We start from the raw sequence: 66,295 nt of genomic DNA on the forward strand, positions 1-66,295 counted from the left end.
ATAAATAATATTAAAGAAATATTCAGATTAAAACAAATATCGGAAGAATATTACAATAAATATTATCACATATTACTATGAATTTAGCACTACCAAAAATAATATTAAAGAGATATCAAGATTAAGACACTTAGTAAAAATATATTATAATAAAATCTTAAAAATAAGTTACTCACCTACCACACTACCATCTACCATACTATCACTTTCATGAATTCACTAACTACTAGTTCCGCTACGAAAAAATGGTGAATTAATAGCTTTATCTCTATGGAAAGGTACTATCCGATTTGAAACTTGTGCTATTAACCTTGGATGGAACCCATATCTATTATGAGATGCTTAATGGAAAGAGAGGGAGCCATAGTTTGGAATTTTCGGAGGCGACAATGTATTTGATAAAAGACTTTGATACTAGTGAAGGTTTGAGAGTAAGGTAAATGGCTGGTGTGGCTATGATGTTTTGTTAGTATTAAGAGGGTTGACTTTAGTGGAGTAATATGAGAAGTATGTGAGGTATGATATATCGAGTATAAGTAGGATTGTAATGGGGACCAAACCGGCTGATTGTGGGTGGCTAAAAATTGAGAGATGGAGTCAGATGAATAAAATATTATTTATATGGGCACTATAGAAGGAGTACCTTGTGTTATTCGACCTTGCTTCCATATATTCTTATGTGACCACCTTCTTCGTACTGGACATTATTTAGAGTATGATTCACTGCTTATGTTACACATGTTTCCACATCTATGGGTGAATCCCTAGTGGTGGATCGGGTGTACCGATCCTGCGATTGTCCTCCTGGTAGGATGGCATCCTTTGGCAGAGTTGGTCATTTCAATTATGGAAGATTTGGTGTTGTTTAGGAGAGTTACGATATACTAGTGATTCTACACACATAACTTTGCTTATGAGAACTTATAGAAGAACTACCATGAAAGTTATAATTGTGCAACAGTCTTAATATTTATGTCATCGTCGAGGTCATGTTCTAGCTATGTGTGATTGAATGTGAGGGCCTTTGGGTCTAGTTATGTCATTCTTAAGAGTTTCTATAATCACAACTATTGATCTAGTGGTTCAACAGTGTTGTTAAAGGTTTTGTATGCTTGGGTGCATCGCTTGTTGGGTGGTTACTTGATCATTTTCTTCTTTTGGTCAGTTGAGTTCGATTCTTCCTTGATGAGTATCCGATGTCTAGAGCTCATATTTTTAAACTTAAGCTCGTGAAAATATTATATTGTGAGAATAAAATCTTGATAAGATCTATGATGATTTGTGCATTATGAGTGTGTGGTGGTTGGTTCATATTCTGTTTTGATTGTAGCCGGTATTAATTCAGAATTTTATCATGGTTACGTGAGAAAAGATTCGTCCTAATGAATGTGTTATGATCTAGAGGGTTTTGGTTCAAATTGGGTGAATGAATTAGTTTATAACTTGGTGATCACTCCTAATTTGTAGATCTGTCAAATTTGATTTGAAAGTTCAATTCTTAGTAGTTGATCCTGATAGAATGGTCTTAAGGAGGAGCTCACTTGGAGAGATTAAACACCGACTCTAGAAGATAATCACTTAGACTTTTGGTAGATCATCACTTAGACTTTTGGTAATGTTGGTTCCTCCTCCTCCTCCCCCTCCCCCTCCCCCTCCCCTTCCCCCCTCACTTATGTTCGAGGACCACTACAAGAAAAGTCCTGATTATCTGGAGATTTTCATAGGGATAATACAATAAAATCCTCAAGTAATTTGGTTATCTGCGGATTTTCTTGCCAATCGAAATTCGATGGAAAAACCTTCCTAGGTAACTATTACTTGCGGATTTACAATATCCCTAGGTAAGTTAGTTGCGGAAATAAATCTATATGTACCTTATTTGCGAATTTATCCACGATTAGCTATCAAAAATTCACAAGATTTTTTTGGTAAAATTTCATATGCAATGGAATTTACCTGCGGATTATCATATAAATTTTGCAAGTTATTCCCCATGAAGATCCCCAAGTAAATTTGTAGGAGGTTTGGATATTATAATTCCTGATTAATAAAATTTCTTGCGAATATTTATGAAACGATTTGGCAAGAAAATTTTTATGAAATAACCAAGTAAATCCGCAAGAAGAAATTCTCACAAAAAAAAATTCATGAATATTTATGATGTAAATCCCCAAATAATAATTCACATTTAAAACCGCTAGATAAATTTCACAATTAAACAAAAAACTATATGAAACCTCCAATAATTCTCAAAATTATCATTCAAAATAAAATCATTCCAACTAACAAAAAACATAATTCATAACATCCATGTCAATAATGTATGATTCTTAAATAGTCCAAAATAAAATATTTCAAATTTGAATCCTCAATAGAACTACCAACCATCTCAATCATAATTATGATCACTTCCATTCACGTTATCAAGGTCAAAATCTTTTTCATTCATGCTATTAGAGTCATCATCACTTTCATTCTCATAAGCTTGGTTGTCTTCTTGAGATGATCGCTCATTTGAAAGTGATTTCTTGTATACATGCTTGATCAACAAGTCTAATTCCTTTCTCATCTTCTTATTTTTGTGTCACTCATTCTGCAACTAAGCATACAAATCAACATTTGAAGCATTTATCTGTGACTTAATCATCTCATCAATATCTTCAGGCAAAGTTAATGTTGATTGCTTCGATGTCTTTACAGTTCGACCTAGGGATCCAAGACCTTTGACTCTTTCTTTTTTCTTTCCACCAACAGATTGCACCCATATATCCATTTCACTTAGTTGAGAAGGTTGACTAGCTTCTCCCTCCCCATCTAATGCATTTTGAGAAGCTAATATTTCTTGTTTCTTTCTTTCAAATTCTAGCTGCATAAGGATATCATGTTTTAGACCATGTATAGTCTCATCAGAAAATATATATCATTAGCAAAATATATTGGATTCTAGCATCAAACGTAAGCACAACAAGAAAAAATGAGAAATGGTAACTCAAATGAACAATTTAGTTTATGTAAATGATATCATCATCTTCACAACTAGTAACTCAACCTCTGCTAAAATGATGAAAAGCATATTTCAAGCCAGCTTTATAATTAAATGATAGAATGAGACAGAGAATAGAAATAAATTTCATATATACAGAAAGATTTATAGCAGACAAATCAAACAAAGAAAAACAAACTTTTGATCTCACTCGATTGAAGCTAAATGTCTTAACTAAGCTTTCAAAATACAAAAAAAATGAATGTTGAATTCAATTGTTCTAAAACACATCAAGTTGCAGAGATAAAACAACCTGATTGTAAACAAACTCGAGCTGAAGCTAAATGTTTTAACTAAATTTAAAACGTAGAAAATTGAATGTCTTAACTTATCAAGGTACACACATTCTTGTTTCTGGAAATTTTATCTAAGTTTAGTCTTATCAAGTTTTTGAATCCTTTTTTTCTAAGATATTAGCAAGCATGTATAAAGTTGTCATTTTCTGTTTTACACTACTTATCTGTTCATTGCAAAAATAAGAAGTTCGGAAAAAACTTAGCAATATTTTTCTAATCAAATTTTTTAAGCTTATAAAAAAATTTATATGGTAGGCTTAACTTTATTCTTTAAGTATAACCCTGAGAACCTTTTGTTCTTTAAATATGTAAAACTTGTGCTTTTTAGTAGTTAATTGAGAACTCCACCCCTATTTATCATCGATTTTCGATCTGGAAGAAGTCTATTTACCATCCATTTTTGATGCTCGGGAATTTTCATTTTCTGAAGCAAAAGGTAAATATATTTACACATATAAACAGAGAAACAAAAGGTTAACATTTTGATACTTTGTATCTAATTTGGGTATCCTACAGAATGAAAGAAAGTTAATTTTTTCATTTTCTGGATCAAAACATTACATCACAAGAATATAAACCATTCATGAGAGTGGCTAGTGTAAAGGCATATAAAAAAAATATAAAAAAATATAAGAATAATAAAGAGCATACGGGGCAGAGCTTGAAATAGAAGAGGAAAAACATTCATAAAGTGTGCACATAGAGGAAACGAAAAGCTAGTGAAGATGCGTAACCGGAGGAACAATAACATGCAAATTAGGGAGGTGTAGTCACTAAATATATCCGAAATATTCCCCTCCTTACCCTAAGCCGGCATTACATCCAAATAGAATTCCTCTTGATTCCTTGAGAAATATGTGGTGAAAGTGAAAATACACTATGGGCAAGCTTATGGCATGTTAGGAGAAGTAAGAACTTCATTTGTGAGAGTGAGTACATGTTCGAAAAATAGGCCTTGTCTATAATATGATTGCTTGAGTGAAAGGCTATACTATACACAAATGTGTGAGGGCATTCATGGCACATGTTTCGGATTAATCTATTTGGTATATTTATATAAGTTTGCATTAACCTGGAAATTTAAGAAAAGAGTCATTCTTTGAGCATATTTGTTGTAACTTGGTGTATCATGATGATATAGTAAAATTGTTGCTACAAAAGCATGATTAAATGTGGTTGGTTAATTTTAAGGTGGGTTGATAAGTCCAGAGGTTAGGAAAATGAGTTAATGTTTTAAAGATTTTTCGAGGACAAACAAAGGTTTAAGTGTGGGGTGTTGATCTTAGGCATATTTATATGCCAAAGTTGTCAATAATTGCCCACGTTGAGAGTGAATTCAAGAATAATCTTGAGACTATTGAAGTTGTTTTGTTTAACTTGTGATGATTGTGCACTAAAACACATAATTAGGTTTTGCAGGAATTTTCAAGGAAAATGGAGTCGATTTGAGAAAAGAAGAAGCAAGAAAGCGCGAAAAGAAACTAAGGCAAAATGTGGCATGGCGTACTGCCTGGCGTGGGGAACCAAGGCAAGAACTACAGACGACCTCCCTGGGCACACTGCCAAGCGCGAGGTGCCAAAGGCCAAACTACTGAAGCGTTGACAGGCGCACTACCTAGCGCGGCGCGCCACAGGGGAAAGGACAACAGGGTTTGCCTGGCGCACTGTCTGGTGCGGCGCCCCAACCCAGTTTCGAAGTGTCCAACGAAAATTGATTAAAAAAAAAGATTTCTTGTTGAATTAGATTTAGACTCTAGTTTTCCTAGCTTCTATAAATACACCCCTAGGGCTATTTTGTAGGAGTTCGACTTTATTTTGGTGTGCAAGAGCAAGATTCAACTTTTGTAATAGGTTTTGATTCTCTAACTCTTCTTTATTTTGGAAATCGCATGAACAATTATATTTTACTGTTTTTGAATATTATGAATGGCTAAACGCCCTAGTTCTGCGGCTGTAGCTATGGATTGATTGTTAAATATTGAAGGCTTTGAATTAATTCTTGGTTATCGTTTAAGTTATTTTTATATTCTTGATTTAGTATTTCATGTTTGATCACCATAGAAATAAATCTCTTGTCTATTCTTAAAATCGAGAGAGGATAAGGTGGATAGACCAAAGAATATAAAAATCTTGACCTTCTATTGAGTTGATTTGTGTTTAGGAGTGACGCCCGGACGAACACCTAGCATGGTTAAGAAAAGGATGAAATATAAATGCTCGCTAATTAGGGTTGCCTATCCCTGCTCAACGATATAGTTAGACAGCTAATTGGAGTAGGCAACTAGATGTTGAGAGATCCTACTCATATAATTAACTCTGTAAATCAGTAAATTGATAACCGAAATTAGTTCATTTCCTGAGATATGATACATAAAGCCCAATGCATACTGCAGCCCTGGAATTGTCTTTTACTTGCTTGAAACATTACTTTGATGTCGTTCACACTAGTTACATTTATTTATTGCATAGATCGAAGTAGTAATTAACAACCATCAAACTCTTTTATAAGGTTACTTTTGTTGAATCATGGAATTAAGTTACTAAGTATAAGTTGATAATAAGTTCCTTGGGAACGAAAACTCATTTCTAAAGAAACTATAGTACTTGAGCGACCGCGTACACTTGCGTGTATATTTAGGAGCAACAGGTTGCTTCTCGATGCTGAAGAAACATGTGATTATAATAGTAACATGAATTTGGTTACTTGAAACAAGGATTACTCTTACTATTACTGTGGCTGGATAGTTGAAGCTGAAGATGTTCCTAGCTGGAACATTATATCTTAGTGTTGTATTTGGCCCATATAAAGAAATCCTAGAAACAAATCTAAACATGCATTTCCAAGTGTATATAGTACTAGTACATGTTATGTAAGTTGTTTCTTTATCCCAAGTATGATCTTTGTGTCCAATATAATGTCATTGTCAAAAAATGGAAGTTGGATTCTAATGTTCAACTTAGTCCATAAACCCCTGTAGTAAACATGTAATCAGGGCCATATTTATGGTATGATCAATTTAAATGTGATATGGATTATAGAATATAGACTATGATGACAATTGACAGGTGATTAGAATTTGGAAATTTGGAAAAAAAATATTTTTTTCCTCTATTTTGTGTTTCCAGCTTTCTGGCTGCAAATTGCACTCTGCAGTAAATAATTACAAAGAGTTAATGAGTTTAATTACATTGTCTTCAATTTTTCATGTGTTTTTTTATTTTAAAAAATTGTGTCATATGTTAACGGTTAACTCGATAACTGAACTGATAAGGGTCGATATTCGATTAACCGATAATCGATAATCGATTAACTGATAACTTAATGATTCTTTAACGGTTTATCTAGTCTACAAACCGATAAACAATAAGCAAAACCGATAATGTTCAAAACCGAACCGACCGATATGCAGCCCTAAAGAAAAGCTTTGACATCTCGCCCACTTTCGACCACTAAAGTGAGTGACGATGAACATGAAGAGGAATCCAATGACACCACGCCCGGAGTAGAGTTGATTGCGAGGGTTGACATAGAGAGGCAGGCTGTGGAAATCTTGGGCAAACGCTTGAACGAGGTCGATAGCAAATTTAAGACTCTCGAGAACTTCACCCCTGAGAACAATGAAAACATATGCAATGAGTTGGAGGGGAGCCATCATGCAGAATATGAGATGACAGAAGTCATCACTTCCTTAAAGTGTTGGCTCATGAATGCATTAAGCACAATTAAAACCATGAAGTGAGAGATGTAAGTTCTCAAGAAAGGAATTGAAACTGGAGGATCTGCGACGTCCAATGGAGATAGGGAGGCAAAGATTGAGGCTCTCAAACCACTGATGTTCAAAAGTGCTCGTGACGCGCAAGAGGTGGAGAATTTTCTTTGGCACTTGAAGAATTATTTCAAGTGTAACAAAGTGAAGAGCGACAAGAACAAAATCAACACTATCGTGTTGTACATTTCAGAGATTTCCATGCTCTGGTGGAAGCGAAAGGTGTTTAAGAGAGGGAAGGGGTTTTGCACCATCAACACATGGGAGCGATTCTGAGTAGTGTTCAAGAAGACTTTCTTCCCCAACAACGTCATCTATGAGGCAAATAACAATTTTAGGGAGTCGAAGTAGACATGCAATATACGAGCATATGTGAAGGAGCTCACCACCCTAATGCTTCAGATTCCCAACCTCATGGAAGAAGATATATTGTTCCACTTCATAAATGGGGTGACATATTGGGTCATAACAGAGTTGGAGCGCCGACAAGTTAAGATTATTGATGAAAGCAAGGAAAATTAACCACATCCCAAGAATTATGACACCAATAAGTCTGATGGCAAGAAGTTTGGACGTCCAAGCGATGCTGAGAAGAAGGCACAAACTGCAAATAGGAACGGTTTCTACATATGTTGTGGGCTGCATGGCTATGTAAAATTCCCTAAACTAAAGAACCTTGGTGTCATATTATGAGAATAGAAGGAGAAAGATGCACACGAACTAAGGCATGGTTTGGGCACGATGTAGTTGGGCCTAATTGAACTATGCGGAGCTATCGCAAGGTAATCAGAGAAGCTGAAAGAATGCAGTGCACAATATGTAGACATCACGATCAATGAACGACCGACTCGTGCTATGGTTGACAGAAGTGTAAAGATCAATGTCATGACCAAGACCGCAATAACAAAGTTTGGGTTGAGTTACAACCCCAGTAACACTCACATGAAGACGGTTAACGCACCACTGACTCACATGTGCAGAGTCGCTCATAAAGTAAGCATCACGATGGGAAAGTGGTAAGGTAAAACCACTTTACTATCGCTCCTTTAGACATATTTGACATAATTCTTAGGCAAGAGTTCTTCTAGAAATGTCACACAATGATCGATTCTTACCGTCAGCGACTCTTACTCATGGTGCAAGAAGAATCATACATGGTTCCCCTTGTTAAAGTATCAAAGACGAAAGGACAAACTCAACTATCAGTCATGCAACTCGTGTCGGACATTAAGAAGAAGGATTTGACGGTCATAACCACCATTGTAAGTGTGACTAAAGACAATAATTCTAAAGGGACTTTGCCACCATGTATTGAGAAAGTTTTAGAAGAGAACAAAGACATGATGTTTGAGGAGTTGCACAAAGGCAATGATCGATCCAATGGACTAATGGTTGCGCATGCGAGAAGATCAAATTTGGTTATTCAATAGCAATGTGTTGCGGTCGTCGCAGCATCGGGTGGGGGAGAGTGTCATGACCCACCACGGCATCATGCCACTTAAACGTCATGTGGAAGACTTATATTGGAAGAACAATAGTTCTTGGTGGAATATTCTAGAAATATAGGGAGAATTCCTTAGAAGACCTTAGAATTCCATGGATTTGCATGGAAAGTCCTTGAAATCTTCTAGCTATGTAGAAAATTCTAGAGTGAGGGCTTATTTGTAAATATTTAGGGACTTGTGTAGCAATTTTTATTTATACTTAGCCCCTAGGTGTGTAGTATAAATAGAGGAACATTCATTTGTAAATCAATCAAGCACGAAAAGCAAATATTCCAAGTCTTGAGTAATACGAAAACCTTTTTAAGCAATTCTCGTGTATCCTTCTTCATTTCCTTAGCGATCTAGTATTTAAAAACTTACTTGAGCTTGCAAGATCGTGAAAGATTCGTGAACAAATTGTCAAGTGTCGCACGATGTGCTTAGTAGAAGTCTAAGGTCGTGACATCATTCTCTATTTTACTCTCCAAATATAGAAAATAGAGAGTAAAATAGAGGTGGATTAGAGATGGTCTTATAGGTTTTTTGTTTACAAGTTACTGATAATTGATAAATATGATCTTTAAAATCAAATCATGGTTAAATATAAATAACTAAAAAAAATAAAAAAAATAAAAATAATATCACACAAAATAAAATTAAAAAGGTGATAGATTACAGAGAATTTATTGTGATTGAAAAACATCTTCCTCTGCTAAATATAGTATATATATTTAGACAATTGAGATTTAAAATTTTAATTAGAACATCTATAATACAAAGAATTTATAAAAATATATTAAGCATAACTTTATCTTAATATTTTGTATTTAAATTTTCATAATGCTGAGTCTGACACAAGCCATTTTCCTCTAGTGTAATAAATAAATATTGAATGCAAGTAGGGACAGTAACAACTTCTTTTTTTCTTTCTAGTTTTTGGCCATCCAAAACAGTTTTTTCAAAGTCTATTACTCATCATATGACTAATGCCCAACCGGTGCAAAATTGATACGAAATGTGTGAATCTACGTATTTTAAAAAAAAATCAAACCCACAAACCACTCAGCCCCGCATGAATTTTAAAAATATATATTTAAATCCTCCCCGCATTCATAAAAGTTTTCAGCTGCTTCGCCCCATAAACATCATAACATGACCTGCTCCATTATCATTCCTAGATAGATTTCGATTTTCTCAACACCAATACATTCACAACATTTTGTACGAGGCAGGTATCCTTACTTGCAAGACAAACTCAATTGCTTGTTCCTCTCACAAGAGTAGGATTATTGTTTATTGGTTTTAATATTTTTTGTTTCAATTTATATGACATTTTTTTGTATTTTGAAATTCAAATAAAGTTTTTTTATCGTAATTTTTCATATATTTTTTTAATATTCAATATCGTGAGTTATATTACGTTTTACACAGTAAACAAAATTTATTTTCATAAATCTAAATATTTTATGCACAAATTTATGGTTAAAATTAAACTAGGGAAAATGGTTTGATATACCCCCAACTTTGTCGTCATTTAGAGTTGATATATCTCTACTGTTACATAAATGACTCACATATACCACTTTTCTCTAACGGAAGTGAAACATTAATTTTAATTAAATTTTTTAATTATTTTTAAAAAAATATATAATTCATATGAGTATATTTTATCCTCTTCACACATATGTTTTTGAATATTTTTTATTTCAATGACTAATTTAAATTTATTATTTGATGGTTAAATATATTTGTGTTTCACTAATTTTCTTGTCAAATTTATTATAGATAACCAGCTTTTTCTTTCAAATACAAAAACTAATTACAATATAGTCGAAAAATAGTTTTATATTATAATTAGCCACAAAAAAAAATTAATTTTTTTTCTTTACACTAAAAAATGAAAGAATAAATAAAAATAGAATAAGTAACTCAAATAATGATAATCAAAGAAGTTAAAAAATAATTTATATATGAAAAAAGATTAAAATATACCTTGAACTTTGCTAGAAGGATCATATATACCTACATAAAATTTTTTTAAATTAAAGTCAAAAAATAAATTTAAAACTAATATGTTCACTTTCCTTAAATGAAGGGCATATGTGAGCTCGTTTTGTAATGATAGAAATATATGTGAGTCGTTTGTATAACAATAAGAGTATATATAAAAAAGACAAATTAACTTTAAATGACAAAATTGATGAGTATATCAAAATCTTTTTTCATTAAACGATTTATATGTCGATATCAAAAATTTTTCACATAGACAATTTTTCTTTGGTACGATGGATTGACAGTTGATGATTATGACATTTACCGTGATAAATGTGTTGCTTGTGGACTGTGGTGTGTTCCCATGTGATGGATCAGTGTGTAGAACGTTCTTTATGATGATTTAAATGACCTATCGTACTTTTGTGGAAAGTCTGTGTAATTGTGACTTGTGAGTTTGTGTCTTTTGGACTCTTTTATTTGATTTTTCACACCCCTCCTCTATACGAAAAAAATGAAAGAACTTCCGTATAATCAGTTTAGAATTAGACATTGAACTTTTACACTAATAATCTTGGCTTTCTCTTTGGATTTGAGGAACCAAAAATAATGTCACTTTTAGTTAGGATTTGACCATAAATTTTTACATATTCTTGGTAAATATTATTTCGGTGAAAATTTGGATGAAATTTCACCATGTGTTTGGTCATAGTATTTGGGGGGGAAAATTCACATTTTTAGAAAAATATGATTTATACCCATAAGTTTTAAAAACTATTAAAACTAACTATAAGTTTATATTACAAGTCAATTGAATCTTCATTGCAACAAATAACAAGTAGTGTCATGAGTGTCCATGACACTGGAGTAATGTGGTAGTTTGGAGTGAGTGCAACAAGCATCATTTCATACATCGTGAAAAAGACAAAACACATGACTTAGTTATCATGAGCCGATTGTTCATCATTTTCATCAATAACCATATCATCAATTTCATAATCACTGGATGTTTCATCACTACTTTGGTGTTCACGTAAAAAATTATGTAATACAACGCAAACAATTACTATAGAGGATGTTTTTGTAAAAGATAAAATTTTGGTGCAAAATTTCAGTTTTTAAAGATCTCAAATAATGAGATTTGGCCCAAATACTAGAAAAAACTAGTATTTGGGAATTTGAGATATTTGCCAAAAATATTTACCAAATAATGACAAATTTTATGGACAAACATTATTTGCCAATTTTCCCCCCAAATATTACTTGGGAAATCTATGGCCAAACGGGTACTTAGTACTTCAATCATTCATCGTATTTCTCTTCTACATGTTCTTTCAAAAAAATATTATACTTAATTAAGTGGGGTTTTACTATTTATCCTTATCTATATTTTAATATATATTTTTTCTTTATTAAATATTTATTATGTTTGTAAATCTTTAAGAACAATTATTACTAATGTAAAATGAAGAAAGATAATTAATTTTATCTTGAATTTTAAAAGGATGTATACTCCCTCAGTCCATGTTTTACCTATCTAATATTGATTTGGCACATTCCTTAAGTAGCAATAAATCAAATGACAATTTTATTATGGGCAAACCACATAAATCCCACTAGTTTAGGTCTTAATTATTAAGATTCTCAATAGTTTCAAATATTACTTCATGTACCATATTTTATGCTTAGGATACATGAGTCTGAATCCATGAGATACATGTAGTATCTGTCGAGAGATACATGCAGTATCTGTCGAATTTTAAAATTGAGATACAAAATTTATTTATTTAAATTAATTGGTTGGAACTGATTTCCTTAATTAGAGGAGTAATTGAGGATTTTCAAAATACATAGATAATTAATTTCATTTTATTATTCTTTGAACTAGTAAATTCATTAATATTGTTAATATAAGATAAAAACATGTATATCTTGGTAATGCAATTTGATTAAATTCAAATTATTACTCTTAAAATAATAAATTCATTAATTTGATGTATCTATATCAATATATGATGTATCCAACAAACTAAACACTTAGATACATGAGTGTCCTGCAAGTACATTCATATGTATCATAGAAGTATCTAGCATTAATTTCATGTATTTGTTATAGGTATCTAGTATTAATTTTATGTATCTATTTATATACATATACATATATATATATATATATATATATAATATTAATTTCATGTATCTTTTATATGTATCTAGTACTAATTTGATGTATCAAGTATCAATTGCATATGTTATATCCAAAATCATGTATCTCGAATATATAGTAAGCATATACATCTAATTATGTGTATCTAAGTATGGAATATACAAAAAGAAGAAGCATATACATCTAATTATGTGTATTTAAATTTCATACGTTACATCCAAAAACATGTATCTCGAATACATAATAAGCATATACATTTAATTATGTGTATCTAAATATGAAATGTAGTTGAATCACACGAATTTAGGAACAAATCACGACTGTAGAGTATCTGTCGTATCATTAATATCATCGTGTTGTTAAAAATCATGTATCCGAAATTTAATGGTGGATACATATACATGGTCAGACTCCACATTACTAAAAATACAACTCAGATCTTAATTAAGATTACTACTTATTGGATACACATATTTCAAAGGCTATATCAAAGTAATATTGGTACTACCAAATCCATGTCACGGTAACCAAAGAAAGCCTTAGAAGAACATCAGCAAACAAAAACTCTCTACAATACTCCCTTTGATCCTTTTGCATTGTGGCATAACATAATCAAAACTAAAATCAATTTCTTCCGGAGACAAACAATCAAGACCCACTATGAATTAAAGTTTTCTCTGTAGCAGTTATTTTGATTTGATCTAGTTATAAATGAACAATACAAAATAATATTTGGGTTCAGGATAATTTGTCGGCCATGGTGATGATATCTTGAGAAGATGAGAGTAGATTAGCTATTGTTGGAATGAAATTGTACTATGAAATTCCTGAATCATAAAGGAGGAGACATAATTGAGTGATAAATATGGGAGGGGAGAATTAAGAGATAGTGGTTGATTTGGAGTGAAAGAGTTAATTAAACAGATAATTAATCAATCCTAGTTTTAAGGTATGTGGGTATCTATAATCTAATTGTATCTTCAAATAATATATTAATATATGGTATAAAATATTAAAAGTGGTAATATATGTAATTGTTTGAAAATAAAGATAATATTAGTATATATAGTAGTGATGTATGTCTAATAAGGTAGTTTATCCTTTTATTATATCACTTTTTAAACTTATTATTTGAATATAATTCAAAGCATCACAAAATGACTATATTTAATAATATGAATAGATTAAAACTAAAGAATAAATTATCTTTTGATAATTTAAATTAGATAAATAAAAATAGATATTTATTTTTATTACTCGAAATTAAACAGAGGAATAATTTGAAAGTAACTACTTTTAAGAATATGATAAAACATTTGAGATGGGAAAGTAAAAGTAGAGTAATTGATTGAAATGTATTTTATTTGATGAAATAGTATTTAATGTATGGAGACCTGGGTCGTTTGGTAGAGTGTATAAAAATAATGTTAAATAGAGTGTATTAGTAATACTTGCATTAGCAATGCATGTATTAGTTATGCTTGCATTAGTTATACATAGATTTTTTTATGCGTTGTTTGGTTTAATGTATTAAAAAGTAGCATGCATTGCATAAAAAAAATAATTTACAAAGATACCTTTCACTATTATGATAGAAAAGATGTAAAAAAGGTTTTGAGAGGCAATTGAGTCTTTAATTAAGTTAATGCATGCATTAAAACCATTGCATTGCTAATACCTAGAAATCCATGATATTAGCAATACACAGCTTAATACACAATAGAGTGTATAACTAATGTTTGCATTAGTTATACATATATTGGAAATGAGTACCAAACAAGGTACTAATAATACATAAGGCTAATGCATGCATTATTTTTCCTAATACACTCCATCAAACGACCCCTAATGTATGGAGACCTTTTGTTGTACATTAAGAATTATTTCAATTAAGTAAAGTACATAAAAGATCAAAATGAATGTCTTTATTATATCTTAAGAGTTAGTATTTCAATTAAGCAAAGCACATGAAGGATTAAAATAAAGTATTATTCACACATTAAAAATTATTTTGGTCATTTTCTCACCAAAGTTACATAGTACAGGTTAAAATGTTGTCACGTTGGTAGCTAGCTTTTAAAACAAAAGGACGATCACTAAAGTCAATAAAGCGACTATGTAATACTCCATTAAAAACTTGACTTTAGTGGTGTCCTGTCCCGTCTATACATAAATAAATAAAAAAGTGAGATCGAGTTCAGTAGGTAGCAATCCAACTTTTAGGGACTGTTTGGAAAGAATATTAGAGTTGGTGTAATTAATAGGATAGTAATTATCAGCATAATAATTAGGGAAAAGGGTTAAAAATGCCCTTAACGTATCTCAAATGGTTCAAAAATGTCCTCCTTTCACCTTTTGATTTAAAACTGCCCTCAACGTTTTTTTAAGGTTTAAAATTGTCCTTTTTTAACAGCCAGTTGACATGGCAAATGTTCAGTCATTAAATTAGACAAATGGCTTCATCTTATTGGTCCACCTATTTTTTTAAAATCCATCCCAACAACCCGACCCATTATGCTAAAAAAAACTCCCCACAAACCCGTTTACACATTAACCTAACATATCTTTGAACTTCATTTTAGCACGATTCTCAGCCTTTTTTTTGTAGCAGCCACCAAGGATGAAGGTTTAGGATTGCAAATCACAACACCTTCTAGTTATGTTCTTCAGATGATTTTTGTTTCTTCAATTTTTCGCTCAGTTGATTTCATTACTCTGCGACTAAGGTAATGTTTTCCTCTTTTACATTACAGAGAATTTGAATATATGTTAAAATCATGTATTTTGAATCTTTGCATGCTTTGTTTATGTTGTGTTAGTTGCAGTGGTCCATGTCCCTTTTCTTTTATTTGTCTCCGTCTTCATAAATTTAGAGTTTTTATTGTTAGTGGGGGTCCATGTCTTTTCTCGATTATATGCTTTATTTATACATATTATATTTTGTATTTTATTACACTGAGTATTGCCCAATGTGAGCTCTCTCCTTTTTTTGTTGTGTTGCATATTGACTCGATTCAAGAATGGTTGAACATGTTGATCTGATTTTTAATTATGGGGGACAATGGTTTCGAAAACCACAACTGGTATACCATAAAAAATTGATTCATGTATGGAGAGGTTACGAAGTTGACTTGACAAATCTTGATGTAGTTTCTCCATCTTTTTCTTCCTGCAATTAACTAGAGAATGGAGAACATATGAATCGAAGGAGAAGAAAGAAGAGAACTAGAGCTAATGGAAACAAAAGACCCAAAAACGATCCGTCAAATTTTTCGAAATGAATTTTTAGACTAAGTGGGTCATATGTTTTGAAATGGGTAAAGAAAATTCATGTCACATTTGCCATGCTAGCCAGCTGTTAAAAAAGGGCAATTTTAAACCTTAAAAAAACGTTGAAGGCATTTTTGAATCATTTGGGATATGTTAAGGGCTTTTTTAACCTTTTTCCCTAATAATTATACCATCTAGTAATTATATTGACTTGTTTGTTTGATACAACATAATTATAAGTGTATTGTTTGGTTGTACAAGAGTAATCATAAGTAATAAGTAATAAATTTTAAAAATGAAAATAAATTATTTAAATTAATATTTTATACTATTAAATAAACAAAGGTCTTTAGCAATGATATTAAATTAAATATTTTAGATATATATTATCTTTTTAACATCAATTGCAACGATTTGATAGACGGCTCATTGGGATAGATGTAGATGAACGACACCCCCCTAGAAACGTATAGGAAGCTTTCTCCTCATACAACTCAAAAATATATTAATTAATAAATATATGTTCTTAACTAATAGAAAAAAGGGTCTAAAATACACTTAAATTATTGAAATTGGTAACAACAAAACCCTCTGTTAACCTATTGGCTCTATAATACCCTTGATGCCAATCTTTATGTCCCTACAATACCCTTATTACAAACGACCTCATTAGCAAATACAATTAGAGTTTTTATTTAATACGTTGTATCCTGTGATTTGTTGAAAATTTAATTAATCTAAACAAATTAAATCTCAACACAAACCCGGATCCACCTATTAATCACCCGCCCCAATTTTCCTTATGTTTCTGTCCGTAAAAGAAACATTGATTGAAGGTCAAAAAATTGTGATGGATGAATCAAAAGGTCCAAATTTGTGATAGATGAATCATTTTTTGATAACAATTATGAAGGATCTGTCACTTTCAACCTCATAGATAAATTCTCAATAGTGGGACTTCAAGAAATCCCATAAGTATGCATAGTTGTGGAATTCATTCGATTGATCTGGACATGAATGGGGTATTGACACTTCAATTCAGCAACTATACAATAATGAATATGAAATGCAAGACTCAAATTATTCATAAGTCGAGAATTGATTCTGAACTAAGATACTTTACCGATGTTGATTTTAATTTAGTGGAATGGACATTAAGAAAGAGGTTTCTCATGAAAATAAAGTACACAATGGTGAGAAGTTTGAAAAATTAAAACATATCTTGCAGGTCCCAAAAATGTTTAGTCTGCAAAGGGAAGCACCTCAAATTGATTCTCAAAAATCTAACAAGCCACCAAGAGCAAGGAGAAAGTCTTTTGATGAAACGTCATTTCAAAAAAGAATTGGGAATTCAAAAAGTCTTAGCTATGTTCATAAAGAATGAGAAGAATTCCCATCGCAGAAGGAAAGAGAAAATGGACCTGGTTTACATCTTTAGATAATGGGTTTTCTAGTTGGGGCGGGGGTGGATTCGGATTTGGGTTGAATTTAATTTGTTTAGATTAATTAAATCTTTAACGAATCACAGGCTGCCACCTATTAAATGAAAACTCTTTATGTGTTATTGGGGTTGTTTGTGATAAGGGTATTATAGGGCAGCAAAAGATTGAAATCAAGGGTATTATAGAGTCAATAGGTCAACGGAGCGTATTTTTATACCAATTTCAATAGTTTAAGAATATATTAGATCATTTTCCATAACTAATATAATAAAAAAATAAGAGATAAGTGTCAAAATACATAAACTATCCAAAAAAAAATTGAGTTTCATACCTGAACTATTGGAGTGTGAGTTTCATACCTAAATTATCACTTATTAGTTTGAGAAACACACCACTGAGCTAAGTCCATAACTTCATTCAACACTTAATTCTACTTTAATTTAAAAAGTAGAATACTAATGAAATTATATTGATGATTTGTTTTAGATAATATGAAAAATTGCATGGAATCATATGAAGTAAAAGTTGAGAATAAGAAGGAAATGGAATATCAATAATATGGAAAAAAAATTAGAAAATATTAGAATAATAAAAAAAATAACAAATACAGTAAAATGAAAAAGTAAAAATAGAAATAAAAGGAAAAATTAAAAAGTAATCAGCTTATAATTACATCATTTAATTACCAGTAATTCACAGTCTCTTTCTATCAACTGGAGAGTGTAATTACACCCTACCAGTTACACCCAATTACTTGTTGAGCAGGTAATTACATGATCAACCAAACAAAATAAACAATGTAATTACACTCAATAATTACAATAAATTCAATTACTAAAATGGCTTTCCGAACAGTCCCTTAATGTGAAAGCCAACTCATAAGTTGGTCCTTTGTCATGGACTAAAAATTTTCATACATCGGATGGGGAGAAAGTGTACTTGTTCAAAGAAAGTTGTGGATGTATGTTTTCGACAATAGGAAGAAGGAAAGTTAAAGAGTAAATATAAGCATTTTGATGGTCCATTTTAATGTCTCTTTAAATTTTAGGTCTCTAATTGAGATTTTACTTTAGATTTTCAATTACATTGAGCTATTACAGAAGTGCAATTGATAGATATTTATGGGTTAAATATATTTTATAGTGAACAATATGAGTTGATTCATATTTGATCCACTTTTAAATGATTGAATAACCAACTCATTTCAAAATGGATTAAACGAATGAATAACCATAAATTTGACTCATTTTGCCACTCCTAGGTCTGGGTAATTTAGTGGGCTAGGTAACTTTTGTGTCAAAACTAAGTCGAAAAACTTACACAGATATATTATATTTTAAAAATATTTATCATTTATAACAATAACATTTTCTTTTTTCATTGAACACTTATAAAACATTTATAATACACTCTGGGTAATTTAGTGGCTAGGTGGCTTTTGTGCCAAAATTAAGTCGAATACACAGATATGTTATATTAAAAAAAAATATTTACCATTTATAGCAATAACATTTTCTTTTTTCATCGAACACTTATAAGACATTTATAATACACTCTTAATACATATTACATAAAATAATTTATAAAACACATATAATACAATTTTTATTGATGTATAAACATTTATCACATACTTTAGTACACTTATAATACATTATGTCAATTTATTACCAAACAAGCATGATGTATTTTAAATACAATTATATTGCACGCATAATCACTTTTGATATATAGTGCAGATTTGTCATAATATTGTTATGTATTGCTATAAATAGTAAAAAGTAAAAATATCGCTAAAATCAGTAATTATTGATGAAAAAAATATTCATTTAATTTCCTGAAAAATGGGTTCAAAGTGGTTGGTAAGGGTCCAATTGAATTTCAAAGGGAGTAGGTTCCTTGGTCTTGAACATGATAAGATTGGGAACAAAATAAATTACTATGTGTTTAATCAATTTTTAGTTTTAACAAATGTGAAATAATTGCTTAACATAAAAACCTAATTATTTTGAAAAAGACTAGTTATGTAGTCTAATGGATTTTGAAGAAATAAAACGCACACTTAATTTAAACACTAGTATTGGTAAAAATATTTTTCTTTTGTAAAATTTGTATATAAATCCATATATTATAGTGAGTGTAATTATATATTATTAAAAAAAACAACAAAATCGCCTTGCAAATGATTTAAAAGTATAATATTTTGACCAAAAAAAGTATTTTAGTTTTATAAAATAACTATTTCTAATTGTTTGAAAATTGAAGAAATTTAAAAATTCAGGAAATTGTGGCAGACCAAAATTTGATATCAACACTGTAAAAAGAGCGCTTTATTCTTTTATTTTTTTATTTATTCAATCATCACTTTAACCACTCCAATTTAATCCTCTATTTAACTCTTTAAGAAAAGAAAAAAACTTCTTCTCTCTTTATAATATTATATTATTATTTTTATTTCATTTTTATTTACTTATTTCATAATATAAATTAATTTTTTATTTTTTCCAAATAATAATTTTATATAATTTTCATGTAATATAAAATTTTATTTTTTCAAATTATTTATTTAATATAAAAATATATTTTATTCTAAATTTCTAATAACATAAATGGCAAGTAAATATTATATAATATACAAATTAATTGACATAAATTGTAAGAAAAATTGTTGTGATAAAATTATTATGTTATATATTTTATTGTTATCTTGTATTTAAATGGTTATGTCATGTGTTGTATTTTTAAATTAAAATTTTAATCTTTATCATTTTAATTTTGTGCATCTTCATAGTGAAAATTAATATAATATCAAATTATATTAAAGTGACAAAATTTAAAAAAAAATTGGAATATTATTAATTCAGGATGAAAGTAGTATATTGAATAATATATTTTTTAAAATGTCATATTACATTCAAAACGAATTACTAATATTAGAAATTTAATTAATGGTCTTGTATGAAAAATAATATGTTAATTACAAAATAATAGAAATAATAATAAATAATCAAAAAGTAAAATAGAGAGTGTGACTAGTAGTTCTCCAAATTTGGAGAACTACTATTCACATCTCTATAAATGAAGAATAGAGAGTGAAGTAAAGTGTGGTTGGAAAGCCTATTCTATATTTTACTCTCCAAATATAGAGAATGAAGAGTAAAATAGAGGTGGATTGGTTTTAGGTAGTGGTGGCAAATGGGCGGTTAGGTCAAATTTGGGCGGGTTGAAAATAGGTCAACATAAAATGAGTAATAATTCAATCCGCCCATATATTTGATATGAGTAAAAATGGATTGGGTAACAAATGGGTTGGGTAAAATACTAGTTTACCCATATTTTCATGTGTAAATAGTACTCTACTTAAGAATTCAATATGGAGAAAATATTTAGTCTTTTTTCTTAGATGAAAAATGTTGAAAATACTTTATTTAATTTTATTGTATCATCAAAGTAAAAAAAATAATCGTACAACTTATCAATATAAAATAAATTTATGTAATAACAAGGGGAAACTGTTTTTAATTTCAAAGTAAATGAATATTTGCATTTTAGGACTAAAACATGCTTAATGCACTTTAAGCAATGTCCACTATTATTTGTTATCCAATATAAAATTAAACAAATAAAAATATATAATCATAATTAACAAACAAATGTACATTTAAAATATATATTTTTTGGAGGGTCAAAGACTTCGTCTTTTCAATTATACAGAAGAATAATTAGTTTTATAGAAGACACAAAAAGGAAGAGAAGTTACAATATTTTTAGTGATATCATGAATTTTAAGTGAATAAAAGTTGGAAGCTTAACCCATTTGGCTAATCCATATTTTACCCATATTTTTACCCATTTGAAAAATTACTCACCCAACCCATAAAATATGAGCGGGTTATCAAACTATGGGCTCATTTTGCCAGCACTAGTTTTAGGACATCTCCAACCCTATCCTCTATTTTACTCTCCAAATATAGGGTTATCTATATTTTCACACAATTAACTCCAACCTAATTCTCTATTTTACTCTTTAAAAAATATTTTTTTTCTCTCTCCTCAATATTATATTATTATTATTTCTATTTCATTTTTATTTTCTTATTTCTTAATATAATTTTTTTTTTCAAATAATCACTTTGTATAATTTTCATGTAATACAATTCTTTTTCTTCAAATTTTTATTTTATTTTTAAAAATATTTAATTTTAAATTTCTAACTAGCATAAACTACAAATAAATATTATATAGTATACAAATTAGTGGCATAAATTGCAACAAAAATTGTTGTGATAAAATTATTATGTTATGTATTGTGTTATCTCGTACTTAAATTCTTATTTTATGTATTGTATTTTTAATTTAAAATTTCATCTTATCATTTTAATTTTGTGCATTCATCATAATGACAAATAATAAAAATATCAAATCATATTAAAGTGACGAATTTTTTTAAGAAAATATTATTAATTTGAAATGAAAATAATATATATTAAATAATATATTTTTAAAAATATTATATTACATTTAAAAAGAATTACGTATATCAAATATTTAATTAATGGTCTTATATGAAAAGTAATGTGTTCATTATAAATATAGAAATATTGATAAAATAATCAAAAAGTAAAATAGAGAGCGTAAATAGTAATTCTCTAAATTTGGAGAACTACTATTCACCTCTCTATAAGGGGAGAATAAAGAATGAAATAGAGGGTGGTTAGAAAGTTCATTCTCTATTTTACTCTCCAAAATAAAAAATAAAAGTAAAATAAAGATGGATTGAAAATAATCTTATTTGAAAAAATAGATAATCTATATTTGAAGAGTTGAATAGAAGATTGCGTCGGAGATGCCTCGAGCTCACTTGGAAAGAGAGCGGAAAAACACAAGTCCTGTCCGCATGTACCCGGATATAATTTGCGTGTTATTTCCGCCGGCTGCAGCAAATCTTTTTGTCGCATGTACAAATTATATGACATTTATTGACCCGACCCGTATGTTGTCCCCATTGGCAACCCAATTATTACATTACATATTTTAGGGATTAGGTCAGTGCCAATACTATATTGACAGTTGGTCAAAGCTTTGATGTGCAACGACTGGTCATAGGCAACATTCATATCTCAATTGGGTTTTGACTGATCATCTACACAGTTTCATCTTTTTCAACAATTAGCGATTCTAACTTGGTATGATTTTGGTAGGCTTGGAAGTTTGTTATGCTTATCGAAAGCAGCATATCTAGGTTTTGACTCATCATTTCAGAATTCGCTCCTAAAAAATTCATGGGCGTGATTGGTTTTCAGATGGGGTATTGGTTCTTGGAGTAAAGATTCTGACTTTATGTGATTGCTTTGGTGGAGCTTTGAGGTTTTTACATTATGGAAAGCAACAGAGCAGGACAACTCACTGGGAAGGAAATTCATGGTTTCCGCACTTTGCAAGGTATTATCTGTTACTTTGATTTTGCTAGTTTTATGTGAAAAAAGCATGGTTGTTTACTTGTGACAGAAGAGCAGTTCACTTCAATTTAGGGGTTAACTTTGACTTAGGTACCTAAAAAGATAAGGTAAGAAATAATGCTAACAGTAATCCCTGAGATTATGGCATATAAAGTTTGTTGGAATATTATTACAACAGTAACCAAGCATCAATCTGAAACAAAGGTAAGATGCAATAATTTTACCTTTCACATGATGCTCAAACAAAGGTAATCTTATTTTGGTTTCATGAGAATCCCTCTCTTAATGTATATGAATACGAGATCAGTTCTTATCAAAGTAACAAGGAGTTTCTTGATTTTGACTAAACCATGGTATGAGGTTGAGGTTTGAGGATCAAGAGCTGAAGAAGACTTGAGTAACTTGGTGGGATGGTTAAAACATATCAATTTGATAAATTATCTTGAGTATCAATTTTATCGACCATTTTTTGGACAACGGTGGTGTCGGGATCAACTTGTGCATACCTTGACTATTTTGCCGGGCCACTTGTTACCTTCCACCAACACATGTACTCGGTAACTCTATCCATCAAGACTTAGCCAATGTGAAGAAACCGCTCTTTTTCTTCTGTAGGGATATGAACTCTGATCTCCCATGATTTTCATTTCATTAACCGAGAGGCCAAGCTCTTGGGTGCTTCATCGACATTAAAATGACAAGTGCATGAGAATGACAAGTGTTTTACTATGGTTTTCAAAAATTCAAACAATCTTCTTTTATTAAGTTTGACATGAAGATACATGTTGCTTTGCACGACTATTAGAAAAACATGTTGCTTTGCACAAGAGCTGGCCTGTGACTTATGGTAATTGATTTGTGACAATCCCTGAAACTGCGCATCAAAAGAAAAAGAAAAGGAAACTACTTTATTACTCTAAAATTCATATCTGCAGTTGAGGATAGTGAGAAAGGTCATTGTGTAACGGATAGCACTGCAACTAATGATTTTCTTGAAAACTGTATTGTACAGTTAATGTGTCTCTACGTGCGAGACACAAGGGCTGTAGGACACATATATTATGCTAAAAGCACTTGATATTTATCTCTATTTGGATATTAACTTCATTTTTTTCTTTTTAATAAGTTTTATTTATCTTGACTTTTAAAATACTGTAGATTAGTTTGTGGAAGGATTGGTTGAATGTATGCTCATCCAAATTTTTTTTTTTTATCAAATCGTTTGGTCAAGTTCCACTTATCAAACTAACAAGACCTATCGTGGTGAAATACTCAGAAATCAGAACATAGTAAATTTGCTTCCTTGGCCACTCTGGTGAATGAAGTATTATCAAGTGTGGAAGTGTTTCTAACAAATTATTAGTTAAATAAGAGTGAAGCTAGAACTTCTTTTCGTTTTGTGATAGTTAGGAAGCCAGATCATCATGGAAACAAAACACGAATTCCTGAAAAATGAGAGCGAAGTGATGGCCAAAAAAGGCCCGTTGATCTTACAATGATTAGATGGATGTACGAACTCATGGTGTAGAGGCACATCAGTGCTAAGTTTCAGATCTGAATTGGCCTCTGACCTAGCCTCTATTGCTTGTATTTCGCTTTTGGTTGACGTACTTTTGTGAATCATCCTTGCTGATTAAAAGTGATATTTTCTGTTGCTTGCACAGATTTGGATATTCCCAGTATATTGGAAGAAGCAAAGATGAGGTGGCTCCGACCAAATGAGATCCATGCAATATTATGCAACTATAAGTATTTCAACATCTTTGTCAAGCCTGTAAACTTGCCAACAAGTAATGCCTCTCTAAGCATGAATGCACGTTATGGTCTTTGTCTTGCAATTTTCTTATTTGTTTTGTGCATATGAGTGTAATATGAAAGGAAGTGGAAAATGACATCAGTACACAGTAATACCCAGCACTAAACTTAGTACTTAGAATTGGCTTGTGAATTATTACATTTATCTTATAAACCAATAAAAAACAATTTACATATTTAAAAAAAGATCCCTTCACTTCAGTTATTTCTTTTTTTTGTTCTGCTTTGATATGCTTTGCCTTGTGCTGAGGGTCTATCGAGAACCTCTCTACCTCCCAAGGTAGGGGTAAGGTTTACATACACTCTACCCTCCCACTTGTGGGATTACATAGGGTATGTTGTTGTTACTTTTTAAAAATAGGTATCAGTAAACTGTACTCCTAGGACATGATAGATTCTATTGATTTATGTTATATTATCTTGTATCAATACAACAGGTGGCACAATCGTGTTGTTTGATCGTAAGATGCTCAGGAATTTTCGCAAAGACGGTCATAACTGGAAGAAGAAAAAGGATGGGAAAACTGTAAAAGAAGCTCATGAACACTTAAAAGTGAGTATCAAATGATCCTGAGTGTGTCCATGTTTTCCATTATTGCTACCTTGCTTGTATTTATCCAATGGATGAGTGCTCCTCATTGTGGTGCTGCTATATATCTGCTCTTAACTTTTTAGGTTATAGTTGCTGACTCGAAATCTCTTTGCCTTCTTTTTTTTGTACTAGTCTCTGGGAATGTGCGTTGCACGTTTATCTCAAACAATAATCATCTCATCACATCTTTCATACAATTAATAAATTTTAAAGTTCAAAAATTAATATTGTGCCACATAAAAATTTGTCGTAAAAAGGTAGAGGGGCGGGCCCATTATCCACCGAGTTTAGAAGACTGTGATTGGTCCAAAGGGCGGATCATAGGCGGATTTCTTAGTTATAAAAAAAATTATTGTAAAAAAAGAGATTCTTACCAAACAAATATAATGAATCATCTTACTTATCACTATATATATATATATATATTGTCTTGTGAATCGAATTTGAGAGGATAAAAATGACAATCAGAATTACAAATAAATGTGGTAATGCATAGATGAAGAAGAAACTTTGAAATCAACAATTGAACACTACCAAGTTCTCGTTTAACTCAATAATAACTTAAGTTTCATTGCTCATCAATTGAATCTTTATTTGAAGAAATCAGCTCATATTAGAAAGAGTAAACACATAAAATTTGTGAAGATGAAAATGCTAAATAATGGAGAGGTTTTCCATTGATCAAACAAGTGTTACACTCGGTGCGAGAAAATAAATTATAACTTAATACCAAAAAAGCTAATTATAACTGTTTATAATAATGAACTCATAGATGCAGGGTTTATCTTTTCGAAGTTATAACTAACACCCTAATACATCTTCTAGCATAAGGGCATCTCCAACCCTACACTCTATTATACTCTCCAAATATAGAGTTCTATATTTTTTTTAGACAACCAACTCCAACCCAATTCTCTATTTTACTCTCTAAAAAAGAATCTTTTTCTCTTTTCTCAATATTATATTATTATTTCTATTTCATTCTTATTTTCTTATTTTATAATATAAATCCTTTATTTATTTTTCCCAATAATTACGTTCATGTGATATAAAATTTTATTTTTTCAAATTTTTTATTTAATATAAAATTATATTTTACTCAATTTTTAAATAACATAAATTGCAAGAAAATGTTATATAATATATAAATCAATGGACAAATTCAAATAAATGTGAAATACAATTACATAAACATTATACAAACATACCGGATTACTAAATTATTGTTGTGATAAATCTGAAAACGACCTACTGGATTACTAAATTATTGTTGTGATAAATTAATTATTATGTTATGTATTGTATTTTATCTTGTATTTAAATTATTATGTTATGTATTGTATTGCTATCTTGTATTTAAATTATCATGTTATGTTTTGTATTTTTAAATTAAATTTTTCATCTTATCATTTTAATTTGTGTATTCTTTATAGTGAAAATTAATAATAAAATCAAATTATATTATTGATGAAAATTAGAAAAAATTAAAATACTATTAATTCGGGATGAAAGTAGTATAAATTAAATAATATATTTTGAAAAATATTATATTACATTTAAAAAGAATTATGAATATTAGATATTTAAATAATGACATTATATGTGAAATAATATGTTAATTAGAAAGTAATAGAAATAATAATAAAATATTCAAAAAGTGAAATAGAGAGTGTGAGTAGTAGTTCTCCAAATTTGGAGAACTACCATTCACCTCTCTAAATATGAAGAATAGAGTGAGATATGGAGGTGGGTTGGAGTGCCCATTCTCTATTTTACTCTCCAAATATAGAGAATGGAGAGTAAAATAGAGGTGGGTTGGAGATAGTCTTATAATATTGGTGAACTAAATAGACTAAACACTAAAATATATTGAACTAAAAAAAAGTAGAAAACTTTTTGCTAGGATGTAATGTATTATGTATGAAAATGAAGTTTGATGCAAATTGTAAACGATAAATGGCTAAACTATTTTTCCCTGTACTAACCTATGGCTAAACATTTTGCTGAAAAAGGGTGTGCTGAACTCTTTCTTTTCTTAGCTTGAACACTGGAAAGTCCAAAAGACAATATGTATCAAAATAGATTCTTTCTGTTTGTCTGTTCCTCTCTTCAAAGAAATTAACGATTTATGAAATATGGCGGCAAGGGTAAATTTGAAGCCTTAAATACTCTCAAAATTAGGTTGCAATTGCAGACATTTGGAGTGAATAATTCTCTTCATTTTAAAATGAAAACCCACACCAAAAGAAAAATATGGTGGAGATAAAACCAAATGATTGCTTTTAGCCATCCCAATCCAAGGCAGGTGCACTTGAGGTTTTACTATTTAACTCACATTCTTGCAGAGATGAACCTTTTGCCATCAGTCATATTTATATCTCACTGAATTGAAGGAGACCATTTCTTCATTTAGTACAGGAAAAAATAAAAGGCAGGAGTTACAGAAGACAAACAACTCTTGAAAAATGAAAGGGTTTAAAAACTGAAAGACTTTATTTCTTAATGCCTTTTAATTGAGAAATGAATTTCAGAAAATGTTTTAAAAGTCAAAATAAGAGAAATGTAAATTAAAAAAAAAGGACAAAAAAACATAAATATAAATGCAAGGGTATTTATGAACAATTTATCATTAATTTTAGTTTCTTCCCCTTCCTTTCATAGTATGTTTCTTTTGTCATTCCTACACCAGAACTATCGAATGCTTTACATTTGCAATTTGCAAGTGTGAATTCTCTTTTATAGCTTGATGCATAAAAGTTGTCAATTTCTTTGCTCAATGCATGCAATAGAATGTCTCCCCTGAGAAGCAAATATGAACCTTTTGGTTTCAATGTTGTACTCTTCTCATCCATGTCTATTGTCCTCTTCTCTATTTGAAGTTGAGATGATTTGGTCTCTTCCAGAAGATATATATCTTCAAGATCTTGAGATGAGATTTGCAGTCTTTTAGTACTGGTCGAATTCATTTTGTTTCTTAGTGCAGGTTGGTAATGACGAACGGATTCATGTATACTATGCACACGGAGAAGATCTTCCGACCTTTGTTCGGAGATGTTACTGGCTACTTGACAAGTATGAAATACATTTTTATTGCTGATATCATTGAGTCAAAAAGAGGGTTTCCTCTTTGTTTCTTATTTCAGTCAACTGCAATGATAAGTCATTTGATACATTATCCGTTTACATGAAACAGCTTGTGTCCTTTGAGTTTGATTCTGTCCATTGCTATGCTTGTATCAGGTCTCTGGAACACATAGTCCTTGTTCATTATCGAGAAACTCAGGAGGTTTGTTTCCTTTATCTTGGAAACTTCTTCAATATATCACTTATGAAAAAACAAATTCCTTCGTCAATCCATGTCCGTATCAGCGTGTTTTAGTTTCTTGTTGTCCTCATTTAGACTTCCTGTGAAAATAACTATCATTCATATGTGCACTTCCCTATTTTTGGGATATATACAACTAAGTCCTTTGGTTCTACTATTCATATTTAGAAGAGTGTCAAGCTCTCTGGCCATCTGAATAATCTGTAGCAAATACTATTTACATATACTGACACTGTTATCAAACTGTTTGACCAACACTTCACCTTTGTGGCTTTGTTAACTCATCACTACCATCAGAACACAGTATAGGAATGTTTCTGCATATATTGGCTTTCTGAGATTCCTAGTGTGAAGGGAAGAGATTGACATTGGTAACTACAACATGAGCAGTATTATATGTGGTTTGTCCCTGATTGCAGGTAGATGTTAGGTGGTTATTATCTATGTAGATGATGGTATAGTGAAATATTTTTGTACAGCTGTCAGTCCAGCTATACTGTCAATGCCTTGCATAAGTTGTACCTCTTCTGTCACAGAAGGTTGAAACTAGAGCTAGTAATTTTTGCCCATATTTATAAAATCAGCTCATTTAATCCATATTTAGGTGAGTTAGATCACTTATATTTCAGATGGGTAAATATGAGTTTCAATTTATTTTTAACCCATAAAAAAAAATAAAAAAATATGAACAAATATTGGTAAAATATGGGTATCCATATTTGCCAAAATGCCAACTTAAAAATGCTCTCAAATCATGAGAAACCGTGGATATGAATGTTACCCATTTCCAAGTATTGTGGGATACTTATTAGTTATTATTGGGGCTTGGCCTTCTTTATTTTATTTATTCCTAACTTTTCAACTTTTTCTTTTCTTTTCTTTTTTGTCAACGTAAAACATTACGGAGTACTACATTTTGACCAAATGATTTTAACATGAAGCATTCAATTAAAAGTAATAATTTATCCTTTCTGATTCTTTCATCCAGTTATGATTTTTTTGTTGTTGTATAAAAAACGTAATACATTTCAAAGAAATATAAAATAATAACTTAAAAATCAAAGAAAATTGCATATTTGTATTTTTGGTGTAAACAGGAATGTATAGAGGAGGTAGAGCAACTAGTAGATATGTTAGGATCTTTGTAATTAGCCTTCCTAGCCCCTCTATGTACGAATTTTTGGAGGTCACCAGCATAGCCTTAATGCTGAGGAATACAACATTACTAATTTAAAAAAAAAAAAAACTTAAAAATCAAACTTAATAAGAATAAATGATTAGTATATTAAAAAAAGAAGAAGAGAGAATAGAGGGATATAAATGTTACCCATATCCAACTCCACGCTTAGAGGCCTCATATCAACAGTATTATAGTGTATTGAATAGAAAAAGTGACCGAAGAGGTCTCATATTGAGGGATGGACATAGTTTGGGTAAATCCTAATCCATTTTTTTTTTTAGATATTTGGTTTTGTTTTTTGTATTCTGAATTGGGCTTTGAAATTTATTTTTAAAATTTATTAGTTGAATTACGGTTATTAATTGTTATGGCTTCCTTCCCTTATATGCTCAAAAGTCAAAATCGAAAATTCGGAATAATCCGAATCAATTAATCCAAAACCAAACTTGACTAATCCAATCTAAGCTTATTTGGATTGTAATTTCTTCAATTCAGAAATTGAAAATTCAAATAAAAGATTTCATATCCTATCCGAATGTTTTGAATTCCAACCCATATCTTCAGTTCATTTTAGTGTGTACATTGGTAAAGTCTACCACTTTATCCAGTCATGATTTAGTGGCTTGGGGTCTAGATTTAATTTATCGCTAGTTTGAATTTATTGGTCATCTTGGTACAGAAATTTTAATTTAATAAAAGAGGGTAAAAATTGATTTATTGCTTGGTCGTGTTAGTTCAAAATGGATTTTGTATCAGGTTGGGTTAGGGATGAGGCGAGTTAGAATTTTATGCAGATCAATAAATAAAAATCACATATTTAGAATTGACGTATGTCTAATTTTTACTGGATTTCTTAATGTAATATCTTGTAAATATATACTATAAGAATATATTTACAAACTTCTAAGTTCTACCTCACAACTTTGTTTTGATTGTCATTATTTTTCCCTCAAGGAAACTAACAAGAATGGTATTGTGAAACACAGGTTTGTACTATGTGTAAAAAGATTGTTAAAGTTAATTTCAATTAACTTAGTTAAAGGTTTAAATTTTTTTTTAAGCTTTAGGAGATAAAAGTGGGTTAGGACCATCCATTTTACCCAATTGATTTTAGCTCAGTCCATTTTCAATCACCCAAATCCGATCCAATCCACCCATTTGTCACCACTAGTTGAAACCTTCAAGTTGGTAACAGAAGGCTGTTCTATTCCTTCTGCCATCACATGCAGTGAGTGTGAGGACAGCTTCTGTTGGATAGGGAGATGAAATCAAAGAAATCCTTTAGGAGTCCAAAAATGTTTGCGAATCCTTTCTCTTTGTTTTTTTTTCTTCTCTTTTGGGTGGGGGGGACTGGGGACTGGCGATGGTGGTATCATCTTTATGCAGTGGGACTTTGTATTCATTTTTTTCCTTTTTCTATGTCATACTGATTTCCAGAAAACAATTCTGTTGTCAAATGCTTACCACTAAGTTGATAGCACAAGGGGAGGTGACTATGACTTCTTTATCCCCAAAAAAGGAGCAGAAGTGTGATTCTGAACTGATAGTTCTGATATAAAGATAGTTTATGGCTTTATGGAGCTATCTGAGCTGGGCTGATGTGCTCCAATTACCCAATGACAGAGGTTCTTCAAACTGCATCATGTCAAAATTGAGTGAGATAACAACTAACAAGTCTTGTGCATGTGATTGTAAGCACCACCATGCTTTGTGGATATGAACTGTAATTTTGAATGAGAAAAACTTTGAACTTGGTGACCAGAAAGACCTGTAACATTCCGTGATTGATACGGTTCACTTGGATTTTCATCCCAGTGTCCCATGTTAATGTTGTCACTATTTGTACTTCCTGGAATTTGTTTGATTGCCAGTCAGGCTGACTTCTGGATGGTGAAGTATAATTTCTTGCTACATCTTTGAGACATTGATTACAAGTTACCAAGATATTGATGTGTCGGGTCATGCTTGCTGCCTCATCTTGGTGCCTCTGCTAGCATGGACTCTTTAATCACGGAGATGGGGAGCAGTAAGAGATGAATTACTTTCATTAAAGTCATATTATCATAAGCTCTTGATGAGGAAGGATTGAATTTTCCACACTTATTGGTTTGGATCCGCATGGCACCAGATAGAGGTGTTTTTTTACTTATTCTGACAGCAAGGGGGCAATCCTACATTGAGAATTTGTGGAAAAGGAGGATTTCAAATGTTAATTGGTGCTTTATGTGCAAATGCTTTGGTGAAGATCTGAATCATCACTTGTGCGCAAGCTGGCCCGGACACCACAGTTATCAAACAAAAATAGATATGGATCATCACCTCCTACATTATCAGGTGTCAAATCACTCAGTGTGTGAGGTGCTCAGATGGTTATGGCTGCAATGACAATGTCAAGCACTGTAAAGGAGGCAATCACTAACTGGACTTTTAGAAAAAGAGAAGTGGAGAACATGGAACATTGCACCATTATCACTAGTGCAGGTTTAGTAGAAGGAGAAAAATTTAATAGTCTTTGAAGGGATAGAGAATGACTGCATTCTTGAGGAATAACATTTCATTCCTTGCTTCTTTTTGGTGCACTCTGAAGTTTCAGTTTGTATTTAAGATTTGATGTCATTACTAGAGAATATTATCTTGTAGATTCTCTACTTTTTGATATATTGCTTGTATATGGGGATATTTTCCCATTATGAATAAAATTATTTACTCTTATCCCCTAAATAGAAACGGAATATACTTATACCTGAATAAATCCCTTTTTAAGTAGCTATAAATATATCAATGGTTTAATTTAGCTGTTGTCCGTGTCTACCGTGCAGACACGGGGTGCCCCAGCAACCTCTGTTGCCAAGAGTTCTCCAGCCACCCCAGTTAATTCTAGTTCAAGTTCAGATCCATCTGACCCACCTGGTTGGGTTTTATCAGAAGAATGTAATTCCGTAGATGAACAGGCGTATGATGCCAGCCGACATGCACATTTAGGTACTGCAAAGTGACTTCCTAAAAATGATATGTTATTGCAATTTTATTTAGTAGAATCTCAACTGCCTGAACTGATCCATCTATGAGTGGAGATGTAAGCAACATGTTTGATCCTTATGTCTAAGTAGTAGCTGGCTCTAGCTGCATAACTAAACAGAATATTACTCTTGAAGATAATGGAATATTTTTATATGAGGAACTTATAATAATTTATCATCATACAAGAAGATAGTGACCTACTTATGCTATTAGATCTCAGACTTGCTGTAACCTTTGAATTTCCTAATAAGTTAAAACCTATTTCCCCCTTCAGAATTGGCTAGATTAAGTTCCGTCTTCTACTGATTGCAGAGCCTAACAGGGATATGACCACCAAAACCCATGAACAGAGACTTCTTGAGATTAATACACTCGACTGGGATGAGCTTTTGGTACCCAACGATCCTAACAAGCTAATGGCAGCTCAAGAAGGTACACTGAATTCTAGTAGAAGGTGCCTGTAGCCTGTGAAAAAGTTATTTGATCATTTTTCGTAATTCATTGATAAGTCATCTTTCCTTTCGTAACCATGTACAGTAGGAGGAAGAGCTTCAGTTGGGCAACAGAGTCAATGTGAAGTTAATGGTTACAGCCTCAATGTAAGTGGTTCTAATATGCAGCTTGCTCACTAGTACAATTCTTCACCGTCCAGCTTTACTCTTTCTCATCTTTGCTGCTGCAAGATTAAATTTAATGAAATTAATGTGAGGCCCTAACTTGTTGTTTAGTAGGCTAGATCATATGATTCTCATAGGCAATAAGGAGAGTCCTGAAGGGTAAATTAGCACAACAACTGTGCGTCAGTACCAAACTAGTTGGAGTCAGCTATATCATCTTTTTCAGCTACAAGATTAAATTTAATGAAATTAATGCGAGGCCTTAATTTTTTGTTTAGTAGGTTAGATTATGTATTTCTCATAGGCAATAAGGAGAGTCCTGAAGGGTAAATTAGCACAACACTGTGCCTCAGTCCCAAACTAGTTGGGGTCAGCTATATTAATCTTCACTGACCATGTTTCTCAATTTAAGTTCAACTCATGTCATCATCATACCAAATAAAAATAAAAAGTGAAAAACAAGTATAAAATACATTAATAAAGTAATAAGCTTCATTTATGTGACCGGACAGATTAATTATTTCAGAGGGGAATGGGATACAAGCTTCAGAAACATAAAGCTGTCCATTCTTCATGGAGTAACTTCTGATCACTCTCCACTATTACTGCAATGTGGTGACTGGGAATACAGTCAAGACATACTTTCAAGTTTGAGAACTGGGGGATACAAACTGAAGATTTTGGAGCAAAAGTTAAGAACTGTTACTCCTTTTACTGTTCTGGTAAATATAGTCAGAGAATCTAGTACCTGATGAACAATCCCCGCATTCATAGGGGAAGACCTGCTATCCGAGTCTGTGTCTTCACTTCTGGTTCAGTATCCTCCTCGATCTCAATCTAAAACTCCTCTTCTACCAGATCCTGGGGTGGGGTGAGGTTCCTTCCCTTGGTGCATTAAAATTCTGAGCTCTACCTTTGGTGGGTGTTGCCCTTGCACCTACCTCTCCCTCTGCCTCTGCCACACCGTCTCGCTGCGAGCTTAGTCATTTACTCTACCGCTGGAGCTACCACCCTTGCGCCATTGTGTTGTGTATCTACCATCTGCAGATAGAAGAGTGAAAGAGATTAGATACCAATTTGTATCATCAAATACCAATTGGAATCAAGTTATAGCACGAAGGAAGAAAGAAAAAGAATTTCATTAAGTCATGTAGACTCTTAAAGAAAAGTACATACGTCTCTATACCATTCCACAGGATTCTACTAGACTCGTTTTAGTATGGTGAGATCAACAAACCTAGGTCTCTAATACCAAGTTTGTCTTGACCCAGGCGCTCTTCTTAGAACTCTTTTTCTTCTAAAAAGAGTTCAGTTGTTTTAAATGTTTTTAAAAGTGCACGCTTTCTACAGATTTGCTTTTGTTCGCTCCTCGCTTCAGTCCATTGAAGCGTCCAGTCTCCGCCTCGCTTCGCTTCACTGCTTTTCTAAATGCTGCCAAGATCAGATGGAACTATGGCTTTCTTCAATCAGTGTTGGGAGGTGATTAGCTCAGAGGTGATAGTAGTTGTACATTTTCATGTAGAAGGGTTCTTTACTAAAAGCTACAACTCAACATTTGTAGCTTTTATCCCCAAGAAAGTGGGAGCTATTGAACTGAATGACTTCAGACCAAACAGTTTGATTAAGAGTGTATGCTAGATCATATCAAAGATGCTAGCAGAAAGGTTGAAGAAGGTGATACACAGAGTGGTGGACAGACAACTAATGACTTTCATCAAATGAAGGCAAATCATGTCTGCAATACTAATGGCTAATGAATGTGTTTAAGCTAGATAGAGGAGTAATGAGCCAGGAATTTATTGCAAACTAGACATCCGTTAAGCTTTTGACCATTTAAACGGGAAATATCTGCTTGAGCTCCTTCAGAAGATAAGATCTGGTTCCAAATGGACGAAGTGTATCAAATACTGAATTAGTACAGTGAAATTCAGTCCTTAACTAGATTGTTCCCCTCACAGAGAGGTTAAACCGGGGATACTTTATCCCCTTTCCTTTTCATTTTGGCAATGGAAGGAAAAGACCAGTTCTGATTCTGAGGGTTATTTTCATCCTATTAGAAGCAATGTCAGGTCTCCAGATTAATTGGGGGAAGAGCCCCATTTATCCAGCAAAATGAGGTGAATGACATCCAAGAATTGGCAAACATATCAGGAGTTAGGGTGGGTGAAATACCTACAAATTATATGGGTATGCCTCTGGAGGCCAAAAACAATTCAAAGGGGATATGGAATGGTGTACTAGAAAAGTGTGAGAGAAGATTGACAAATTGGAAGAGTTACATATCAATGGAGTAGATTAACCTTAATCAACAGCGTGCTTGATGCAATGTCCACTTATATGATGTCTATATTTCCTGCTTCTGTTAATGTGATCAACAAGATTGATACTTTAAGGAGAAACAAGAAGATACGAAGAAGATCCATTTAGTGAAATGGGAAGAATTGATTTACAACAAGAAAGAAGGGGGAGTGGGAGTCAGGAACATGAAAACTCACTATAAGAGTTTGATGTTGAAGTGGCTATGGAGGTAGGCCACAGAAGACAATATGTTATGGAAAGATTTCATCAGTGTAAGATATGGAGCAATGTTATCAAAGGCGCGCTTTAGTCCTGAAGTGAGGCTCAAAACGCGTTGAGTGCTTCGCTTCGCTTCATGTGTGCTTCAGTGTTGTCATCAAGGCTCTAAGACATACTTTTCCTTGTGAATGAGCATTTCTTGAAGAGGCGAAGCTAAACCATTGATATTTCACTTTATCGTATAAACAATCAATTTCTTTGTCCATACATTTGTTATTCATGCTTATTATTAGTCTTGGGACTAAACATACATATATATATATATATATTTTATTTTATTTTTTTTTTTTTTTTTTTTTTGTATGTTTCCTCCATTTGTGCCTTTCTCAATAAAGCCCACACTTTATTTGTGCTTAAATCCCCAAGGTACCTTAGAGCCTTTTTTGCGCTTTTCACTTTTGAATTTTGATAACGCTGATATGGATAAGAAGGCAACTGGACAACAAATCATGTATCTACTCCATATGAATGAAGCATTTGGAGATCTACAGGAATCTCTAGCTTCTATTTCAGTCAAAACTGGGGTTGAAGGTTAGGATTGGAAGGAAGATCTCATTTTGGATTGAAAACTGGATTGGTCAAGCTCCTCTCAATCAACTATATCCAGGAATTTTCATCTTGTGTCAACAACAATAAACAACAATGACTGATATGTGGTTTGGACAATGATGAAGTCTTAACCTCAGAAGACTTTTGAATGATTGGGAACCGGGAAGAATAGCAGAATTCTACAACATTTTCCCATTTCACTGGTTCTTCGGAGGATAGGCTGGTTTGGCAACCTGACTGTCAGGGGAATTTCTCAGTAAAATATGCTTACAAGGTTCTAAATTCCCACAACAATCAGGTGGATTGCTTACCATGGAAATTGATATGGAAAGTTTACTTCCAAACAATGTGGCCTGTTTTACCTGGTTATTGGCTAAAGAAGCAGTTCTGACTATGCTCTAGATGTTACTCCCTCCGTCCCTTTTTAGTTGTCCACTTTAGAAATGGCACACAGATTAAGGCAACAATGATTAGCACAGTGAAGTTACAATTTTACCCTTATGACAACTTTTCACTTCAAAATTACAACCACTTATTTGAATTCAAGTGAAATAAATTGGAGAGAAACAACATACACTTTTACAATTTTCAAGAAGTGTAAATAAGGGTATAATAGGAAAAAAATTGTTGTCCTTTCTTGATTTGTCAAAATGGACAACTAAATAGGGACAACTAAAAAAGGAAATATGGACAAGTAAATAGGGACGGAGGGAGTATTTTTTTGGCGATCAAGCAGTGACAATCAGGCATATTTTCTTACAATGCAGATGGGCTGACTAGCTAATGGGAATTTTTTATCAACCTAAGGAAAATTAGGTGAGTTATGCCAGGTAGCATTACAAAGTATAACAATGCTGGAACAGAGATGGTAATGCAGCTAACAAGGAGGAGAGATGGAAAATTGTCCCAGCATGTATATGGGGGTCTATATGGGCAGAAAGGAATTAGAGATGTTTTGAGGACAAATATTGCAACATTTAGAAGTTCTAGATGAATTGCTTAGGCCTCTTTTATTTTTGTTGTAAACAGGAAATGTTAATACAAAGTGAAGATATTTTTGACATTCTAGACAGTTTGTGACTAGTGTAGTAGTTGGGACCCTTTTTGTAATTGGATACTTTTTGAGGGGGGCTACACAATTTGTATAGTATACCTGTTGACATCTATATAACTGTTAACTTTATCAAAAAAAAAATAAAATTGTAAAAGATTATCTATATGCTTACTGACATATATCTGTCAAAGGGTAAATTAGCACCAAAATCAATACTGTCTAATTATGCTTCGGGTTAGGATTGAAATGACTTTTGTATTGCTAATTATTTTTCAGAAATTGCCAATTTAGTTGAATTGTGTTTAATTTGTTCTCGAACTCTTTTTTTCTTTTTAAATAACTTCAACTGTCGAAGTCAATGAGCTATCTTTTCTGTTCTGCAGATGTTGATATTCCCAAGTAACTTTTACATTACTCCAATGGTCACCATGATTAACCTTGTAGTTTAGGACATTTTAAATTTTGGATAGAGTTTTGGGTCCCCAAAGTTTCTACAGTTTTATAATAAGTGTATCTGCTTTTTCGTTGCTCACACAATGAAATGCTCATTGTTAGATAGATTCACACACACACATATTGTATATAGGTCAATGTTGATATGCATGTATCATTCCGTATACCTTTTAAGGATCTTGGTGGCAAAAGTCTTAGAAAAAGGCATAATATATAAATGTCCCCTTCAACTTAGCTTCAACTGTCATCTATGCCGTCCAACTTTGGCTGTGCACTAGTGGACACTTAAACTTGTATAAAATTGAACAAATAGACATATTCGTCTTACATGGCAATTTTGTGTCCTACGTGGCATCCTACCTGTATTATGCCATGTAGGACGCGTGCGTCTACTTGTTCAATTTATACAAGTTTAAGTGTTTACTTGTGCACACCCAAAGTTGAAGGGGATAGATGCCAGCTGAAGCTAAGTTAAAGGACATATTTATGTATTATGACTCAGAAAAATGATTGGTTTTTGCATCGTGTCTTATTGACCTAACATGTAACTTCTGCTTTAAGTATATCCTTCCAATTGTCAAGTTCTGCCATGAAATAAGTCATTTCCTTAATATTTAATTGGATTCCATGTAATTTTCTTTTGTATGACTACTGATAATGGTGATTTGCAGGATGGGTCTTCATCCATGTCGAGAGCACCTATAGCATCCTTAGAAAGTTTTGTTGGCCAAGTGGCTGGAAGCGATGCTGTAAATTTTAATCCTTCAAATGACATGTCCTTCTGTTCTGGGGATGGTCAGATGACTTCAAACTTTCAGAAGAAAGAATCTGGAGTAATGACAGTGGGTGCAGGTGATTCTTTTGATAGTCTTAACAAGGATGGTCTCCAAACACAAGACAGTTTTGGACGGTGGATCAACTACTTCATCAGTGATTCTACGGGATCTGCGGATGAGCTGATGACTCCTGAATCTTCAGTAACTATTGATCAATCCTATGTAATGCAGCAGACATTCAACATAACAGAAATATCTCCTTCTTGGGCTCTTTCAAGTGAAGAAACAAAGGTTCTTTTATTTCAAAGCCTTGTTACCCTGCTAGCTATAATAGTATCAATTCACAAGAATATTACCTTCTTAATGATAAGAGAGGAGGAGTGTTCCATCCCATATTTTGATTAAAGTTCTGTTTGCATTCATATATGATTTTTTTTTTATCAATCTCATTGTATTAATGAAATATGAGTACGTCATTAGACATGTCCAGGTTTGACATAACATGATATTTAGGTGACAATCAAGACCTATCATATCAAAAAGTAATTAAATAAACAAATAACTTGTTCAGCTTTGCATGCTTTCGCAAATGCTTGCTTTTGTGGATTGAGTGCACTTAAGTTACAGAGAGAAAAATCACTCCTTGAAACTATAGATATAATTCTTGCAGTAGCCAGTTTCTGCGTGGAGGTGGGAGTTCCAAGATGTGCACTTTCTTTTTTATCTACGATCTCAACATTTATTATTTGTCTTAATTATTGCAGATCTTAGTGGTTGGCCATTTTCCAGGAAGACAATCACCACTGGCAAAGTCAAATTTGTTCTGTGTATGTGCAGATGTTTGTTTTACTGCAGAATTTGTGCAGTCTGGGGTATATCGTTGTGTAATTTCACCTCAAGCCCCTGGACTGGTAAATCTATATTTGAGTTTGGATGGTAACACACCGATTAGTCAAGTCATGACCTTTGAGTTTCGAGCTCCTTCAGCACATAAATGGACAGCTCCTCTGGAGGACCAGTCTAGTTGGGATGAATTTAAAGTTCAAATGAGACTAGCTCATTTGCTCTTCTCTACATCTAAGAGCCTAAGCATTTTTTCCAGTAAAGTACACCAAAATTCTCTGAAAGATGCAAAGAACTTTGTTCGAAAGTGTGCCTACATTACTAATAATTGGGCATATTTGATCAAATCAATTGAAGGCAGGGAAGTCCCTTCCATACATGCAAAAGACTGCTTGTTTGAGCTGTCTTTGCAAACCAAATTTCATGAATGGCTATTGGAAAGAGTTATTGAAGGGTCTAAAACCTCAGAGCGGGATGAGCAAGGTCAAGGAGTTATCCATTTGTGTGCTATCCTAGGTTATACTTGGGCTATATATCCATTTACCTGGTCAGGCTTATCAGTGGATTACCGGGACAAGCATGGTTGGACAGCTCTTCACTGGGCTGCGCACTATGGAAGGTAATCCCTAGTGCAGCTGAGGAATTTTGAGATAATTATTATTTCATTGTTTAAAATAGTGTTTTTAAAAGCCAACAGTTCGTCGCTTTAATGTGAAGTGTGGGGTTACCGATTCACAAGTGAAGCCATGTGCTCAACAGAAATGTGCACTTCAAACATTGACTCCCAAAGTGATCCAACAGAAAAGCGGCAGTTCTTTCATTCTCAAACTTTGAGGAGTTGGATTAATATTGGCTTTACTATATATTGGATGTTGAAATTAGTTATTTAACTGCAATTTAATGTTTGACATTGTTTGATTTCCGTAACTTACGCTTTACTATTAAAAAAGCTTGTGATTACTTGCTTTTGCTTCAAATCTGATGGAGGTTGTCACTTTTTTTTGCACTTTCACTTTTAAGAAAACTGGTTGAAAAAAATCATGGAGCTTCTTCTGATTTGAGTATATTTTTTACTGCTGTCCACCAAATGTCTGAACCGCACGACCCCCTTTCCTCCTTCCTCCCTCCCCCAACCAGAAAAAGGATTTTTCTTAAAGGAAATGAAGACATAGCTAGGACAAATTTATTTTTGAATATTACAATTTTTCCAGCATATTGGTTGCTTATTATTGGGAGTTCTGATTATCAGGGAGAAAATGGTTGCGACCCTTCTATCTGCTGGTGCAAAACCAAATTTGGTCACAGACCCCAATTCAGAGAACCCTGATGGATCCACTGCTGCTGATCTTGCATCTAAAAATGGTTTTGGCGGTTTGGGGGCTTATCTTGCGGAGAAGGCTTTAGTTGCACACTTTGAGGCTATGACCTTGGCTGGAAATGTTAGTGGTTCACTGCAGACCACTACTGAACCTATAAACCCTGAAAACTTCACAGAGGAGGAGCTGTATCTAAAAGATACTTTGACAGCTTATCGTACTGCTGCTGATGCTGCTGCACGTATACAGGCTGCATTCAGAGAACAGTCATTCAAACAACAGACCAAAGCTGTTGAGTCTTTAAATCCAGAGACAGAAGCACGTAATATAGTTGCTGCTATGAAGATACAGCATGCTTTCCGCAATTATGAGTCGCGTAAAAAACTGGCTGCTGCTGCCCGAATCCAATATAGGTTCCGAACTTGGAAAATGCGGAAAGACTTTCTTACCATGCGGCGTCATGCGATCAAAATTCAAGTAAGTTGCCCTTTCTCATAAGTTTGGCTGAATAATTAGAGCCATCTCTTCCATCAAAAGATCTGAAAGTTTAAATTGTGTCTGGTTGGTCCAAGTTAGTACTGTGTTCCATTTTCCCTTAATTTTCATGTGATCTGCTCACTGAGATGAGGTGCGCATTATGTTCTTGAATTGGCAAAAGAGATTATACCTTGTTGTCTCCACATTAATTTCGTCAAATCTCGAATATTGCTATTAACCTGCAATGGATGCTCTTTTCTTTTCAATATGCTACTTAATGCTATTCTGTTGATACTGCTCGGGGCTATTACTGTAGAGTGTAGACTGGTTTTTTTTTTTGGGGGGGGCGGGGGGGATGGATAAAGTAAATAATTTTAGTAAGCAGACGGGACAAATTTAAATAGTGGAATCCGACTCTGGTTTATGCAGGCCGTGTTCCGTGGTTTCCAAGAACGGAAGCAGTATCGCAAGATAGTTTGGTCTGTTGGGGTGCTTGAAAAGGCAGTCTTGCGATGGCGTTTGAAGAGAAAAGGCTTTCGTGGTCTTCAGGTTCAATCTAGTGAATCAGTGGATATCAAACCTGATGGTGAGGTGGAGGACTTCTTCCGAGCCAGTAGGAAACAAGCTGAAGAGCGTGTTGAAAGGTCTGTTGTACGAGTTCAGGCCATGTTTCGTTCAAAGCAAGCACAAGAAGAATATAGTAGGATGAAGATGGAACATAATAATGCTGCAGTAAGGAAGCTCTTTTTTTCTGTTATCTTTTTTCGATTGATGAACTGGGGAGACAAACTTCAAGATGTTATTCATCACTTGACATTTACCATATTTGCTGTTTTGCAGCTGGAATACAAAAGGCTTCTCAATCCTGATAACCAGATGGGTTAAGAAGATAAGGAACAAGTACTTCCCTGAAATATTTGGAGCTACAGCAGTAATCCAGGCTAGCAACCACCCTCCAAAAAGCATTATGATATTGCCCCTGCCCCCCTCCCACAAACGTGATCCCTATAGAACGAAAGAGTTGCCTGGTTGAAGCTACTGAAGAGAATAGGTTATGTGTGCTTATTGTGCAAATCAGTTTGTACATTGGTAGAGATATTGTAAATTGGTAGATTGTGTTATCATCGCAGCTTCGACCCTCCAAATGTTTTAGAAAAGCGTGGGTTGGCACTCACAGTTTGACATATTGTACTTGTTGTGGGAGGTAAGTGTGGTCTCAGCGAGTGTATTGCCTGACTAAGATGTCAAATATTTGCAGTATTGATTTCATGATATGTAATGATTGTATGCTTTGGCTAGACTATTCTATGTTCAAATGGGGCATGGACCATATAATCGAGCCCACGTAAGAATCACAAACACGTCAATGATATTCATGATCAATGATTTTGGATTCAATGGCACAATAAGTAGTTGATCTTGGATGCCTTGAATCTTTTAATGACGTCTTTATACGGGGTAAATATATAAGACTAATATTACTCTTGGTATAAGCATTATCAACTATTTACTACGTTTAGCATGAATAACAGATTTAAGGAAAAGTGAATCCCCTATTTTGACTTTTTTCGTGAACATTCCCAGTTTCACTCTCATAACCTCAATTTAAAAAATGTCTATCCCTAAAACTATCGCTCCATAGATTGTTCACATTTGAAATTTCTTTTTCTACCATTGAAGTCTATAATTTAGTTGTTAGTCTCCGTATTTTGTTGCTTGTTTACACAGAGTTTATGCAGAACAGTGTCGAAGGCACCAATCACACCGATCCCCGAAAATTATATACCAGTAAATAAATATTATAAGACAAAGACTTTAGTGAAAAATGAAAAGCTTGATACGTGGAAATGATTCATTCAAATCGACATGCCCCTTCACAACTATTTAGATTTCCTATCGTGCTCTCATAGATTCTATAACTTTGAAGTTTCTTATATTTTAATTCAGAATGAAATATTCCTAGTGTTCTCAAATTGTCCAATGATTGGGAAATCTTTTGCATCGTAAGGTGTAATTTTGAGCATTATTAATATATATATAAGTGAACACGGAGAGAAGAAGTTCAGAAGCCCTGGAGAGAACTTCATCCAAGAAGAAAAACTCTGGTGAAACAAAAAAGGGCAACGAGGAGATCTAATCATTTGATTTTCTGGCGAAACTATGGCAATTTTCCTGTTGGGAAGCCATGGATGAGTGCGGTGACACACCGGCAGTAGCAATAGAGCACGTACGTGAGAACAGTAGAACAATGATGACTACGATTTGTGAGGAGAAGATAGGATGAAAGAGAAGATAGAAAGAGAGAGAGACCTCTAAAATCTCTAGTTTTTTGAAATTGATAGGAGGTTGTATATGTTTGGTTACAAGACTATTGCTAGTTTTGAAAATATAGTATTGTTTCATAGGATAGGATTATTAGGTCATTTTGGCAAGGTAGTTGAAGGAAATTGAATGAGTAAAAAGTTTACCCTTCAAAAGAGTTGACGATAGACTTTACCCAAGAAATGAGCCACATATTTGCAAGGATAAAGAACAAGGACTGCCATTTTTTCGTTATTGTGCTTTCCCTGTACAAACTTTCTATCCAAAAAGAGTAAAGATAAAACAAGAAACAAGCTAGTGCAAAGCTGTAGCATTTATCCAATACAATGTAACCTGACATGCTTACTTTCCTGATTGGGAGAAGTTCTCTGAGTTCTTGCCCCCCTCACACCCCAACCAACCGATTGGGATCACAAAAGAAGAACTTCGCCAACAAGTTCGTTATGGTTGACTCTCCTACTTGATGTATTGCGACATCCACTTGAAGCCCTCACCATATCCCATCTTGCGCACAATGCTACACATAAACACCTCAATTGGACGGACATTGGTACCAGCAAGGTTGACGTTACCCTTGCCAGTGGTCACACCAGTTAGGCCCAAGTGATAACGCAGCTCATCTTCTGAAGCAGCATATGGTATATCAATCTTGTTTCCCAAAATGAGAAATGGGACATTTGTTAACGACTCATCTGACAGAAGCCCATCCAATTCCTTCTTTGCCTCTGGAAACCTCTCTCTGTCATTTGCATCCACAAGATAAACAACAGCGTCCACCTGCAAATGAGAAAACTTGCTTGTCAAACAGAAAGTAGAGTGTGGGCAACGCAAATTATGGAAGTAGTTACAACAGACTTGCATAGCATTCATGTCACTACTGATTTCCCAAAAAAACATGATGTTAATGATGCACAACATTGAACCTGATTAAAGCCAAAATGTCACAACTTGCATTCCAAAACGATAAGTCTGTCCATAATGATTAATGTGATACACAACTAGAAAGTGTATATAATAACCCGTTTCGGAATGAGTAAACAGCTGCTCTTAACCATATAAGTATTCACCTTGGCATAGTAGTCTCTCCAGACTCTTCTAGCAATCTGGTGTCCTCCTAAATCAAAAGCCTTGAACTTGATATTCCCAATACTCAACTCCTCTGATGTGGGGTACTGTGTAGGTTGATGCTGCACCAATCTCTGCATCAATTTTAACATGATTGTAGTCAGCAAGCAATACAGCACCACCCTTATAAGCAAAATAGTGATACCAATAAAAAATTCAATCAACTGGTTTCAATAACTCAACCTCCTAAGCATACAATACATTTACTATCTCCATCAATAAACACCATGTACTTAAAACACATTACACAAAATCAACTCCACATATACATAATAGACTCCATTGGAAGCTAGTTGAGGTCAGCTATATCAATCTTTTGTATTCATTCCGTTCCAGTGCAAGTAATTAGATTGTTCTTTTTATGACCGTGGTGTCCGGGCCCAGCTTTATTAGAATCCAGATAATTAATATTAATTATTCAACAAATTTGATTGGTTGATACAAGTTGATTTTCTGTTATGGTAAATTGATGAAACAATAGCCAGGCCAATGGCGCTTCAGCGGCGGCAATAGCTATAACAAAAATTATATTAACCGCATTCAATATAAGTTCAAGCCTCAATTAATTCCAATATCCACGGGATAACTCTTTCCATCAAGACGCACAGATGAGAAGAATCACCTAGTGCATGTAATAAGATTGTCATTTAAAACAAAGTTTTCTTAAAGTAGAGAGTTTCACCATCTATTAAGATCCATTTGATTCTAATGCTAGTAATCATTGACTGTTTAGGCATAATTCAGGTTCTATAATTTTTAAAAAAAAAAATCATTAGTTTAGTCGCTAATCAGGATTGAGAAACAAGTACCTGATGTCACAACTAAGCTTAGTAATTAGTATCACCTATATGGTCATGTACTTCTAATTCGTTCTTCATTGAATTTAGACTTAAAAAAAGGAAGGAGAGAAACGAAACGAACCTCATCTTTCAACATATGAAGCAAGGTGGTTTTGCCAGCATTATCAAGCCCTAAAAACAAGATCTTCGCATCCTTCTGCCATAACCCTAGTGATGCCAACACTCCATAGAACCAATCCACCAGAAACATGATTTCTTCCTTATAATTGATCAAACACCACACACAAACGCCGCTGGAAATTCACCGGAAAAAGAAGTTTGAAACAACAGAAAAAGCGTTCAAATTTTCAATCTCTCTAATGGAATGGGTTTTCATCAGTGGTGAAATGAGGGGAAACTATTTATACTGGCGGATGAAGTTAACTGGTTAATGACGGAACCAGTTGCATATGAAGATAAGTGTTGGAGAGTGTGACTACGATGGTGACTTGAATTAGCCGGTCAAGTCTTGTTGCTGACCTGGAGAGACATTATTGGGTGTTGCGCGTCATCAGAAGAGTGCTACCCATCACTATTGGGACCTCCACGTCATCACAAGTGTGGTTGCCAATTTGTTTTTTCTTTCTTACTTTTGACCCGTGCTGCCCCATATTAATTCATAAGTTTATTATTTTTAAACAGTATTTGATTAAATAATTTTATTTTTATTATTTAAATAAATTATATATAGTTGTATGGTAATAAATTATCTCATTAAGTATAAAATGAATATTTGATAAATATTATTGTTGTTCATAAAATTTTAAATAGGATTTGATTAAATGATATTAATTTTATTTCACTATTTAAAACTATATAGTTTTAAATTGTGTTTGATTATACATTCTTACAAAAAAAAAAATCTTAATAATATTCATATTTGAATGTACTATAATTTTAAATATGAGAAAAGTACAAAAGATAGACCAAAATTGAATGTAAATACTCGAAATTGCTACATCTTGACAAGAAAAATAACTTTTAATTCTTTTTTTACGACATAATATTAATTGCAATGTCATATTTTAAAGAGAAAAGGGTAAAAAATATTTCTCAACTTTGATTTATTATTAGTTAATTTTATCTTTACCGTTGAAATCAAGTTATTCTTACCTTACCATTAATAAACTTATCATCTATACCCCTCTATGGACGAAAATTCTCTAATCAATAAAAAATAACCTAAATTCTTTTACACGATTCATTTTCATTTTAAACACATGCCCCAGTCCCTCTGAGAACTTAACTCAATAAAATATTTAAGAGTCTGTTTGAATTGGCTTAAAAGTTGGTCAAACCTACTTTTAAGTCAGTTTTTTTTATTTCTGAAAGTGTTTGACAAAAAATAAAAATTAACTTAAAATAAGTAAAAAAACGACTTAAAATAAGTTACGAAGTGTTTGGCAAGATAAAAAATGACTTAAAATAAATCAAAAATAACTTAAAATAAGTCAGAAACCAAAGTAGGCCTTTAACTTTTTATTTTTGACTTAAAAGTTACTTTTTCAAGTCAATCCAAACGAGCTCTAACTCATTTTCCTTATCCATACTCAAAAAACACTTTAAAAAACTTTCAAATCAGGAACCCACTGATATTTCTTTCAATTTTTCCACCGTCCCTACAGTAGTTCTTCAAATATCTTCTCCTTCCCTTCGATAGTTTTTCTAATGTCACAAAATAGTTATTCGTCTGAAAATGTGCTTATGGTTTGGTGGTCAGAAGTTTGAGTTCAGGTACTAAATCTAATTCGGAAAGAAGATTTTCCAGATGCTCTCATACATATGTAAATATGTTTTTTGAACTGGTTTGTTTCTATTATTTAATTTTTTTGTTCTTAATTATTGTTATTATTGTATTTTGACTGTTATGACAATTTTCTTCATGTGGATATTAAGAATGAGAAGATCAAGGTTTTTCCGAAATAGTTTATCTATGTAATTTAGAGTTGTAATTGAAAGATGTAAAGATTGAAACAAATAATTTTAAGATTGAAATGGAGAATTTGAGAATTACAATGAAAAATTTGAAAATTGAAAGAGGTCATTTATTAAAAAAATTGCTAACGCTAGATGCAACTAATGATTTCGAAGTGGACAAAGTTAGGATATTTGAAGAGAAATATTGTAAGATAAGATACAAATTCATGATTTCATTTTTTTGTTGGATTTGTAGCTACCTTGATGACAAAGTGAAATCAGTTGTTAAGTGTTTAGTGTCTTTTGTGATGTAGTGAGGCTCTTGGAATATCCATCTTGTGTGAGGTGCTTAGTTGTTGAAGTATGACTCTTATCCTTCTTTTTGGTCTTGCAATAAATGTATTACGCATTCATGTATTGATGTGAAACTATTTAATATTTATGAGTAATGTTTAGTTGTAAATAATATACTGAATATGAAATCTCTATTGAATGTACCAATCAATCACATATTAATATGAAGCAATGTATAGTTGTTAAAGTAATGTGTAGTTGTTGAAGTAATGTTAATATTTGTACTAATCACTCATGATCATTTTTTACACACTAATAGAACCTGAACAAAATTGCAAGATCAAATATGGAAACGAAAATGATTGTAAACATTTTATATATATATATATATATCGACAAAAAATTGATTTGAACATAAAGAAATTAGTTCAGTACCCGAACAAAATTGCAAGATCAAATATTGAAAAGAAACTAATCTTGAACACTTCGTATATATTGACAAAAACTAATTCGAACATAAAGAAGTTAGTTTAGTACATATATAATCATTCCGTCACTAATGTGGCCTTCAAATACAAAAAAAATTAACTCATAAACAAGTTTGTTCATGACATTGTAATCTCAAAAAGATGAAACAAAATAGCAAAATAGTATATCTACTATTAAACTTGTAACGGTTGTACCTTACCATTATCCTTTTTTGTCTTAAGTTTTTTCACTTTTAATTGCTCCAACATTCTTCCAGATGCATTGTCCTGTCATATAAGTTTTTTCTTATGTATACAAGTCATTTGGTACAATCAGACCATCACTAAGAAAGTTGATGTAACATCTCGCAAATTGAAATAACTAGGACGGAGTTAATAATTGGAAATAGTCGTTTTTGGAAAGAATGAAAATCTGGAAATTTTGTTAAGTTAGAATAAGTTGAGTTTTGGTCAACTTCAAACGGCCATAACTCCTAGCTCAGGATGAGTTAGGTGTACTTCTAGATATTGTAGGAAATCTCTTGGAATAATCTTTCCAACGCCGCCCAGTTTGCGCGATTCCGAGTTCGTATGAGTGAGATATTCCCTTTGGAAGTTGGGTTGTTCGAATAAGGAAAGTCTAATCCGGATTTTGGAAGAGTAATTTAGTCTTTTCCTTACCTAATTATTCTAATTCATTTTTAGGAGTTAATTGGGGGGTAAAATCAGATTTTAGTCAGTTTAGAAAAGTTGAAGTTTCACGCTAGGGCTTGGAGAAAAGAGAAAAGAGGAGAAGGGAGAAGAGAAATCAAGATTCGTCAAGATCGTCGAGTTTAGCTTGTGGATTTCGTCAAGGGGTGATCTCTACGAGGTATGTGAGATCACATAGCGTTGGATTAGTTCACCCACGCGCCAACCATGATTCAATTCAGCGAATTTAAGTCTTTGAAAGTTTAGAAATTGAGTTCTTGATGTACATTGTTGAAAGTTTCATTTGAATTTCTTGTGGGTTGTGTTGTTAGAGTTTCTTGCGATTTGATTCATGTTTTCGGATGTAATTTCGGTTAGAATCTATCATATATTGAGGGTATACATGATTCTAGGTGTTTGGGGAAGGAATCATTGAAGTTTAGAGGGTTTAGAGATGAAAAACGGAGAAGAAAAGTCGTCAAACACATGGGGATAGGGGTGGGCGTCGCGCCAGCCAGCGCACCACAAAAAGGTTTATGAACTTTCACCCTTGGGGCTCCACACCAGTTAGCGAGCCCCAGACCAGTTTCTGAATTTTGAGGGCTGGCGCCCCGTGCCAGGGACGCCAGTTCTCCCCATTCGTTCCTCATCTTTTCGTACTTGTTCCTTAGCAATGTACCTATGTTTCTTAGTTGATTCCAACACTCTAAGGTACATCTAAACATCATGAAATCATCCATAAACATGAGATAATGAACCTTGAATCCATAATCCAATTCAAGGAAAGTTAGGATCAAAGTCAAGAGGAGTTAAGAGTCAAGTCTAGAAGTTAAGAAGCAAGTCAAGAGAAGTTTAATTATAAAGTTTTCAAAAGTCTTTCACAAATGTTTTAACTTTGTTTTAAGACTTAAGTTTCAAGTTAAGCAAAGAGTAAAAAGTAGAGTTCATTTCTCAAAAAGGTTATAAGGGAACTAAGTATTCCCAAGAGTTTAAAAATATTTTCACATTTGAGCAAGAAAGGGAACACCGATTTCAAGAGAGCTTTTAAGCTAAGTTTTGAGTAATTATCTCAAACCAAAGAAAGAAGTCTGTTTTAAAAACATATGAGCTAAGTATATTTTGGGAGTAGTATTGAGCACCGATATGGGGATGCGAGTTCATATTAACTCAAGTCTCCATAAACCATGTAGCCATCATGGGTAGTAAATGATCATACTTTTTAGACGACTCCTTAAGATGCTTTTAGCATAGACTAGTGGATCCACTTAGTTAAGCGTTCTATATGACGGCAAAGTATAAGACAGTTCTGGCAGCGTGGGAAAGACGTTGTATCACCACATAGGCTCATAGTGGTGGTTGTCGGTTAGAGAGTCTCCCACAGAAACTATATTACTTTATTACATGAGTAAAGTTGAGTTTGTTATTGTATTTTCTTTAATGAACTAAGTTGTTTTCTACTGTTTTAAAGGCTTTTTATATATTGCATGTGTTTTATTGCTTTATATTGAGTTAGGTTATTCAAGAGTTGAGTAAAGCCAAGGTAAGTGTTCCTTTCAGATTTTTTTCAAGCTTTAGTTGTGTTTAACATTCCAACTCGCATACTCGTACATTCAATGTACTGATGCCAGTTGTCATGCATCTTATTATGATGTTGACGCAAGTAACCAGGATCAACATCCAACGCCTCGTTGATCCAGTTGAGCACTCAGAGTTAGTTGGTGAGCCTCCTTGCATTCCAGAGGACTCTTTTGATCATTTGTTTTCAGTATTTCATTGTTAGGATGATCGGGGGTCTTGTCCCGACATCCCTCTTTGTTTTATAGGCTTCATAGATAGTTAGACAGTTAGTAGTTCAGTTGTCTTTACATTATCATTTCATATGTTAAGACTTGAGTTGCCATTTTGGCCAAGTTGAATGTTGACTTTTAAACATTCTAAGTTATTTTATTAAACCATTTAGTAAGTGCATTTGATCATTGTAATAATTCTTAAAGTCTTCCACTGAGTAAGTCATGCTAAGGGTTCGCTTGGGGCCAACAATGGTTCTCGAGTGCCAGCCACGTCCGAGGTGTAGGCTCAGGGTGTGACAATTGATTTGTCATGATCCTCCTCAAGAAATATAAGATTTTCACGAGGAGATTATTCTTGTTTTTGTGTTTGTTGGATTCTAGACTTCAATTTCAACCCTGAAACACCTCTTGATTTTCAAAGTATGTCATCCTCAACTTCAAGATCAAAATCTTCAAAATGAGTATTTGATGCATAACTTGTACTTGGTTGTGGAATTGTCAAGGGAAAGTCCTCCACTGTCGCAGTATTTAAAGATCTGAGAGAGAGGATTTCCCTCTTTCGGGTATAGGCTTTCCCGAGTGAATGGAAAGATTTTAGACTGTAGAGAAAAAAAGACTTCATCAATTAGTATTTTATGCCTCTTCTTTGTTTATTTCTTTCCCTTGTTGAATCGCTTGTCCATATGATAAGAGATCAAAATAATCGTAATTATAAGATTTAAGATCCACACTCTAAAATAAGTCACTACTAAGTTGTACAGTCTTTTTACATTTTCCACTCTTAATTTTTCTAACATTTTTCAAATTGCATATGCATTGCCCTTTCATGTAAGACCTTTTGGTGCATACAAGTCACCTGGTATAGTCAGACCATCATTAAGGAAGTTGATTTTTCTTGATCCAGTATGTTATACTTATTTCTATCTTTATTAATATTAGACTTCAAATCTGAAACACCTCTTGATTTTCAGGGGATATCATCCGTAACTTCAAGATCAAAATCTTTAAAATCAATATTTGATGCAGAATATAACTAGATTATGGATCTAACAAGGAAAAGTCTTCTACTTTTTCAGTATTTGAAGATCCAAAAGGGCTAGGATTACCATCTTCTTCATCAATTAGTATTTTATTCCTCTCATTTGTTTGCTTATTTTCTTTGTCACTGTTTTTTTCTATATGATAAAAGAACAAAGTGATCAACTTTAGCATCATATTCTAAAATAATTAACTACTAAATTGTCTAGCCTTCTTACATTTTCTTTTATTCTTTTTAACTCTCTGACATTTGAAGTTTTCATCCATCATTTGGTTCATCCGATAAAATTATGACTATTCTAATACTCAAGCATCACTTTCTGAAATAAAATGATTATCAAACAAAAAAGATGATTATCTTTTGCTTCTTACTCATAATAGGTCATGTTTTAGAAGTGCCTTTTGACTAAATTAATAAAATAATAAAAATATCACAATTACAAGACAAACTGATAATATTTTTGACTCTCACAATAACAAGACTCTAATAAATAACTCATTAGATATCAAAAGAGGTGTGTTACCTTATGACAGTGTCACGCCCCGAGGCTACCCCCTAAACATAACACGAGACCTAGGATCACAAGTGACTCCAAGCTAATCCTGAGTCTAGCATATCACAAGCATACTGAATAGATAACAAAGATAAGCGGAAACATAATGTAACACCCCGCTGTTTGAAAGAAACTAGAATCAGAAAGAAACCACTTTTTTGAAAGATTAAATTTGGAAATATTGGAAGTTATGTTAAGTATGAGTCTTGGGTCAACTTCAAACGACCATAACTCTTAGTAAAGAATGAGTTAGATGTGTCATAAGATATCAAATGAAAGCTCTTTGAATTATCTTTCCAACGCCACCGAGTTTGCTAATTTTCGAGCTCGTATGACGGAGATATGCCCGTTCGAAGTTGGGTTATCTAGATATGGAAAGTTTCCCGGATTTAAGAGGGGTAGTTTGGTCTTTTTTCCTACCCAATTGGTTTAATTCATTTTTAGTAATTTAATAAGGGTCTAAACTGATTTGGTTCAGTTTACGCTTTACAAAATTATGCTAGGGCTTTGAGAGAAGAGAAAAGAGGAGAAAAGAGGAGAAAAGCCAAAGTTCATCATCGTTCTTGAGATTTCCCTTACGGATTTCGCCAAGGGTTAATCCCTACGGGGTATGTGAGATCACATAGCATTGGGTTCATTCACCCACGCATCAATCATAATTTAATTCAGCGTATTTATGTTCTTGAAAGTAAAGTAATTAAGTTTTTGGTGGATTTTGTTGAAGTTTCTATTGGGATCTTGATTGTTGAGTTCTTGAGTTAGTTTCATGAGATTTGAGTAGATTCTTGTATACTTTGGTTGGGTATTCGAATCTAATTATTTGGGGAAGGAACTAATCGAATCTAGATGAATTAGGGTCGGAAAATGAACATGAAAATTTGTCAAAATTCTGGGAAAAAGAGGTGGGGCGCCGCGCCACTCAGTGCGCCCTAAATCAGTGTCTGAAGTTTGGGCTCTGGGGCACCGTGCCACTCAGTGAGCCCCAACCTAGGTTCTGTAGTTTTAAGTCTGGCTCCCTGCGTCACTTAGTACGCCAGGGTCGCCAGGTCCTCTATCCTTTCCCATTTCTTTCCGTTCAAGTTCCCTTGAATCGTACCTATGTTTTCTAATTGATTTCTACACTCTAAGGTACGTCTAAACATTATGAGATCATCCATAAACATTAATCATAACCTTGAATCCATAATTCAAATTCAAGGAAATTTAAGAGCCAAGTCTAGAGAAGTTCTTAGAGTCTTTTCAAAAGTCTTTTGCAAATGCTTTAAACTTGTTTTAAGACTTGAGTTTTGAGTTGAGTAAAGAGTAACGAATGAAGTTCATTTTCTTCGAAAGAGTATATGGGAATATGTATTCCCAAAGAGTAAATGTTTTCACATTTAAACAAGAAAGGAAACATTGATTTCCAAAAGAGTCTTTGAGCTAGTTTTTGAGTAAAGAGTAAATGTTTTCACATTTAAGCAAGAGAGGAAACACTGATTTCCAAGAGAGCCCTTGAGCTAGTTTTGAGCAATTATCTCAAACCATAGAAATAGTTATGTTTTTAAACATATGAGCTAGTTACATTTTGGGAGTAGTATTGAGCACCGATTTTGGGACAAGTTGAGTTCAGATAATTCATGGTCTCCATAAACCGTGTAGCCAACATGGGTAGAAAAGGGTCATACTTTTTAGATGATTCCTTAGTGCTTTTTAGCATAGACTAGTGGATCCACTTAGTAGTTAGGTTCTATACCCCCGACAAGGTATAGGACGGCCTGACAGAGTGAGGCAAAATGTTGTATCATTACATAGCTCATAGTGATGGTTTTCGGTTAGAGAAACTCCCACATAGATATTTTGTATTCTTATATACACAGAGATATTTTGTATTCTTATATACACACAGTTATTTTGTATTTTTCATATACACACAGAGTTTATATTGTATCCTTGCATACAAACTGAGTTACTATTGTATTCTTCAATACATATAGTTGTTATACACATATTTTTAAAGCTTTTCTTTATACTGCTTTATATTATTGCTTTATATTGAAATGAGTTGAGTTGAGACCAAGTATGTTCCTTCAGTTCCTTTCAAGCTTATGTATTGTTTTAGAATTCCCCTCGCATGCTCGTACATTCAATGTACTGATGTCATTTGGCCTGCATCTTTTATGATGCAGATACATGTAACCAGGATCAACATCCATCGCATCATTGATCCAGTTGAGCTTTAGAGTTATTGGTGAGCCATCTTGCTTCCGGAGGATCCCCTTTTTTATTATTTTCAGTATTCTAGTTCATTAGGATGTCGTGGGTCTTGTCCTGACGTCCATCTCAGTTGTTAGAGGTTTCATAGACAGTTAGTTATTATTAGTTCATGAGTCTTTCCATTTCCATTCAATTATGTTGAGACTTGAGTTGCAGCTTTAGCTAGTGAATGTTTAATTATAAAACATTCTAAGTTATCTATTGAGCTTTCAGTTTACTTTTTAAATTACTTTTATCATGAGTAAGTTTTCCCCTGAATAGTAAGCCAAGCAAGGGTTCGATTGGGGTCATCAATGTTTCTTGAGTGCTAGTCCCTCCCAGGGTGTAGGCTCGGGGCGTGACAAACTTGGTATCAAAGCACAGAGTTTAAGAGTCCTACGGAGTCTATGAAGCTGTGTTTGTAGAGTCCTAGTTATCGTTGTGAAGCGCACCACATCTATAATTAGGAGACTGTGACACTTAGGAACTATCTCACTTCTTTCATACTCATTTTGTGTGATAGAGTTTATCTCTAAAAGTTTCTTCTAATTTGTGCTTGCGCATATCTTTCAGATCATGCCTCCACGAAGAGATGTCAGAGGTCGTCCCGCTAGAAGGAATGTTGAACTATATAAACAAGGGTTACCTAATGCACCTATAGTGCAACCCCAAGGAGAGGTCACCAATGCTGAGTTTCGGGAAGCTGTCCGGATATTGAGTCAAGCTGTGACCAATCAAGTTGGACATAGAGATAATCGACATGAAGTAGCTGATACTTTTAGGATCCGTGAATTTTTATGGATGAATCCTCCAAGCTTCACTGGTTCAAGTGTCACTGAGGATCCAGAAAACTTTGTTGAGGAGCGTCAGAAGGTTTTTGAGATTATGCACATTACTGATGCTGAGAGGGTAGAACTAGCTGCATACCAAATGAAGGGTGTCTCTAGAATCTGGTTTGATCAATGGAAAAAGAATAGAGCTGAAGGTGCACCATTTGTGAGTTAGGCTTTGTTTGAGAAGACTTTCTTGGGGCATTTCTTTCCCTTTGCACTGAGAGAAGCAAAGGCACGGGAATTCCTCACTCTTAAGCAGGAATCTATGAGTGTTCATGAGTATTGTCTGAAGTTCACCCAACTTTCCCAGTATGCTCCGGAGATGGTTGCTAACATGAGAAACATGATGAGTTTGTTCGTTGTTGGGTTGTCTCGTCTGTCAAGTAAGGAAGGCAAGACAGCTATACTGATAAAAGATATGGACATAGCAAGACTGATGATCCATGTACAACAGGTTGAGGAAGAGAAGCTGAAAGATAGGGAAAAGTTTCGAAACAAGAGAGTTAAGACAGGGAATGAGTCCAGACAACAGAAGGGTAATGCTAACATATCACAATTACAAGACAAACTGATAATAGTTTTGACTCTCACAATAACAAGACTCTAACAAATAGCTCATTAGATATCAAAGGAGGAGTGTTACCTTATGACAGTGTCACGCCCTGAGGCTACCTCCTAAACGTAACACAGGACCTAGGATCACGAGTGACCCCAAGCTAACCTTGAGTCTAGCATATCACAAACATACTGAATAGATAACAAAGATAAGCGGAAGCATAATGTAACACCTCTCTATTTGAAATAAACTAGAATTAGAAAGAAACCATTTTTTGGAAAGATTAAATTTGAAAATATTGGCAAGTTATGTTAAGTATGAGTCTTGGGTCAACTTCAAATGACCATAACTGTCAGTATAGAATGAATTAGATGTGCCATAAGGTATGAAATGAAAGGTCTTCGAATTATCTTTCCAACGCCACTGAGTTTGCTAATTTTTGAGCTTGTATGAAGGAGATATTCCCGTTCGAAGTTGGGCTGTCTAGATATGGAAAGTTACCCGGATTTAAGAGGGGTATTTTGGTCTTTTCCCTACCCAATTGGTTTAATTGTTTTTAGTAATTTAATTGGGGTCTAAACTGATTTGGTTCAGTTTACGCTTTACAAAATTATACTAGGGCTTTGAGAGAAGAGAAAATAGGAGAAAAGCCAAAGTTCATCATCGTTCTTGAGATTTTGCTTGTGGATTTCGCCAAGGGTTAATCCTTACGAGGTATGTAAGATCACTTAGAGTTGGGTTCGTTCACCCATGAGCCAATCATGATTTAATTCAACATATTTATGGTCTTGAAAGTAGAGTAATTGAGTTCTTGGTGGATTTTGTTGAAGTTTCTATTGGGATCTTGATTGTTGAGTTCTTGATAAGTTCTTGAGTTAGTTTCATGAGATTTGAGGTTGTTTTTTAGTAGACTCTTGTATACTTTAGTTGGGTATTCGAATCTAAGTGTTTGGGGAAGGAACCAATCGATTCTAGACAAATTAGGGTCGAAAAAATAACATGAAAATTCGTCGAAATTCTGGGGAAAAGGGTGGGGTAAAAGTATCACGACCCGATTTCTCGAGTCATGATGGCACCTACTATGCCCTACCAGCCCACTGGAGATTGACAACGCCTACCATACAAGGCCTCGAATGGGGCCGCCTAAATGCTAGAATGGTAGCTGCGGTTATACGCAAACTCCGCCAAAGGCAAGAACTGGTCCCAATGACCACCAAACTCCAAAACACAAGCCCGTAGCATGTCTTCAAGGACCTGAATAGTACGCTCTGACTGACCATCAGTTTGCGGGTGGAAAGCTGTGCTAAGGTCAACCCGAGTGCCCAACTCATCCTGAAAGGTCCTCCAAAATCTAGACGTGAGCTGAGAACCCCGATCTGATATAATAGAAACTGGCACCCCATGAAGTCGAACCACCTCCCGAATGTAGATACAAGCCAACCTCTCGGCGCTAAATGAAGACTGATTATGAAGGAAATGTATTGACTTGGTCAATCGATCAACGATGACCCAAATGCTATCAACACCTCTAGAAGTCCACGGTAGGCCAGCCACAAAATCCATAGTAATGCGATCCCACTTCCACTCCGGAATGGGTAACCTCTGAAACTCACCACCAGGCCTCTAATGCTCGGCCTTTACCTACTGGCAGCATAAGCAAAGGGAAACAAAGTCAATAATATCTCTCCTCATGCCACTCCACCAGTAATGCTGCCTCAAATTAAGATACATCTTCGCTGTGCCCGAATGGATAGAGTATCTAGTCTCATGACCCTCAGAAAGTATCAACCTTATCAAATCCCCAACTCTCGAAACACAGATGCGGCCGGTGAATCTCAACACTCCATCAGGATCTAAGGTAGCCTGACCACCATCACCTGCTAATACTCGATCTCTAAGGGCCATCAATGCCTCATCCTCAAACTGACAACCACAGATCCTATCAAGCAAAGAAGACTGAACTCCCATATACGCCAAGACGCGTCTAGAATCTGAGATATCCAACCGAACCATGTAATTAGCTAAGAACTGAATGTCCAAAGCCAAGGGTCACTCCTCAACAGATAAGAAGGCTAGACTACCCATACTCACCGCCTTCCGACTCAAGGTGTCCGCTACCACATTCGCCTTGCCCGGATGATAGAGAATAGAGAGGTCGTAGTCCTTCAGGAGCTCAATCCAACGACGCTGCCTCGAATTAAGGTCCCTATGGCTCATGATGTACTGAAGACTCCTATGATCGGTATAGATCTCACATCGAACTCTATACAAGTAGTGCCTCCAAATCTTAAGTGCGAAAACTACCGCCGCCAACTCCAAGTCACGGGTGGGGTAGTTGCGCTCATGAATCTTAAGTTGCCTCGACGCATAAGCAATAACTCAGTGCTGCTTCATCAATACACAACCCAAACCAACGACGGATGCGTCCCAATAAATTGTGATGCCCTCACCCTCAACTGGAAGAGTCAATATAGGAGCGGTGGTCAATAATTCCTTGAGCCTCAAAAAGCTCACCTCACACTCCTATGATCAAACAAAGGGAACATTAACAAAGTTAACCGGGTCAGAGGTGCTTCCAAGGTAGAGAAACCCTCCCCAAATCGTCTGTAGTATCCTGCTAGTCCGATGAAGCTCCGAATCTCAGTAACTGTGGTAGGCCTAGCCCAATCACGAATTGCCTCAATCTTCGCCGGATTTACCATAATGCCCTCCTTGGATACAACGTTCCCAAGAACGCTACATAGTCTAACCAAAACTGGCACTTTAGAACTTGGCATAAAGCCGCTGATCTCTCAAAGTCTAGAGCACAACTCTCTAATGCTGCTCATGATCACCCTTAATCCGCGAGTATATCAAAATGTCATCAATGAAGATTATGACGAAGGAATCAGGATAAGGCCTGAACACGCGCGTCATCAAGTCCATAAAGGCAGCAGGGGCATTAGTCAACCCTAATGACATCACCAAGAACTCATAATGTCTATAACGGGTCCTAAATGCAGTCTTAGGATGTCCGCTGCCCTAATCCTCAACTGGTGGTAACCGGACCTCAAATGAATCTTAGAGAACACTGAATCTCCCTGTAGCTGGTCAAATAGGTCATCAATCCTAGGCAGAGGATATTGATTCTTCACTGTCACCTTATTCAACTGACTATATTCAATGCACATGCGCATCGTACTGTCCTTTTTTGAACAAAAAGAACGGGAGCGCCCCAAAGTGATACACTAGGTTTGATAAATCCCTTACCCAAGAGATCCTGAAGCTGAACACTGAGCTCCTTGAGCTCTACATGAGCCATTCGATATGGCAGAATAGAAATAGGTCGAGTACCCGGCTCAAGCTCAATCGGAAAATCAATATCACTCTTTGGGGGTAGGCAAGGTAGGTCGGTAGGAAACACATCTAAGAAGTCACGAACAACAGGAACTGACTCAACCGGAGGGACCTCCCTACTCACATCACGCACAAAGGCCAAATATGATAAACATCCACTAGCCACTAGCCTCCTAGCTAGAATAAAAGAGATAACCCCAATTAGTGTACTACCGCGAGATCCCTGCCACACCACCAGAGGAATACCAGGAATGGCTAAGGGAATGGTCTTAGAGAAGTAATCTAAAACAACGCGATAAGGGGATAACCAGTCTATGCCCAGAATTTTGTGACTCTATTTTTGATAGAGTGTCAGCGTTTTGATGCTGTTCGGAAAGGGAAAGCTCCAGAGGAGTGATTTTGGAGCGCGCGTGATCGGCCTACAGGTAAGCTACGACCTCCTTTCTTTTAGATTGAGCTTAATTGTGTAAGAGCATGTCGATTGGAGTGAATTTGGGGTGGGTACCAGTTTCCTACTTTACTTTGATTAGATACCTTATGTTAGGATCGATTGGTCATATTTCGGGTGTAGTATCATGTTAACCGGTTTAGTAGAGTTGCATGCTTATGTGCTAAATGCTATTGTATGCTTGTATGCTTGTATGCTTGTATGCTCTGTGTTGTATGCCTTGTTTATCCTTAATCGTAAGCATGATGTCCTTAGTCTAGGTTAGGCTAGCATTGCCTTAGGCTTATGACTCGTGTGGGCTGGATAGCCTTGACTTTTTGCCCACGTCTTTCAAATGACTTAGCTCCTTGTAGACTGAAGTAGCAGACTTGAGTCTGATAGTTTGAGCCTTAGATTAGGCGTTATCGCTGCTTGCTGCACTTCTTTATCTTCTCCCTCTAGTACCGACACGCTCTCGAAAGTTTGGTGTATCACTGAAGGCGTGGGATTGAGATAGTATAGGCTTAGAGCCCTTTCTGTGATTTCTTAGAGTGGATGATGTTTCACGGTGGCAATTGTTGGATTGGATCCTATTGGAGATACCATCACCCCCGGAGTCGTTCTTTCTAGCTGGGCTGGGAGCGTATCACTGGCTAGGTAGACTCGGTGATTTCGGCGATTTCCCCCGGGCCTCTCTTTCTAGCTGGGCTGGGAGTGTGCTACTGGCTGGGTGTCCCCGGATCGCTCTTTCTAGCTGGGATGGGAGCTGACTGTATGGTAGGATGACTCGCGATATCCACCTCACTCATGGGTCCCTCTTTCTAGCTGGGTGGGAGTGGACTGTTTGGTTGGGTGCCCCTTGGGGTCACTCTTTCTAGCTGGGCTAGGAGTGCATTGCTGGCTTAGTGGAGTCTGATGGATTATCTTGGTTACTTTGGGCTGGGAGCCCGACTTTCTTCTTTCTCATTAGACTTAGTTATTCTGTGTACTCCGGACAGTTGAGGGTCCGTTCAGGTTTTATTTAAACTTGCGCACGAATGTACCTTTTGGGCTTATGGGGGTCCAGTTAGGTTTAGTTTAGTTGTACTTAGTTTATTTCTGGTATGCTCGTGTGCTTTATTTTCTTATCCGCTTTGACCTTTATGTGTCTAGATTCTAACATTTCTTATTGTTTTTACCCTTTTTGCTCAGTCAGCCTGTGACGCCTACTGGATACATGTTGTTTTGGTAGTCATGCTACACTCTGCATCTACTTCGTGATGCAGGTCCCAGTACCAGTTACCAGCGATGATTAGTTCCAGCCTTCTTTTGTAGCTGTGATTCGAAGACGAGGGCGAGCACTTGGCGTTTTGTGTTTGTCTTGTCTCCTTCTTTTGTTTTAGCTAGTCTTGTTGCCTTTGAGACACACTTTGTTGTGGTCCACTTTTGGGACTTGTACTCTTTATTAGATAGCTCTATACTAGTGACTTCCAAGTTCTGGGAAGGATTTCTGTATATATTTATTTTGGTTTGCTTCCGCCTTGTTGTCTTTGTTTAGATTATTGTTTTCACTAGTTTCAACCCTTTCGCTCATTGCTTGATGTTCTGGGTTACAGGTTGGCTTACCTATTGGTAGGGCATAGTAGGTGCCATCATGACTCGAGAAATCGAGTCGTGACAAAAAGTGAGCTCCACATCAGTGTCTGAAGTTTGGGCTCTAGAGTGTCGCGCCACTCAGTGCGCCCAAACCCAGGTTCTGTAGTTTTGAGTCTGGAACCCTGTTGCGTCCAATCACACATACAAGTGTACGTGGTCGTTCAAGTATAAAAGTAGCTCTTATTAAGAGTCGGATATCGTGCCCACAGAGATTCACGATTAGAATAATTTGATTTTTCCAATACTTTCAATTAAACACAAATGTTCTCAAATTAAAGTGATTCAATTTCTCAAGGGTTCGAACAATGATTGGGTAAAATCCAGGGCTGTAGGTCATATCAGGAATTATGCACATTATCTTGTTAAACGGATATTCATCAACTATCGAATCAATCATCATAGGGTTAAATATATGATTATGGTCTCCCGACCTTTAATCGCCTACAATAAATGGCAACCTAACTACATCGTTGAGCAGGGATAAGCTGGACCAATTATCGAGCATTACGGTTTCTTCCTGTCTAATGACCAAACAAGGTCTCTAGGTATATCCCTATCCTAGATCCAACTTAACTCTAATTCTTAAGAGAAAATCATTCTCCTCATGCCCCATGTTCTATCCTCTTATTCCTCTCCCAAGTTCAATTCAGACAAGATGTTTATTTCAATGGTGATCAAGCACGAAATACGAAAAACAAGAACATAAGAGAGATTCATATGATAGTTAATGTCAATCCATAAAACTTCAATAATTTACAATCATCATGTAGCCACAGCCGTATAATTAAGGAAATTAGCTACTTATAACAAGAATTTCGATTAAGCAATATTCAAATATCATAAATAGATCGGAAGTAAAAGAGTTTAGGAATGAACCGTAAAAACAGATAAAATAGCTCTCCAAATCGTTGTTCCTCAAATCCTAGAAAAGGAATAAATTATAAAATAAAATATGAGTCTATTTATAATTAAGTCGAAATGACCAAACCTGGCACTTTGGGGCGCGACATGGAGGGGTTGTTAAACTCCTGTTTGAGGACTTCTTCTCTTCTCCGCGACGCGGGGCTGTCACAGACTGTTCTGTCTCAAATGATAATTCATGAGTAAGAACAAAATCCCTCTCTGTGACGCGGAGAGGGTATGGATCTTCCTTGATCTTTTATTTTTCCTTCTTCTTTCTTGCTTCTTTTTTACTTGGATCCTATCGTGCTTCTCAATGCCCTTTTCAATGCTCGTTCCTTCATTTAAACTCACCTACACAACTAATCATGTTGTTTAGTATAGATGCATTCAAAAGACTCGACACGACCATCAATTAACATAAAAATGATTCCAAAATTAGCTTAAATGTGGGTGTTATTTGGTTCCTAGGCATATAAATACGCCTAAGATCACAACTCCACACTTAGAGCTTTGTTCTTCCTCGAACAACTTCCTAAACCAGTCCTAGACCTAGACTCCCTACTCTGGTATTTGTGCATCCACTACTTCCTTTTAAGAATCTTTTAACAATTCAAGCATGCACGTTCTCCTTTACAATTGTCATGAACCACTTTCATACATCATACATTTCAAGTACTGACTTGACAAATTTTTCAACCAAAGCATTCAGCTTCATGTTCACCATTAAATATCACCTATATTTTATACAACAAGTGCCCATCACACAAAGGAATAGTCCGCACACTTTACTCAACAAATTGAATATCATCCCTAATGCAAATGTTTTGATTTTCTTGCTACATTCACAACTTTTTCTTTCCCTTGGATCCCCCTTTCTGCAAAGTTTCCCAATTGTACTTATAACCTTGCCCTCTCTTTTCCTTGAGCCTTTATTTTCTACACACTTTTTTTTTTACACTTAACAATATAGCCACCCTCAACTTATAGATTTCTCACGAGTTAAGGTGCACATTGTCCTTGTAAGGACCAGGGCCATTATTAAGGTATTCTCCGAATTAGCCACCTTCAACTTAAGCTTTTGACCTTAGTCGAAGTGCACAATGTCCAAGGGACCAGGACCAATCACAGATTTAGGAACTTAAAGGACATCATTGTTGTACCTCTTTTTTTTTCTTTACCACCAAACCAAGCATTTTCAGCCTATCTACTTTTACCATTCTTTTCACTTTTTCATCTTAACATAGTGCATTAAGGATTACTTTGGGATCAAAACTAATGGTATCAATAAAAGGGATTCGGCTAAATTCAGCAGGTTAGAACAAAAACAAGGCTAACCGGCTCAATGGGGCTATACTAGGGATATTTTTTCTGAAAAGGTTAACATAAACAGGACAAATCAAAGAAAGCCTATTATCGCCTCCTAAACAAAACAACACTTTTTTATTTTGCTTCAATAACATACCAGGCAAGTTCTAGACTCGGATACATTACATGGATACTACAATACCTCACCCCTCATGACACAAGTTCTACTCAAGATGGATCAATCACAGGCAACACAATTAGTTCATGCCAAGGTTCTATTTAAGCGTAAGTTGTAATCATTAAAGCCAAGTACAAGAATTCAAATGCATTCATATATCAATTTCCCGACATGCTTTCATAAAATCTCTTTTCGGAATTTCAAGCTTCAGTACATACCATACCTACGACTCAATGACAAAAAATTGCCCTTAAGAAGGTCGTCATCCATCTATCATAGGGCAATGCGACTTAACTACGATGACTGACTCAATCCTAAAAAGACAAAATCTTTTTGTGTTTTGTACGGTTCAAAGGGACTCTCCTTGGCCAAAGAACCGAAAACAACCTCCAAGAAACCCAAATAAAAACATAAAATAAACGATAGACATACGACACTAATGTTTACTAATATATACAAACCTGAGATAATATCACCCCACCCCATACTTAAAATATGAGCACTGTCCCCAGTGCTTCACAAAATCATAAAACATAGTACACAGGTAAGGTGAACCACTCCCTGATCAGTCCTCCATGGCATCTCCACTGTCGGCCTCATCACCGGCCAAAGTATGGTCAACCTCTTCCGTCTCAGAATCGGGGTCCACATCCGAGCCAGTGCGCAACTGATCCTCATCTGTCGGTATATCATCATCCACCGGCTCATGAAACGCAGGACCAATGCCAAGCAAGGCCTTAGCATGTGCATTCAACGGGTATGTCCTTTCTACATCCCCCAATTGCACGTCAGTCAACGCCTGACAACCATTTTGGTGGAGCAACATCTCCAGCCCATACATCTGGGCCATAATTAGCTCATCCCATCTATGGCGCTCCGCGGTAGTTAGTGTTGGACCAAACTCATTGTCCGGCCCCTGTGTCTTCGTTATATCTACCGACGCTGGGAAAAGTGGATCCATATAGTCCAAGCTCTCATCCGGTACACCTGCAACACGACAAAGTCTAGTAATGAGACCTCCAAATGCGTACATTCGTCCTTTATGAACCTAGGCCTTCCTCAGAGACGATTTCAACACATCCCCAATATTCAACTCTGTGGGCATCATCAAAGCGTAGACCAAACACACTCTATCCCAGGTGATGTCTGTGTAGTGCAGCCTAGGTATCAAATAGTGCATCACAATTTTTAACCAGACCCAAGCTTCTCTGAGCATGTGCGCATAAGGAAGAGATTGGTGATACCTCTTTGCGTTGTGCTTAGTCCACTGCACCATAGACTGGGGCAATAAAGTGTGTGGCGAATGGCCCGGTACGGTGGTCAAATATTCAACTCTGTCAGCACTAATGGATCAGCAACTAGTGAAGTGCTAACTATGTCATTCAGAATTGCGGGAGTGAGAGTCACATCCACTCCCTGCACCTTCACAAAATGATATCTAGATTCCGTCGCCCAGTTGGCATAGAATTCCTGGACCATGTGTAAGTTGCACTCAGTCGGCTCAGCAAAAATAAACTCCATCTGAAGTTCTTGGATACGCCTCATGATTCTGGGATACTCATGTGCTAGGCTATCTCTATCAATGCACATGTCAGAAAAATATTGTGCCTCTGTGTGCTTCTTCCACCAGAGTTTACCTTCCTTGACCACAACTCGCAACCCAAACCTCTTAGTTTCCCCATGGGTACTGCAGGTGCGGGAGGCACATTTCCCCCACTCCAAACTCGCTTTCTCTGGCTCGAATTGGTTACTTCCTTTTTGGGTCGCTGGGTACTGACATGACTACCTACAAACATAGTCTAATTTAGCCCAAAACAACAAAAAAAAACAGGATGAGGTATGGTTGAAGCGCAACCATCACCCCACACTTATCATAAACATGCCCCACCATATGGTACTCAGACTTCCCAATGGGCACTATACACACCCATGACCACAACCCAACAACATAAGAACATAGTCATAGTTCCCACCCAATCACTGTAGCATATTCAAGTACAAAAACGTCATCCAAAGGTCCATATATCACAACCCACAACTCCACATAATGATACACCCTCAGTTCTACTTAAGAATGCACATGAATATGTTCATGCAACCCTTCTAGACGTAAGATTCATATAATACCAACAAAGGAATTTGCTACTCAAGATTTTGAAACCCCCAATACAATTCATGAAACAAACAATTTGAATCAGTCAATAAAACCTAATCTTGAACTCTATCAAGTTCATGAAAACAGGTTCCACCCTATACCCACATAAACTCAAACACATGCACTTTCTACTCAAGAATTCGAAATTCCCAGAAAGAACAACATACAATAGTTTTGTCTACTA

At 34.5% G+C, this 66,295-nt stretch overlaps 2 protein-coding genes across 2 annotated transcripts; one reads left to right on the plus strand and one right to left on the minus strand.

The window, feature by feature from the left end:
* Positions 1-22,547: 22,547 nt before the first annotated feature.
* Positions 22,548-42,813, plus strand: LOC125829071 (calmodulin-binding transcription activator 5-like). Its single transcript, XM_049508345.1, has 13 exons — positions 22,548-22,903; positions 24,585-24,710; positions 25,173-25,288; positions 28,311-28,399; positions 28,568-28,613; positions 32,652-32,814; positions 33,166-33,285; positions 33,391-33,452; positions 38,775-39,170; positions 39,644-40,341; positions 40,972-41,515; positions 41,945-42,247; positions 42,356-42,813. The coding sequence occupies exons 1-13, from the start codon at positions 22,840-22,842 to the stop codon at positions 42,398-42,400; spliced, it is 2,772 nt and encodes a 923-aa protein (XP_049364302.1). The 5' UTR covers positions 22,548-22,839; the 3' UTR covers positions 42,401-42,813.
* Positions 42,814-44,032: 1,219 nt separating this feature from the next.
* Positions 44,033-46,125, minus strand: LOC125829074 (GTP-binding protein SAR2). The gene is made up of 3 exons (XM_049508349.1): positions 45,884-46,125; positions 44,905-45,036; positions 44,033-44,614 (listed from the first exon to the last, which is right to left on the minus strand). Exons 1-3 carry the CDS (start codon positions 46,010-46,012, stop codon positions 44,294-44,296), a joined length of 582 nt encoding a protein of 193 aa, XP_049364306.1. The 5' UTR covers positions 46,013-46,125; the 3' UTR covers positions 44,033-44,293.
* Between the last annotated feature and the right edge of the window lie 20,170 nt (positions 46,126-66,295).

Source organism: Solanum verrucosum, unplaced genomic scaffold, assembly GCF_900185275.1.
Source record: "Solanum verrucosum unplaced genomic scaffold, falcon-dt-bn FXZP01000007.1, whole genome shotgun sequence".
NCBI lineage: Eukaryota > Viridiplantae > Streptophyta > Magnoliopsida > Solanales > Solanaceae > Solanum > Solanum verrucosum.

What these genes read in the sequence shown, in the direction of transcription:
- LOC125829071 (XM_049508345.1), top strand. Translation starts at nt 22,840, where the DNA reads ATGGAAAGCAACAGAGCAGGACAACTCACTGGGAAGGAAATTCATGGT. An exon ending in TGTTACTGGCTACTTGACAA is followed by an intron (nt 28,400 to 28,567) that starts GTATGAAATACA and finishes TGCTTGTATCAG; the next exon opens with GTCTCTGGAACACATAGTCC. An exon ending in TGGAACATAATAATGCTGCA is followed by an intron (nt 42,248 to 42,355) that starts GTAAGGAAGCTC and finishes GCTGTTTTGCAG; the next exon opens with CTGGAATACAAAAGGCTTCT.
- LOC125829074 (XM_049508349.1), bottom strand. Translation starts at nt 46,012, where the DNA reads ATGTTTCTGGTGGATTGGTTCTATGGAGTGTTGGCATCACTAGGGTTA. An exon ending in TTCATATGTTGAAAGATGAG is followed by an intron (nt 45,037 to 45,883) that starts GTTCGTTTCGTT and finishes AAATTGATGCAG; the next exon opens with AGATTGGTGCAGCATCAACC. An exon ending in GGAGAGACTACTATGCCAAG is followed by an intron (nt 44,615 to 44,904) that starts GTGAATACTTAT and finishes TCTCATTTGCAG; the next exon opens with GTGGACGCTGTTGTTTATCT.